This window comes from Salmo salar, chromosome ssa22 (assembly GCF_905237065.1).
Source record: "Salmo salar chromosome ssa22, Ssal_v3.1, whole genome shotgun sequence".
NCBI classification, from domain to species: domain Eukaryota; kingdom Metazoa; phylum Chordata; class Actinopteri; order Salmoniformes; family Salmonidae; genus Salmo; species Salmo salar.
Window position 1 is genome coordinate 9,026,290 of NC_059463.1, and position 72,089 is coordinate 9,098,378.

The 72,089-nt window shown below is 42.1% G+C and overlaps 3 protein-coding genes across 4 annotated transcripts; all 3 read right to left on the minus strand.

Moving 5' to 3' along the window:
• Positions 1-1,962: 1,962 nt before the first annotated feature.
• Positions 1,963-3,810, minus strand: LOC106582604 (potassium voltage-gated channel subfamily A member 10-like). The gene has a single exon (XM_014165835.2). The coding sequence runs from the start codon at positions 3,658-3,660 to the stop codon at positions 1,963-1,965; it is 1,698 nt and encodes a 565-aa protein (XP_014021310.2). The 5' UTR covers positions 3,661-3,810.
• Positions 3,811-28,097: 24,287 nt separating this feature from the next.
• LOC106582724 (potassium voltage-gated channel subfamily A member 2) lies at positions 28,098-38,918 on the minus strand. Its single transcript, XM_014166096.2, has 2 exons — positions 38,245-38,918; positions 28,098-35,799 (listed from the first exon to the last, which is right to left on the minus strand). Exon 2 carries the CDS (start codon positions 35,657-35,659, stop codon positions 34,175-34,177), a length of 1,485 nt encoding a protein of 494 aa, XP_014021571.1. The 5' UTR covers positions 35,660-35,799; positions 38,245-38,918; the 3' UTR covers positions 28,098-34,174.
• Positions 38,919-47,255: 8,337 nt separating this feature from the next.
• Positions 47,256-58,355, minus strand: LOC106582723 (potassium voltage-gated channel subfamily A member 3). 2 transcript variants are annotated; one of them, XM_045705748.1, is made up of 3 exons: positions 58,296-58,355; positions 47,867-47,952; positions 47,256-47,699 (listed from the first exon to the last, which is right to left on the minus strand). In XM_045705748.1, the coding sequence occupies exons 1-3, from the start codon at positions 58,349-58,351 to the stop codon at positions 47,542-47,544; spliced, it is 300 nt and encodes a 99-aa protein (XP_045561704.1). In that variant the 5' UTR covers positions 58,352-58,355; the 3' UTR covers positions 47,256-47,541. The 2 variants fall into 2 exon arrangements, with proteins under 2 accessions (XP_045561704.1, XP_045561703.1); XM_045705747.1 differs by lacking the exon at positions 58,296-58,355 and adding an exon at positions 55,259-57,991.
• Between the last annotated feature and the right edge of the window lie 13,734 nt (positions 58,356-72,089).

Genomic DNA, 72,089 nt, shown 5'->3' on the forward strand with positions numbered 1-72,089 from the left:
ATAATATTCAGTATATATATTTATAAAAACATATCTAATGGGGGATTGGAAATGATGCAGACAATTACATTGACAGAAGCCACAATCTATTTGAAATATTAAAGCTGATCACACCCATAATTATAATTTTCAAAATCAATAAATCCATCAAAATAAAAAGTGTGCAGTAACTCTTTAGAGAATTCTATAGATTGCTTACGAGGAAACAAATATCGGAATACATCATTTTGCTGAACTATCCCATTACGTTTAAAACTTACTACAGTAAAAGTGTCGCCAAACAAAGCAAAGCAAAGCTTGAAAATAGTCTATCGTTAAAAGTCTGAAGCACTGTAAGCATTTAAAGGTTATACATGTAACATGTCTTCCTGCAAATCATACATGTAACATTTCTACCTCAATCACATATCAGTAGTAATGAAGGAATAAAAATCCATTAGAGGAAAAACTGTCTGGTACGGCCAGCTGTTGTGTGTAGGCTACATCTCCCTGTTTTGTGATTCATTTGCGTTTGCGAGGTTGACAACATTAGCAAAACATTTGCATTACAACGTCCTTGCTACAGTCGTTTTACCACAGTTTTTGTGAATAAAATGTTCAATATCATTCCTTAAACATCCTGTGTTGTGTGCTTATTATTTTACCATCGATATGTGTTAGGCTATTTTGAGACCTTAAAGTGGCAATCAGCAATTGAAACGATAGCAAAGCGTAGTCCCCTACCTGTTTGGGTAAAAAGCTGAGAGATGGGGCTGGAGAATTGTAACCACTCTCAAATTCATAGACAGAACTATGGATGCAAGGACTGTTTTAATAAAACAGTTTTATAGTTTTAAACATGTTTTGAGGCTATTTCGTTTGTTTACATTTACTTTGTTTACAAACACTGGAGTCAAACAAGCTTATTTTTGGGGTGTGATGGGGGTACGACCGTTGAACTACTGTAAGTTCATGAGGAATTTATAAATTATGTTCTTCAAGAATCAGTGGGTACATATCATTAATTTCTAAGTCCGAAAATGAATGTACCAACTGCTGATTGCCCATTTAAGGAGCTACCATTCCAGCAGTACTCACTTTAATATTGTCTAACATTATATCACTCACTTTACTTTAGGTCATGCAAAAATATTTAACTAATGATTAGTACCTATATTAAACATATTATTAATGATCTAATGAATCATTCTAAAAAATACTTTAAAAGTTGTTTATGAAACTGTAAATAACTAGCTTACTAACATTTGGAATAATACATGAATAAACTATTGACTAATCCATTATAAATGCTTCATTACAAGGTGTTATTATAAAGTGCTGCCCTAAAGGGTCTAGTTAGTGTCTACATAGATTGTGTGATAAAACTACTGCGTTATTAGATTGCTAGTGTGATAAAACTACTGCAGCATAATAGTGTCAAAAACTAGAGTTGCCGACAGCATGTTTTGCACTTACTGGTGTATACCATGAAAGTATACCGTGAACATGTGGTGTAACATGAGCCCTGATCCAAGGGTGTTTTTCTTGCTCATGTCTTTGAAAATGAAATGTAGTTCACAGTGTAATTGATGTTTTTCATGAAAACAATTTAATGAACACAATTGCCTGATGCTAATGTATCACGTCATGCCAAATACAACTGCAGGATTTGTAAGCTTATAATGCCACATATACTCAAGATCTGTCTAGTGCAAACTGTAAATGTTTTATGCTGTAACTGTTTATATATAATCTTAATTGCATTTTGACACATCCACATGCAGATCAGCCAGGCTGATAACTAATATTATCTTCTTATTTTGAATATTGTGAGAGATTAATACTTTACTATGTGCACAAACGCTGCTATGAATAGAATATAAAATACAGAAACAAAAATTATATCAGTGCATTTCAGTAATTAGATGTTTGATTTCTTAGTTTGTCATGCCCTTAGTTATAATAACTTCAATGATAAACACATTACATGTCATTCTTGTCATCCTGTGCGCTACCATTGATTTTGCTCATGTTAGGAGAGGTTGTACTACCATACTCATATCTGTTTGCGTCGGATACTTTCTGAGCAGCCTCTGTCGCATCATCAATCACTTGTTTCTCTGCTTGCTCTGTCTCCCGGTGGTAAAAATAGTTAAAGTTGGAGACGATAACAGGGACGGGTAAGGCGATGGTCAACACGCCGGCAATGGCGCAGAGAGTCCCCACCATTTTGCCTCCCAGAGTAGTAGGACACATGTCCCCGTATCCCACAGTGGTCATTGTCACCACAGCCCACCAGAACCCGTCAGGGATACTGACAAACTGTGTGTGGGGCTCGTCCACCTCAGCAAAATAGATGGCACTGGAGAAAAGTATGACTCCAATAAAGAGGAAGAAGATCAGCAGACCGAGCTCCCTCATACTAGCTTTCAGGGTTTGGCCCAGGATCTGAAGCCCCTTGGAGTGTCGCGAGAGCTTGAAGATTCGGAAGACTCGCACTAGACGGATGATGCGTAAGATGGCCAGTGACATGTTCTGGCTGGAGTTGATGTCTTCATCTGGCGTGGTCCACAGCTCTGTCACCATGGTTACAAAATAGGGGATTATAGAGACAATGTCAATGGTGTTCATAATGTTATGGAAGAAGTCACTTTTGCTCGGGCAGACCACAAAGCGTACACCAAGCTCAAAGCAGAACCAAATTATGCAGATAGTTTCCACAATGAAAAAGGGGTCTGTGAAATAGGCAAATAAGTTGTTTTGGACTGAAGCAGGTCCTTCCTGGGTTCCATTGAGACCCAGGGAAAAGGTGGTGATAAAGTCTACGTCATCACGGAACTCTGGAAGAGTTTCCAGGCAGAAAATGAAGATGGAGATGACAATGACAAAGACAGACACCAGGGCCACTGACCTAGCTGCACTGGAACTCTCTGGATACTCAAAAAGGAGCCAAAACTGCTTATGGACCTCATTGGTGGGCAACAGCGGCTCGGGTTCTGTTATGAACCCCTCAATTTCACGGAACTGTTCCATAGCTTCTTTTCCTAATTTGTAGAAAACAATCTCTTTTGCGAAAATCTCTAAGGGGACATTGGCCGGTCTTCGAATTTTGCCCCCAGACTGATAGAAGTACAAGATCCCATCGAAGCTTGGACGATTCCTGTCGAAAAAGTACTCGTTCTTCATTGGGTCGAAGTAGTACATCCTTTTTGCGGGGTCTCCTAGCAGGGTGTCTGGAAACTGTGATAAAGTTTTGAGTTGTGTCTCAAACATCATGCCTGAAATATTGATGACCACTTTCTGATTCCCGTCCTTCACTTCCAGCTTCTCCCCAAACAGGTCTTCTTCGTTGTCACGGCACTCCTGAACCAGCTGATTGAAGATGCTGTCAATCGGCGAGCCCTCACTGTTCATCAGGAGTTTGGAGTTGGACAGCAGACTGTTGCAGCTAGATTGTCCTTTAGCAGTCAGTGTAGGTGGTGTAGAGGGAGAAAACCCCTCAGGCCTGATCTGGTGCCCACGGTGCTGTGCCGAATTTGGTGACGTCACACGATTGGTGACTAGGTTTTGATCAGGCACCGCCTCTGAGGTGGGTGAAGTGGGGTAGCCCGAGTCACTGGGGTCGCCCATGTTGATGCCGATATCATCCATGTTCTCAAAGTTCACCAGTGGCACCTCCATCACTGTGCGTTTCTCAGGGCACTCCTCTGTTCCTCAGTGAGATGGGACTGGGGCGACGCCACAACCAGTCTGATGATCCTGCCACTGTCTCCTTATTCCCGAAGAGCATTCAGACAGGTGCATTCAACAGGGTGGTCTGATTTAAGATGCCATCTCCTTGTAATCTGAAAAAAATTAAATAAAAGTCTGCTTAGTTTCCATCCTCTGGCTCTGTTTGTGTGTGACCGTAAACAAGACATCACTTTGTATCGTCATCTCTCAGCTCAATCTCCTAAAACAGGAGATCAGCTCTCCATCGCACTTCAGTCATAAATGACTCACAACTCAAAAAACAACATGTATTTTGATCATCAGAGTTTTACCTGGATGGTACATTTACATAGTCTTGATTATTTTTCATATCAATCGAACATGACAGAAAAGCAACTTGGGATGGATTAGTAGTGTTAGGACATTTATCTTTCCACTTGTCAGGTTTAGACAGGTAAACATATCCTTACTCAAGCTTTTAAATTGCGACCGCTGTCTCTACTTGACACCTAGGGCCTTGCACATGCAGAGAGAACCTCTTGGCTCACTTACAGATGCAGTAGCACTGCAGGCTTTGGCAGCAGGTTATAAACTGCACTTGATATCACATTGATCTTGATGAAATTTGAGGTCATATCGTTTCCACATTTCCACATTTCTTAGGGGTCAGCAAGTTTGCAAGAATTTATTTTGCTCCTTTGCACCCCAGTATCTCTACTTGCACACTCATCTTCTGCACATCTATCACTCCAGTGTTTAACTGCTATATTGTAATTATTTCGCCACTATGGCGTATTTATTGCCTTACCTCCCTTATCCTACCTCATTTGCACACACTGTATATAGACTTTTTCCTGTTGTATTATTGACTGTATGTTTGCTTATTCCATGTGTAACTCTGTGTTGTTTATGTTGCACTGCTTTGCTTTATCTTGGCCAGGTCGCAGTTGTAAATGAGAACTTGTTCTCAACTAGCCTACCTGGTTAAATAAAGGTGAAATATATATTTTTTTAAATAAAATATACCTTGAATTTTATGAGTGTTTTCTGAAGTTAGTGTGAATCTACTCATTTTGAATATACTGTATGTTACTGTTGAAAACATACCAAAAAGCTACCATTTACATGTATATAGTACCGCGGATGGCCTACGGCAGACCTTAACTGTATTTGTAAATTAATTTCCTATTGTTCAGAGTAGCTATTTTCACTTTGATGAAAAGGGATCAGAGAGAATAATAGACCGAGGTGAATAGCTTGCGCTACAAAACATTATAGAGAAAATTCTGAAGATATGAAAGCTCAGAGACATGTCAGATATTCCCTATGGACATGTGTGTGTTAGCGTGCATGTCTGTCTGTGTGGATTATGGGGGTCCAGACCACCTTAATCTCAGATGCAGTTTCATGACTTTTCCAAACCAAAAGCACACAAAACACTAAATCAAACACCATTCAATCCTTGATTAGAATTAAAAGGTTTTTGCTCTCAAAACAAGCCTTGCTGGTCACAAGTATGCATCATGTGTAAAACACTATGTGTAAAAATCACTATAAAAAGTGTTACCAAATCAGGTAACAGGACCCCATCCCACTACTAACTCCATCCCCATTAACACCACAGGTAAAGAGGAACACACACACCATTAACACGTTTGAAGCTAACTGTGTACAGACGTCCGGAGCACTCACCAGCGTCCCCAGGTCTGAGCCTGAAGTTCTTTTGACCGCTCTCTCTCTCTCTCTCTCTCTCTCTCTCTCTCCTCTCCAGATATCTGTGCTCCCGTGCTCCTTCTCCCTACCTCTGCTCATACAGCACGACAATCAGGATATCGGACTGTCTTGGGCTCTAGTAAAGCCTCTCATCTGGTAATCATACACCCAATCCGAAACTAGAGACTCCATTACGGACACCCACACACACACTCACGTACGCACACACACACACGCACGCACACACGTGCACAAGTGAACACACACACACACACACACACACACACACACACACACACACACACACACACACACACTTACTGTAGTGGTGTGAATGTTGCGGGGGTCACCCCCACTTTGTCCTCCTCAGTCAGTGGGGTATTGTGATACTGAAGGTAGCTAGGGAGCCCTAGTATATTCCCCACTGTTGTGGAGCCATCAGAGATCAGTCTGACGCGGCAAGGGACGGTAGATCCTGAACTTACCACAGCTCCTGCAGAGTAAGCAGATGCCATAACACCTCAGGGGCCCATATCCAGTCCAACATCACTCTAAGGATTAGATCTTCCTGTCATACACCCTCCATACTCTTCCATTGTGTACCTGAGGACTCTATCCCCCATCTCTGCACACACACACACACACACACACACACACACACACACACACACACACACACACACACACACCTTCCGTTCAAAAGTTTGGGGTCACTTAGAAATGTCCTTGTTTTTGAAAGAAAAGCACATTTTTTTGTCCATTAAAATAACATCAAATTGATCAGAAATACAGTGTAGACATTGTTAATCTTGTAAATGAGTATTGTAGCTGGAAACTGCTGATTGTTTTATGGAATATCTACATAGGCATACAGAGGCCCATTATCAGCAACCATCACTCCTGTGTTCCAATAGCACGTTGTGTTAGCTAATCCAAGTTTATCATTTTAAAAGTCTAATTGATAATTAGAAAACCCTTCCTCTGTCCAGTGTCTGTGTTCTTTTGCCTATATTAATCTTTTATTTTTATTGGCCAGTCTGAGATATGGCTTTTCTTTGCAATTCTGCCTAGAAGGCCAGCATCCCAGTCGCCTCTTCACTGTTGACATTGAGACTGCTGTTGAGACTGCTGAACTCAAGGCCTTTTGCCCCCAAGCCGACATCACGATGGCTCTCAAGGAACTAGACTGGACTTTGTGCAAACTGGAAAACCGCATATCCTGAGGCAGCATTTATTGTAGCTGGGGACTTTAATAAAGGAAATCTGAGGAAAACGCTCCCGAAATTCGATCAACATATCTCCTGTGCTACACGCGAAGAGAACACGCTTGACCATTGTTACTCTTCCGTCTTCGAATCGGTTCACGCCTCCATTCTGCTCCTCCCCACTTATAGGCAGAAACTTAAGTAGGAAGCACCCGTGGTAAGGACTGTTCAATGTTGTTCTGACCAATCCAATCCAGTGCTTCAAGATTGTTTTGATCATGCGGGCTGGGAAATGTTCTGGGTCAACTCTGGGAATAGTATCGATTCATGCACTTACTCTGTGACTGGGTTCATCAGGAAGTGCATAGAGGATGTTGTTCCTAAAGTGACGACGTGGATAGATGGCAGCATTGGTGCAAAACTGAAAGCGTGAACCACCTTATTTAACCACTGCAAGGTGACTGGGAACATGGCCGTGTACAAACAGACAAGCTATGACCTCCATAGGGCAATCAAAGAGGCAAAATTACATTACAGGGACAAAGTGGAGTTGTAATTCAATGACTCAGACACGAGATGCATGTGGCAGGGACTCCAGACAATCACGGATTATAAAGGGAAAGCCATCAACGTTGTGGACACTGACGGACTTAACCAGGCTCTCGGCTAAACACCTTCTTCGCCCCCTTCGAAGAAAACAACACGGTGGCACCGACGTGGCCCCCCCGCCGTTCACGAGGACTGTGTGCTCCCGATCTCATGTGGCCGACGTGGGAAATACTTTGCAGCTGGTTATCCCTCGCAAGGCTTCCGGCCCCAACGGCATCCCAATCTGCATCCTCAGAGCATGTGCAGACTGGCTTGCTGGAGTGTTTATGGACATATTCAATCTCTCCCTATCCCCGTCTGTTGTCCCCACTTGCTTCGAAATGTCTTCCATTGTTCCTGTAGCCAAGAAAATCATGAAGTACTTTGAGATGCTAGTTAGGATCATATCCCCTCCAGTTACCTGACACCCTAGACGCACTACAATTTGAATACTGCCCCAACAGATCCACGGACACCGCAATCACCATTGCACTGCACACTGCCCCCCACCTGGACAATAAGAAATACGTAAGAATGCTATTCATTGACTACAGTTCAGCCTTTCAAGTTCATCACTAAGTTCAGGTCCCTGTGTCTGAACCCCTCCTTGTACAACTGGGTCCTAGACTTCCTGACGGGCCAACCTCAGGTGGTGAAGGTAGGCAACAACTCCTCCACCACACTGATCCTCAACATGGGTGCTCCACAGGAGTGTGTGCTCAGCCCCCTCCTTTCTGATGGCACAACAATGGTAGGCCTGATTACCAACAACAACAACAATAACCTCACCCTAAACGTCAATAAAACGAAGGAGCTGATCTTGGACTACAAAAGACAGCAGAGAGAGTATGCCCCCATCCACTTTGACGGGCTGCAGTGGAGATGGTCAAAAGCTTCTCAGGAGGCTGAAGAAATTTGGCTTGGCCCCTAAGACCCTCACAAACTTCTACAGATGCACCATCAAGAGCATCCTGTTGGGCTATATTACCACATGGTGCGGCAATTGCACCGCCCGCAACCGCAGGACTCTCCAGTGGGTAGTGCGGTTAGCCCAACGCATCAACAGGGGCACGCTGCCTGCCCTCCAGGACACCTACAACATCCGGTGTCACAGGAGGCCAAGAAGAACATCAAGGAATTTAGACACTTGAGCCAAGGCCTGTTCACCCCGCTACCATCTAGAAGGCGGAGACAGCACAGGTGCATCAAAGATGGAACTGAGAGACTGATAAACAGCTTCTATCTCCGGGCCATCAGACTGTTAAACAGTCACCACTAGCCACCCTCTGCCCAGTACCCTGCCCTGAACCTCAGACACTGTCACTAGCCAGCTACCACCCGGTACTCTAACCTGCACCTTAGAGACTGCTGCCCCTTAGGAAGCTAATTTCCTAAAATTCGATCCATTTTGCGATGGGGTTTTGTACTCCTGTATTTAAATACTGTATTCTTGACATAGCTCATTCTAATATATTCATATTTTACTTCTTGACATAGCTCACTCTATCTACTGTTGTACATATCATTCTTAGTATACAGTATATTGTGTAAATGAATCTGGTGTATATACTTATAGATTGCATTTGGATTACTGTTACAGTGCTATTTGGGTTGTTAATTGGATTACTGTTACAGTGCTATTTGGGTTGTTAATTGGATTACGGTTACAGTGCTATTTGGGTTGTTAATTGGATTACTGTTACAGTGCTGTTTGGGTTGTTAATTGGATTACTGTTACAGTGCTATTTTGGTTGTTAATTGGATTACTGTTACAGTGCTATTTGGGTTGTTAATTGGATTACTGTTACAGTGCTGTTTGGGTTGTTAATTGGATTACTGTTACAATGCTATTTGGATTGTTCATTGGATTACTGTTACATTGCTTTTTGGGGTGTTAATTGGATTACTGTTACATTGATATTTGGGTGGTTATTTGAATTAGTTCATTTCTTGATTTCTTGTTGTTTATTTTTATTTTGTATTATTTGTGTACTTGTTTGACATTATACTGCATTGTTAGGAGCTAGTAAAATAAGCATTTTGCTGCACCCGCTATAACATCTGCTAAACTGTGTACGCGACCAATAAACTTTGATTTCATTTTAGCACGTCCACATTGCATGCCAGCGAGCAAGGCTTTGTCAAATTAACAAAACGGCTGCTCTGTCACAACGCTCTGCAGCGAGCCAAAGGAGAAAGGACATGAAATCTACAGCACGGCTACATCCATCTCCATGCTGAATTGCTGATTCCTTAGAAGGAAAGAAAAAAGCTTCCAATGAAAGTTAATCAAGTGAGAAGGACGGCCAACTTGGCAACACCACAAGGCTATTGTGTTACACAGAGAGCCGATTATCCATATAGTCGGAATAGATTCCCCCATCTAGTCTACCTGTCAGCTTGGTCCAGCCTGGGATTTCTGTCTCCTTGAAAACTGCGGGAATAGAGGAGTGGAGAGTGGTTCCCAAGGTCAAGCAAACCTTCAAGGCCCGCCAATCCCTCTTGGGCTTTCTCCATGCCCTCCGCACGCACGCACGCACGCACGCACGCACGCACGCACGCACGCACGCACGCACGCAGTGCTGAGGCATCACGCTTTTCCACAGGGATGTGTTTTTACTATGTCATTGAGGCAGGCAGGCGGGCTGTTGAAGCAGCGGCTGCCAGTTAAACACTGCACACATAAACAGAGGAGACGGAGTGAGTGAGAAACACTTGTCTGAGTCTAATCAATGCATTACCAGCATAGTGATTTGTGACTGTGAGATAGAGAAAGCGAGAGGGGGAGAGAGAAGGAAAGAGTGAGAGAGACAGAGCGAGAGGGAAAGAGGTAAAAAAGAGGGGGTGAGAGGGAACTAGAAAGAGAGGGCAGAGTGAAAGAAGGGGACAGAAGGGAGATGATCAGGGAGGCAGCATACAGCAGCTAGCTACTACAGTGTCAGAGTGCCACTCTCTCCCTGGTCTTTAGCTACTGCAGCAGCATACCACTGCTGCCTTCTCATTGAAGCTAAGCAGGGTTGGTTCTGGTCATCCCTGAATGGGAGACCAGATGCTGCTAGAAGTGATGTTGAAGGGCCAGTATTAAGCACTATTTCTTCTAGTTATAAAAAAAATATCCTAATGGCCCAGGCCAGTGATTGGGGACATTGCCCTGTGTAGGGTGCTGTTAAATGGGTGTTATGACTCTAAGTGTTAACTAAAGATCCCATAGCACTTATTGTAAAAGTAGGGGTGTTAACCCTGGAGTCCTGTCTAAATTCCCATTCTGGCCCTCATACAATCTTGGCCACCTACAGTAGTCATCCCCAGCTTTCAATTGGCTCATTCATCCACTTCCCTGTAATTGTTCCCCAGGTTGTTGCTGTAAATGAGAATGTGTTCTTATTCAGCTTACTGGGTAAAATAAAAAAAAGTGCCACTCTTTTCCTGTTCGCAGGTCTCTAGCTACTGCAGTGTCACTCTCTCCCTGGTATCATGATCCCAGTGTTGCTCATCTGATCCCCCTCTCAGTGACACTATCCCCTTAACTGTGAACATGGACACTGTTTACGTAGCACTTTTTCACTCACCCATGCGTGTAATGAATATGCTGGGGCTGCTTATACTCTATGTGTCTGCCAGCACACTGCATGCCTAATTGCCTACGCCGATCATGCATGTAGCATGACATGGAAAATGTTAAAGAAATCTAGTTGAAATGGGAAGGTGAAATCAATCAGCTTTCCATTCATGAATGTTGATAGGTCCAGAGTTGCAGGAAACTTCGCTCGGGGTATACAGTATCCACAAACAGTTTTTTGGGGGTTCAGCAGACAGTCAGGTTGAACATGATATGTCATTGAGGCGCGTGTCTCATCATCCAGAACACATGATCTAGACATTCTATCTAAACGTTCCATAATACGCTCATCCATTAGGCCCGGAAGGATTTCAAAGTGTACGTCAGGTAGAACGCTCCTCTGGTTATTCCAATCTACGTGTGTAATACTATGCCCCTAGTTTTATCAGTCAAGTAATCCTATAGCTCAGAAGACACCTATCTCAGTGGCGACTTCAAACACGGGAGAAATGTTTGGCTAGGGCCAGGAGGGTAGGAGGGCTGTCGTAGGTCCTGCCCCCTTCAGAGGTGAACAGCTCTGGGTCCGAGTGAGGTCAGAGGTCAGAGGTCAGAGTGAGGCCTTCAGGCAATCCGAATGCATTTCCACCCATAAGAGAAATTGTCCAGGATCATTGTGAGATAATAATAAGCAGCCTGTTCTCTTGCTAATAGAGCATTTGTTTGCTAGCGGTATTTGACCACTGTGGTCAGTGGGATGAAAGTGCAGATTGAGTGAAAAGACAATGTGACGTGGAATTAGGTATGTTGGGGGATGGCAGTGCATGCAAATACCCTGAGCTCACAATCTGCAAGTTGCATTGGTCGAATCCAGCCGTACCTTTAGTTTTGGTGTGTTTTAGTTTTTCCTATCTAGCCCTATTTTTGTTAATACGTACTAACTTCTATCTCTTCACCCAAACCCACTTACTAACTCCTAACACCTCACCTTAACCCAGTAACTAACCCCTAGCACCTCACCTTAACCCAGTAACTAACCCCTAACACCTCACCTTAACCCAGTAACTAACCCCTAACACCTCACCTTAACCCAGTAACTAACCCCTAGCACCTCACCTTAACCCAGTAACTAACCCCTAACACCTCACCTTAACCCAGTAACTAACCCCTAACACCTCACCTTAACCCAGTAACTAACCCCTAGCACCTCACCTTAACCCAGTAACTAACCCCTAACACCTCACCTTAACCCAGTAACTAACCCCTAACACCTCACCTTAACCCAGTAACTAACCCCTAGCACCTCACCTTAACCCAGTAACTAACCCCTAACACCTCACCTTAACCCAGTAACTAACCCCTAACACCTCACCTTAACTCAGTAACTAACCCCTAACACCTCACCTTAACCCAGTAACTAACCCCTAACACCTCACCTAAACCCAGTAACTAACCCCTAACACCTCACCTTAACCCAGTAACTAACCCCTAACACCTCACCTTAACCCAGTAACTAACCCCTAACACCTCACCTTAACCCAGTAACTAACCCCTAGCACCTCACCTTAACCCAGTAACTAACCCCTAACACCTCACCTTAACCCAGTAACTAACCCCTAACACCTCACCTTAACCCAGTAACTAACCCCTAACACCTCACCTTAACCCAGTAACTAACCCCTAACACCTCACCTTAACCCAGTAACTAACCCCTAACACCTCACCTTAACCCAGTAACTAACCCCTAACACCTCACCTTAACCCAGTAACTAACCCCTAACACCTCACCTTAATCCAGTAACTAACCCCTAACACCTCACCTTAACCCAGTAACTAACCCCTAACACCTCACCTTAACCCAGTAACTAACCCCTAACACCTCACCTTAACTCAGTAACTAACCCCTAACACCTCACCTTAACCCAGTAACTAACCCCTAACACCTCACCTAAACCCAGTAACTAACCCCTAACACCTCACCTTAACCCAGTAACTAACCCCTAACACCTCACCTTAACCCAGTAACTAACCCCTAACACCTCACATTAACCCAGTAACTAACCCCTAACACCTCACCTTAACCCAGTAACTAACCCCTAACACCTCACCTTAACCCAGTAACTAACCCCTAATACCTCACCTTAACCCAGTAACTAACCCCTAACACCTCACATTAACCCAGTAACTAACCCCTAACACCTCACCTTAACCCAGTAACTAACCCCTAACCACTCAAATTACCTGGCAGCTTTAAGTTTCATGTGACCATTTGGTTATTGTTTTGGAGGGAGATGCTCCTTGTTTAGTTTCAGTTACAAAATGTATGTGATTGCAGTTTGTTGGGCAAACCACAGGGGACAGAAACCTTGGGCCATGCACCGTAATTTGATGTGCAAAAACTGCCAGGTTCCAGTGTGACCCTCGCTGTTATATTTAGACAGTCCTAACTCATCAGGGACAAGGAGGTGTTTGGCCAGTGTGTTGCTGTGTGGATTCTACCCCATTACGGAGATTATGCAACGTGTAGCAGATCAGGGATATAAGCCCTGGGGATCACTCTCATAGATGAACACTAGTGACTAAAGATTGCAGACTTAATTGAAATGTCTGGATTGTTTCCAGCTCACTAATACAATGGAATGGAGGGGGTTCTGCATGTCTAGGCCAACTACCGGGATGAGAAAGTCAAATCTCATACAGTCTTAAGACCAACGAACCACTGCAATTTAGCAACACATGTCCAGTCATTCTGTGACAAGACTATTCCATTCACATTCTGATTTAATAAACCCAAATATTCAATATAAACAGGGAAGATTGATTACAAATATGGTGCACAGGAGACTCATCCTTAGAAGGCGGATGATCAAATTCCTCTCCATCGCAGACATAGAGAAATAAAAAATACGCCAACAACCCTGTAGAGAGGAGAGATGTCATCCACCACCCACTATTTCTAATCAACATTCCTCACCACGCGGGTAACACAGTCTATGGTCACAGGTAGTGTGATTTCTTTCAATACCTCTGGCGTCACATTCTCACTCTCGCTCATTCCTCCATCTACAGTATCTTCCATTCTATAATTCAAATGGACCTGCAATACTGTGGTTTACTAGACACAGGTTGGATGGATTCAAGTAGCTATACAGACTCCATTTTGGTTGTGATCTTCTGCCCTGAAACAAAAGCCGTGAGGGCTAGGTGAGAGGTAGTCACTATACAGCAGTTATTGCATGAGCGTTCCACCCTTTTCAACCAAATTAAAGCTGTGTGGAAATACATGTACATGATCATGGTAGGGTCATTTCAGGTTTTTGGACAACATCCACACGATGTAGTGCATTTCTTCATCGACTCATACATATTTATGCAATTTTTTTTAGAAGATAAAGTGAATTGATATGACAAAAACTGTCAACCAACACTCAATTAATACTACCTAATGTGAATAGGCCTACATGTAATCAATACAGGAAATTGTCTTTCAAAAAACGGTTCCTCTCAACTTGGTCTTAATTAACCAAAGCCAACCCAAAATGAAATCTGTAGCACTAGCTACCCCTATTTAGTTTTATATTTAGATAATACTCATGAGTTCATTGTACATCACACAGTAATCTGCCCAGTATTACTCATAATAACACTGGGTTTCCATGTCATTAATCCTTAATATTACAAAATATTACAGCTAAAAAGGTTAGAAAAAAACAACTGGTACCTTGTCCTTCAGCAGAATAAGATGCATATCCATGTGGAGCTGCTACCATATCCTATTAGAATGGGTTTAGATCCTGTCCATGGCCAGGCAATGTCTTAATTCAGAATGAACCCTAGCACGTAGCCTAGTGTGGACAGACGGCAGGGCAGTAACATTTTGGGAGGTCAATAGGCGGTACAGATGTGTTCTGATATAACAACAACTACACGATTACAATTCATCTGGCCAATTTCCCTGAGAGAAAATAAAATCCACATGTGGTCCATCAGGCGCTTGGTGTTGCTTTCACATTCTAGACAGACAGCACTGTGTCTGGCAAGATTATAGTAATACTACTAATACTACAGTAGCATTGCTAATTGCATTGCTTCTTGCACTACTTACTGTATACTGGTACTGAGAATACTACAGGATTACTGGTGAAAGTTCCAATACTAGGAATACTTCTGAAGGTAATATCTATCTCTATCTGTATTTCTTCGTTATCTGGCTGTCTTTCTGTTTGTCGGGATGATCTTTTGCCAAACGCCAGTGTTGGTGCAGCGAGGGGCTCATTTTTCCCAGTGCTAGTAAAGTCCTGTAAGTGACTTACCTACCTGTCTGTCTGCCAGGTGCCATTGGGTCTCTATCATATTTCACATACACACACTTAGGCCTTGTTGGTCATACACACACTATGCCATTTTTCAGCTCTACCCTCACCTTCATGGCCTCATTCCCCTCATTGACACTATCTCTACACTGGATAGATAGGAAGTGGTTAAAGAGAGAGACATGATTGAAGGGATTATCCTGCACACAGTGTATTTGCAAATACTGTAAACATATTAAAGTGAAACGTTACGGTCACATACAGATCTCCGTCAAATCCAGCAAGGTGTCATCTCTCAGACTGCAACACAAAGATGAAGCATTCCCACATCTCCCTGCTCCTACTACCCCCACTGATTCTTATTGGCTTATAAAGTATTTCTGCTCTAATCACTTTGTGTCCCTGGTGAGGACTTTAGTTCCACACTGCAGCTGGAGCCTGCCTGCGGGGTGTTGATAACGTGATATTCATTTCCTGGCATCGAACGGTGTAACGTAGGTGCTGAAAAGCTGCGGTCTCCATGTTCCCGACAACACACGGAAACTCCTGTCCTGTCCGTACCGTCGCAATAGGTATTCTATCACATCACCGACTGAACACACCCCACCTTAGGTTGGTATGGTGTAATGAGGTATGGTGTCATTTCAATTGTATGCCTCACTTTTGCAATAGTTGCAGTGCTTCACTGTCTCGGTGTGTGTTGCTAGCTTCCTGTGATGAAAGAAACTATATCAGTATTTAGACTATTGTGTCATTTTGGCTTGCATCTCCCTATTTAGAAGACTAACCTGCATACCTTCCATCCAAGACTCTAAATAGCAATATATGGTGTTTTACCCATCTCAAGAGTCCGTCCACGTTTGTTCTCCCTTCTGTGGAACAAATGCATTTTATAACTTGCAAGAACCGTCAGATTCATATATTTTTTTATACTGCATACCCTTGAAATGGTACTAAAAACTTGTATCCAAGCCTCCAAATATCCAAGCCTCCACTGTGTTCTTTCAGGCCATGATACTACTGGATCACTGTCTTAGATGGCAGATAAATAATGAATCAAAAAGAGCACCAGCAGCCCTGTTTACCTCAATATCTCTATATATCTCCACTCCCTATGTAACCCCCAGACAGTGTGTGTGTGTGTGTGTGTGTGTGTGTGTGTGTGTGTGCGCAGTATGTGAGACTGAGTGCACTACATCCAGGCATGTGTGTATTTGGGGCGGCAGGTAGCCTAGCGGTTAAGAGTGTTGGATTAATAACCGAAAGGTCGTGTTTTTGAATCCCTGACATGACTAGGGTGAAACATCTGTCGATGTCCCCTTGAGGAAGGTGCTTAACCCTAATTATCCTGTAAGTCGCTCTGGATAAGAGTGTCTAATAAATGACTATAATATAATTCTGGTGCTTAAGAGGAGTCCCCTAGCCCCTTCTTCTCCTCTTCCCCCTGTTTTTACCCCCTCCTCTATAGGCTAGTTTAATGGTGGAAGAGGATGAACAGCGTCATCCAGGGTACACTCCTCCTCGTCCTCTTCATGAAAGAGCAGCATACACAATTTATGGCAGTTCCAGAGTGTCAAACATTCTGAAAATATCCCTCCCTCATAGACACTGGGGGCTATTTTGTGCTCTACATTGATTCAATGTCTGGCTGGGACAGGAATTCTAAATAGCCATTAGAGTTGTATAATTTGATATTTCCCTGATCATGCATTTTAAATCTGAATTTTTCCAGTCGTAGATTAAACAAATTATATTTGTCCCAAAATTATTTGGTCAAATCACGCACCAAAGTTTCATGTATCAATATGGAAATAAATACACTAGTATCAAGAAATCGTACATGATATAAATAAATACAACACCTCCACTCGATCCCTTTTTTATTTACATATTTTTTCAGGGCCTTATATATTTATTGAGATAGGATAGTGAAGAGTAGACAGGAAAGGTAGGAGATATTGTGAGTCAGAAAGGCATGGATCGGATTCGAACCCATGCCTACACTCTTAGAAAAAAATGGTTATTCGACTGTCTCCATAGGATAACCCTTTTTGGTTCCAGGTAGAACCAGTTTTGGTTCCAGGTAGAACTATTTGGTGTTCCAAAGGTTTTTCATGGAATCCAAAAGGGTTCTACCTGGAACCAAAAATAGTTCTTCAAAGGGTTCTCCTATGTGGACAGCCAAAGGTTCTAGATAGCACTTTTATTACTAAGAGTGTATTCTGCTTTACATGTGTGCTGGGGTCAGTGGCACTAACCACTTGACCACACAGGCCAACTCCATTCAATCCCTAAATGTTAACCTTTAATGAACATTTCATGTTGAAAGTAAATTGTATCATCAACATGCATTAGTTGAGACTAGCAAAGGCAAGAGGAAGTGGAACACCTTGCTATGATCTATCTTCAGTGGATTGGGAGAGACTTCTTGGTTTCCTCTGCGCTGCTCTCTGTACAATCTCCCATCTCTGAGCCAGGAGCTACTGTAGAAGTGGGATATGAAGGGGGGGAGGGGAAGAAGCCTAAGGACCTAGATGGCTATGAAATATTAACTCACGTGATATTTTAGGACTCTGACATTCTCTGGTTGGTATGTTGGAAATGGCTCCATACAACATCAATATCTTACAAGATGGAACGAAGCAACACCCATCAGTGAGGCAAAGTACTGTACAGCCTGACCCCAACGAGAAGTGATCGTGATCAAGGTGAGGTCAGTGACTGATTAAACTGATGATTCGCTCTTTCTCTAAAACGTCTCTGTGGATGAAAGGTTAGTATTTACAGTATTTATAGCCTCGTAATACATGTATGACAATTAGAAAATGCAGCATCTGTTAAGCTTGATACCGTATCAGATGAATAAAACCTAAACAGCTTGGTCTTCTTTAATTGAAGTTATACTGCTACATGGTGTCTGAACTCCTGAGGTATCATTTTGTGTTTGGGTGAACTATGCCTTTAAATTAGTCCTGTATCAGCTGACACAGCTGGTACTGTGTAGTACACAATGACGATACAAATAGCCTACATCCAAACATCATCGTCTCCTCAGCTGTCCAATGTTGTTCACTCAGCCCTCATTGTCTTGTGAAATAGAGAATTTTCCACAGTATCAACATCAGCCAGGCGTCATGCTGTCCTATCATATCATGCTGTGTGCTGTTGTGTGGGAGTTAGCTCTCTCTTGCTCTCCTGTTGGGCCTGACAGGTTGACTTTCCCAGGGGAGGGACACTGCCAAATGGCTGGCTGAGCATAGGGCGTTTTACACAACGATAGACTCTTTAGAGGTTTCGAGACCTTTTACTGTAGTGTAAACTTGTGAAATGCAATGTTCGCGTCTCCAACGTCGCTTTCTAGAGGTCACAGGCGAGACTCGGGCCGAGAGTACCCCCCTCCGAGCATTCAGATGTGAACAGGAATTGTCTCTTCAAGCGAAATGCTCTTAAACTAACAAAAATTAAATAGCAGAGCACGGTTTGCAAAACAGCTGAAATGTATTCCTTTTAAGAAATGTTTTATTGAGTTTTCACCTGAAATTGCAGTAGTAGCCTGTTACATTCTGAAATTGTCGCACTAGCTTAAAAAAAAGGTCAACGGTGCTTGGCTGCACTGCACCTACTGATCTCAACTCCCCGGTGAATTACAAATGTTTTCAGTCGCAACTTTCTTTTACCACATGTAATGATTTGCATTATACTGATAAAAAAAAGCCTGGTTTGTTTGAAGGTAACTTTGATAAGCTAAAGTTGTAAGATAGGCCTACTGTACTTTTATATTCGTATAAGAGGGTTAATTGTTCATTTTTAATAGGCTAACGTTACTTGATGAAGAATGTTGTTAGCTTTAGAAAGCTAGCTAGCTAGCAGTAACTGTGTTGTCTTGACGATAAAATGTACGAAAAAATAAACCCTTTAATTGAAAAAATGCTGGCAAAGTTGAATAGTTTGGTAAAAGCATGCTTACTGGCTTGGCTGGTGGCTAAACTGGGACATGAGCGGTAAATTTAAGCTGCGAAGCAAGAATGTCCGTTGCCAAGCCCCCGATCCCTGTCTAGGCACCTGACATTCCATTGCTAATATAAATGTAAAAGTTTATATACATAATATGTACATTGAAATCTCATTGCGATGCCTCTGCTACAACTCTCTTCAATTACTTCTCACTATTTGTTACCTCCTCACAGGGCAAAGTGTGTGTGTGTGTAATGTGTGGGAGATCACACACGGACAGGCTACACAACACTGCCTCAGCCACCCAATGTGGATGGTGTGATCTGCAGTCCACGTGCAGGCAAGAGAAAATGTAGGAGCGAATGAGGGAGATGTCACGGTGTAAAGAAAATCCTCTAGAGGTCAGTAATGTGTTCTGCTTAGTTTTCACCTTGAATGAGGAGGCAAGCCTCCATCAGCATGAGGGGGAACATTTTAGTACAGTTATATTTCTACCCAACCACTGTTTTTAAACCAACAATTGCTGTGAGGTTGCTGCTGGAGTGACTTCAACTAACCTCCAACTTTTCAAGTTGGATAATTTAATAACCAGCCCTGCTATTGCAGGAAGTTTAACTTAATTTGGCCTAAATAAAATAAAAATCTGCAGCCGAGAGCAAACATATGAGTGAGAAAGAAGTCCCCTTTGTTACAGTGTCCAAGCTACAGAGATGGGTTCCTGTTGGTTCAGAGGCACAGCGTTGTATTCCTAATTACGAGCTGCTGAGCAAAATGGCTGCCTTTGCGATTGCTCAGTCGTGCTTCTACCACTGGCACACACACAGAGAAACACAGAAACACATGCACCTGCACACACTGCACACACACGCATGATTCTTCCTGACACTAGGGCAAATCACGTGTGGCCACCTGCTCCAGTCGTGGGATCCCCTATCCTGGGGAGAGATGCCAGAGAGCACAGGCTGTTTCACCACACCTTTCCCTGCTCCCCTCCCACCAGTCTCTCCCTGCCCTCCTTTCTCTGTCTCTCCCTACCCTTCTCTCCTTGTTTCCTGTCTCTCCCTGCCCATCTGTCTCTCCTTTCTCTATCTCTCCCTGCCCTCCTCTCCTTGTTTCCCTGTCTCTCCCTCCGCTCTTTTCTCTGTTTCTCCCTGTCTCTCCCTGCCCTAATGGATTTTTAAAGAACTGATCCTAGTGCTGAAAGATTCCAAAAGGTGGCCAGTTATTTCAGGCCCGATACCATCACTGGGCCATCGGTGTGAAAGATTCAGCAGTCTACTGGCATTACACACCTGGTTAAAATACTACTGTAGCTCTGTTGGTATAACTTTTATAGATAACTTTGACACCTTTTGGAAACAGAATATGCTCTACAGTAATGATGGAGTCCATCCAAATCATCTTCTCTCCTGCACCCTGTCCGCGCATTTCAAGGCTGCGTTGAGACAATGCCTTAACAGTGACCCATGTCCTGCTCAGATAATTCCTACCATTCTGTCACTGTTGTAGTAGTGCCGCTGCAAATGTACATTGTCCCAGGGGCGTTTGCAATCATAATGTAAGTAACCTAATTTATGTCCCTCTAACTCCACGGAATGCATCTGTCAATCCTACAGCTAATGTGTGCTGTAATCAGGTGCCTGTGAACCTGAGTTATATTGTGACCACTGAGGCCCTAGTAGGAAGTACACTGTGTGCAGCTCACTCTGCACTATCAGCTCAAACATAAATATCACTGTCATGTCTACCTCTGATAAGTCTCCCAGTAAAGCAATAAAAACAATCAAGAATACCAGAAAAGTGCTAAAAATAGCCCACATTAACATATGTAGTCTAAGAAACAAGGTTCATGAAATCGATAACTTGCTAGTAACAGACCAAATTCATATACTGACAATCTCTGAAACTCAATTAGATAATACCTTTGATGATTCAGTTTTCAGAAGAGACAGGAATGCCAATGGTGGAGGTGTTGCCGTTTATGTTCGGAGGGATATTCCTGTAACGCTTCGAAAGGATCTCATGTCAAATGCTGTTGAAGTAATATGGCTACAGAGTTGAGTTCAACACAGCTTCAGTTCGACATTGTTACTTAGTAACAATGTCAGTTGAACGATTTGAATGAACATTCCAAAATGTTACGGAGAAACATCAAACAGATATTTTTGGTAAGGCTTAATGTGAAATTTTAGCTGCAATAATTTAGCTATTCCTACTACATGTAATAGAAAGCCTACATGGCCACTTGATTAATTGCAGTGGCAGTTTAGACCCGAAACAGACACTCACGTTCACTGCACATTGCCTTCTCAGACCGTTCGCTAACACAAGACAAATGGAATATGTTAGCTAACGATTGCGAACTACAGTATTTCCGTTGTTGAAGTTCACCTGCCTCACCTAAAGCCCATTCTTGTGGGAAGCTGCTATAGAACTCCAAGTGTTAACAGTCAGTATCTGGATAATAGGTGTGAAATGCTTGATAATGTATGTGATATCAACGGTGAGGTATATTTTCTGGGTGACCTAAATATTGACTGGCTTTCATCATGCTGCCCTCATCAAGAAAAAGCTTCAAACTGTAACCAGTGCCTGCAACCTGGTTCAGGCTATCAGTCAACCTACCAGGGTATTTACAAACAGCACAGGAATGAAATCATCCACATGTATTGATCACATCTTTACTAATGCTGCAGAAATCTGCTCTAGAGCAGTATCCAAATCCATCGGATGTAGTGATCGTAATATAGTAGCCATTCTAGGAAAACCAAAGTTCCAAAGGCTGGGACTAATATAGTGCATAAGAAGTCATACAACAAGTATTGTAGTGATTCCTATGTTGAATATGTAAATCATGTGTGCTGGTCTGTGGTGTGTAATGAGGAGCAACCATGTGCTAAACTTGACACATTTATGAAATTGCTTATTCCAGTTACTAATAAGCTTGTACCCATTAAGAAAATGACTGTAAAAACGGTTAAATCCTTGTGGATTGATGAGGAATTGAAAAATGTTATGGTTGAGAGGGATGAGGCAAAAGGAATGTCACATAAGTCTAGCTGCACAGCCGATTGGCAAACGTACTGTAAATTGAGAAATCATGTGACTAAACTGAACAAAAAGAAGAAGAAATTTTACTATGAAACAACAATAAATTATATAATGAATGATATTAAAAAGCTTTGGAGCACCATAAATGAAATTTGGGGCAAAAAGGTGAACTCTGCTCCATCATTCATTAAATCAGATGGCTCATTCATCACAAAACCCACTGATACTGCCAACTACTTTAATAATTTTTTTTCATTGGCAAGATTAGAAAATTTAGGCATGATATGCCAATAACAAATTCTGAACCTACACATCCATGCACCAAATTACGAAAGACAAGCATTGTAATTTTGAATTCCGTAAAGTGAGTGTGGAAGAGGTGAAAAAATGATTGCTGTCTATCAACAATGACAAATCACCTGGGTCTGACAACTTGGAGAAAATTAATGAGGATGATAGTGGACGATATTGCCACTCCTATTTGCCATCTCTTCAATCTAAGCCTAGACGAAAGTGAGTGCCTTCAGGCCTGAAGGGAAGCAAAAGTCATTCTGCTAGCTAAGAATAGCAAAGCACTCTTCTTTTCTGGCTCAAACAGCCACTTATAGGGAAGGGAATTCAACACGTATGGCACTTACAGAAATGACTGATGATTGGCTGAGAGAAATTGATTATAAAAAGATTGTGGGAGCTGTTTTGTTATACTTCACTGAAGCCTTTGACATTATCAATAATAATCTGCTGTTGGAAAAACGTATGTGTTATGGCTTTACATCCCCTACTATGGTCTAACAAAACACGGAGGGGGTTCTTTAATGGAAGCCTCTCCAACATAATCCTGGTAGAGCCAGGCATTCCCCAGGGCAGTTGACTAGGTCATTCTCTTTCTTCAAACTTTACCAATGACCTGCCACTATCTCTATGTAAAGCCTGTGTGTCTATGTATGCCGATGACTCAAAACTATACCTGTCAGTTACCACAGCAAGTGAAATGTCTGCAACACTTAACAAAAAACTGCAGTCAGTTTCAGAATGGGTGCAAGAAATAATTTTGTCCTAAATATTTAAAAAAACTAAAAACATTGTATTTGGGACAAATCATTCATTAAACCCTAACAAAATATTGCAATTAAACATGTGTATATTGAGCAAGTTGAGCAGATAAAACTTTATGGAGTAACACTGGATTGTGAACTGTCATGGTCAAAATATATTGATGCAGGAGAGGTCTGTTCATGATAAAGCACTACATTTTGTATGATATTTTAAGTTTCGTATGGTATGTATTCATTTCTGGATGATATGTATAATGTTAGAAATTACAATTCATATGATATGTTACGAATTTGCAAAACCTACAATATGAAACAAATTTTGAAAAAGTATTATTTGTTATGAATCTGAAAAATGTATGATATGTTACGAATTCCAATTTGTTGTGGCTAACATTAGCTAGGTGGCTAGGCAGCTAATGTTAGCTAGCTGGCTAATGTTAGGGTTAGGATTAAAGTTAGGGTTAAGGTTAGGAGTTAGTTTAAAGGATTAAGGTTAATGGCAGGGTTAGCTAACTTGCTAAGTCATTGCCAAAGTAGCTCAAAAGTAGTAAGTAGTTGAAAAGTTGCTAAAATATTAAAGTTGTCCGTGATGAGATTCGAACATGCAACATTTGGGTTTGCTAGAGGTTCGCGTTATACACCCACCCATCCATCATGCCTTAAGTAACCATTGTCTTACGTAACCATACCGAACATAACATATCATAACAATTTCAGTGTCCCGGATTTACATTTACTATGTTACGTCTAGTCTATGAGACCAGGCTGACAAGGCTCTAGTTTTGTAGCACCTGGACTACTGTCCAGTCCTGTAGTCAGCACAGAAGGTTGGTGGCACCTTAATTGGGGAGGACGGGCTCATGGTAATGGCTGGAGCGGAAACAGTGGAACGAAATGGCACCATTCCATTTGCGCCGTTCCAGCCATTATTATGAGCCATCCTCCCCTCAGCAGCCTCCACTGGTGGTCAGGTGCCACAAAGAGACACTTAGGGAAATTACAATTAGCCCAGAACAGGGCAGCACGGCTGGCTCTTAAATGTACACTGAGAGCTAACATTAATAATATGCATGTCAATCTCTCCTGGCTCAAAGTAGAGGAGAGATTGACTTCATCACTAGTTTATTTCTTCAATTTAACTAGACAAGTCAGTTAAGAACAAATTCTTATTTACAAAGACAGCCTACCGGGGAACAGTGGGTTAACTGCCTTGTTCAGGGGTAAAATGACCGATTTTTACCTTGTCAGCTCATGTACTGGAACCAGCTACCTTTCAGTTATTGGCCCAACACTCTAACCACTAGGCTACCTGCCGCTCACTACTTGTACTTGTGAGAAGTATTGCCTTGTTGAATGCACCAAGCTGTCTGTTTAAACTACTAGCGCACAGCTCAGACACCCATGCATACCTCTCAAGACATGCCACCAGAGGTCTCTTCACAGTCCCCAAGTCCGTAACAGAACATGGGAAGCACACAGTACTACATAGAGCCATGACTACATGGAACTCTATTCCACATCAAGTAACTCATGCAAGCAGTAAGATCTGATTAAAAAAAAGATAAAAATACACCTTATAGAACAGCAGGGACTGTGAAGAGACACAGGCATAGAAACGCATACACACACACACAACAACAACATTCGAACTAAACACACACGTACACAGATTTTGTCATGTAGATACAGTATATTGTAAAAATGTAATGTCATGTTTTTAATTGTATATAACTGCCTTGATTTTGCTGAATCCCAGGAAGAGTAGGGGATCCATAATAAATACAAATACTCTCCTTATCTCCGTCTCTCTCTGTTCTGTTCCGTTCTCCTCTCTTTGTCTCCCTGTCTCTCCCCGTCTCTCACTGACACCCTCTTTCTCCTGTCTCTCCTTTTAGCCGCGGTGCGTAGCTGCAGAGCTGCACAGCACTGCACTGCAATTCAGGATTAAAGTAACCACTGTAATAGCTACATTAGAGAGACATAGGCCTGCAGTTCCATTGCACAGTGCCGAGCACGAGCAGTGCAGCACTAAAACACTATGTTTCATATAAAATCTGAATTTGGATCTGACTACTTCTGTCACAGGTAGCCATCTTAAATGTCATGGCACATTATAATACTTGTATGACAGTAAGCAATCCCATAGAGGACACAGAAACCCAACCCACCATAGACGGAATGCAATTAAGACGGGGAAGTAGAGTATGAATAGACTATAACAGCACCCCCAAATGTATAGCTGTGATTAATTGCCAGCTGGTTGCAGCAAACAGAGTTTCTCTCGATACAGCCATGGAAGAATTCATGAGCCTGACAACGAATGCTCTCTCTCGCCTCTATTTCCCCTTGGAGAAGGAGTCCTGGAAATGGATGAATGCAAACATCTACTGTAGCCCGTCTCAGTCTCCTCCCTAATTATCAAGCGATAGTGGACTGGGACAAGAGTGTCAGAAAGTCCACTGTGAAAGATTCCTTAAAGAATGTACCCCTCCTCCTTCTCTCACGCTCCTCTCCTGCTCGAGTCTCTCTCCCGCCCACTCCCCTATCTTACCATATCTCTTTTTCTCTCTCCTATCCCCTCCCTCTCTTTCCCCCAATCTCTCGCTCCAACAAAAGGGCTATTAATAGTACATTCCTTGCTGTCTCTCTCTCTAAATTGCAAAGAGCATATACGGTGCACTTAAAGGATGAAGCAACCAAAATGCCAGGAGGCATTTAAAATGTCCTCCACACAGCCGAGGGCTACAAAGACTCTGGGCTGAATGTACTAAGAATAACAACAAAGCGTTCTTTGATCGATTCACCGCCCTTTGTATCGTCACAAACAGCTAGCAATGGTTCTGCTAAGATTTTCCTTCAAATCGTTAGCATTAATAAGATGTAAGGAAAGATGTTCAATACAATGTCAAATTATTCTCACTCTCAAACAATGAAATATACAAACCATCATTCTCTGTGAGAGCCATTATACATTTGGATGCATGTCTAATTGAATTGATGTGTTATAAAATTATTGATAAACTGGGTGGTTTGAGCCCTGAATGCTGATTGGGTGAAAGCCATGGTATTTCAGACTGTATACCACAGGTGTGATAAAACATTTATTTTACTGTTCTAATTACCTTGTTAACCAGTTTATAATAGCAATAAGGCAGCATGGCGGTTTGTGGTATACGACCAATATACCACGGCTAAGGGCTGTATCCTGGCACTCCGTGTTGCGTCGTGCATAAGAACAGCCCTTAGCCGTGGTATATTGGCAATATACTGTATCACACCGCCTCATGCCTTATTGCTTAAGTATAATCAAATACATATGCATTAACAATTATTGTAGCCTAAGGTATGTGATTTCAAATGTGTTACACTATATACAATACCAGTCAAAAGTTTGGACACACTGACTCATTCAAGGGTTTTTCTTTATTTGTACTATTTTCTACATTGTAGAATAATAGTGAAGACATCAAAACTATGAAATAACATGTGGAATCATGTAGTAACCAAAAAAGTGTCAAACAGATTCTTCAAAGTAGCCACCCTTTGCCTTGATGACAGCTTTGCACACACTTGGCATTCTCTCAACCAGCTTCACCTGGAACGCTTTTCCAAAAGTCATGGAGTTCCCACATATGTTGAGCACTTTTTGGCTGTTTTTCCTTCACTCTGAGGTCCCAAACCATCTCAATTGGGATGAGGTCAGTTGATTGTGGAGGCCAGGTCATCTGATGCAGCACTCCATCACTCTCCTTCTTGGTCAAATAGCCCTTACATTGCCTGGAGGTGTTTGTCCTGTTGAAAAAAAATGAAAAAGCCCAAACCAGATGGGATGGCGTATCGCTCCAGAATGCTGTGGTAGCCATGCTGGTTAAGTCTACCTTGATTTCTAAATAAATCACGACAGTGTCACCAGCAAAGCACCCCCACACCATCACACCTCCTCCTCCATGTTTCATGGTGGGAACTACACATGCAGAGATCATCCGTTCACCTACTCTGCGTCTCACAAAGACACGGTGGTTGGAACCAAAAATCACAAATTTGGACTCGTCTGACCAAAGGACAGATTTCCACCGGTCTAATGCCCATTGCTCGTGTTTCTTGGTCCAAGCAAGTTTCCTCTTCTTATTGGCGTCCTTTAGTAGTGGTTTCTTTGCAGCAATTTAACAATGAAGGCCTGATTCACTCAGTCTGCTCTGAACAGTTGATGTTGAGATGTGTATTTTACTTGATCTCTGTGAAGCATTTATTTTGACTGCAATTTCTAAGGCTGGTAACTCCAATGAACTTATCCTCTGAGGCAGAGGTAACTCTGGGTCTTCCTTTCAGGTGGCGGTCCTCATGAGAGCCAGTTTCATCATAACGACTGATGGTTTTTACAACTGCACTTGAAGAAATTTCCAAAGTTCTTGACATTTTCTGGATTGACTGACCTTCATGTCTTAAAGTAATGATGGACTGTCGTTTCTCTTTGCTTATTTGAGCAGTTCTTGCCATATGGACTTGGTCTTTTACCAAACAGGGTTATATTCTGTATACCATCCCTACCTCGTCACAACACAACTCATTGGCTCAAACACATTAAGAAGGAAAGAAATTCCACAAATTAACTTTTAACAAGGCACACCTGTTAATTGAAATGCATTCCCGGTGACTACCTCATGAAGCTGGTTGAGAGAATGCCAAGAGTGAGCAAAGCTGTCATCAAGACAAAGGGTGGCTACTTTGAAGAATCTGTTTGACACTTTTTTGGTTACTACATGATTCCACATGTTATTTCATAGTGTTGATGTCTTCACTATTATTCTACAATGTAGAAAATAGTAAAATTAAAGAAAAACCCTTGAATGAGTAGGTGTGTCCAAACTTTTGACTGGTACTATATATATATATATATATACTTACATTTAGTTTATCTTTTATCTCTATGCATGCCTTTCTATTCTTTATTTCCAGGTTTTGAGGTTCATCAGATCTCTTTGACATTGTGTTATTGTTTGATCATGTAGCCAAAGACTGCAAATGAAATTGTGCTAACTATGGTGCAATGCATCAAATACAACAATTCATGTTAGAATTGCACAAGGCCACTGGCATAAAAAAAACCAAGAAAAACATAGCTAGTCCACCACCATGTATGGATAAGAAAAAATGTCATCTCACACATTAAAAACACACAAACCACAGTTTGGTTGAATTATTATTGTCTTCATTATTGATATTACTGTGTTATCATGGTTATGATCATTTGGAAGGATTATATGCATTTTAGTTTGACACATTTTTCTTGTCTGCAGATTGTCTTTTTGTTCCTGTAAAGTGCAGTTCATATTACTTTAAATCCAGACTTCGCATAGCATTATAGTATTGTTTTTTTGTCTTCTTAATCCATTATTGTTGTGCACAGTATTTTCCACACATTTCTTTTCATAGAAAAAAAAAAAGATTGTCCATTGTACCAAAGTTGATAGTAGTAGTCAGGCCACCATGATGTGTGGGAGGGTTGAAGGTGAAGGAGCTGTACTGTGCATACTGTATCAGTGTTGCCACAGTATCATTCACATTGAGACCACAGAAACACACTCTCTTGTTCTAAAACACATGCATATACAGTAAATTGTATAGCTACTACTTGTTTAGCTACTTGCATGTTTACTTTTTTGGTGATGGAAAGCATACAGTGCAATACAAGGCTTTCACTGTGGCCCAAATTCAAACAATTACAGATAAAGGAAAATCACACTGTGGTTTCACTCAGTTTCACACTCATATTCAATGACAATGTTGGTGATAGGAACAGCTCGTGGGAGTATTCACCGTTAACCCAGTTACTTACGACCTCCAATACAGCATAGCATTTTTGAACCTGCAGTGCAGTTTTCCTGTATTTTTATTTATTGAATCAATTGAGGTCTGTATTTCTCTGTAAAATTGGAGGGGCCCTCATCATCGATTATAAATCTCACTATTAAATTTCAAACAAACCCAGAATCTGGAGAAAAACAATTCACACAGCAGAAACTCTACTTTGTTTGAATCGCATTGTGAGTTCACCTTCCATTGAACTGCATTGTGAGTTCACCTTCCATTGAACTGCATTGTGAGTTCACCTTCCATTCAATCGCATTATGAGTTCACCTTCCATTGAATCGCATTATGAGTTCACCTTCCATTGAATCGCATTATGAGTTCACCTTCCATTCTACACCCTGGCCTATCTGTGTCTATATTTCCAATCTACAGTGCTTCTCTGGATAGACTTTGCAGTGCATTTTCTGAGTCCTTCTGACTGTAATTTTGCTGGTGGAACCCTCTGTACACTTTGAGTTAAAATAGTATAGAGATGCTTACTATAAAGCAAAATATACATTTTCAATTTTGCGACACTCCATTTTGCAAATAAACATTTGACATACATAGTAAATCTGCAAGCACAGTGATACAAATGGGTATACTCCATTTGTGCTTGTGCTTAGAGCATCTAAAAAACAAATCATTGACACTCAACACCAGTGCTTCTATTTCAATATGTTGCTAAATTTGACAGTGTGTGTGTAAAAATAAATTAATAGAAAAATAATACAAAACATACAACGCATTTGCATGCATAGACAATTTGGTCATTTTTGGTCATACTGTGAGCAGTAAAAAATAAATAAAAATGGTACGCACACATGCATGAATGGTTGCACACTGTCACTTTAATGCAGCAGTACAACCAAGCTAAGACACTGACATTCAGAGGTGGGCTCTACATACACACACACACACACACACACACACACACACACACACACACACACACACACACACACACACACACACACACACACACACACACACACACACACACACACACACACACACACGTACAAATAAACACCACCTAATGTGTACCTACATAGTCACGTCATGTACAGTTAATATATATGATGTGTGTTGTGGACAAGGTGGTGCATTAGAGGGGAAGTGTGTTACACTAAGAACACGATAACATAATGTCGTTATAATGTAAATGGAAGCATCAATAAGCAGGGTTCCAGACCCAGACTATTGTCAGAGTCAAGTTCCTTTCCAACACGTTTCATTTCAATTGAAGACACAAGACAGGAAAGGGAACATGGTAAGGACAGAGGGAGGGACCAGGAGATAAGAACCTCACGTCTGTCTATCTAGCGAGGCACCCTGAGTGCAAACTGCGGCAATGGTAGTAGACATTTAGGCCTAAAAATGTAAACTGGTCTTTCTCATCCCCGCCGACAGATCAGACACATTAGAAACACCTTAGACATTAGAGTCAAACCAATATTTACCAAAGGGTAAATAAGACTGAATCCATTTACCATTTAATTTGCACTGGCGAAACATCCCCTGCTCTGCTATTACTCTCATGTGCCCTAAAGACCACTATGAAAAGATGTAGAAAGGCAGCAGACTCAGCAATGTCATGAGAGACCTAGAACGGTGTAGTTAAGAGTTGCTGCACAGCTACATACTTCAGCTGTTGGCAATATATAAACCATCTCTCCTTCGAGTATGAGGACAGAATTTAGATAATGCTCATATTTTGGGATTGAGGGATGCATCTACCACAGATATACTACTGTACCTCCATTTGTCCATGCGAAATGGCTAGGGTATTACGCGCATGCATGTCTTTGGCACTCTGTCCAACAGACAGTCCCTGAAATGGGGCTACCCCAACAGTGCTCGAAATAAACAAGTGTCATTGTTCACATCATAAAACAAACATAGCAACGATCTGCATATCTTCAAGGATTATCGGATTAACGCTATCATCTCCGTCATGGTCATCCTCATCTCTAAATCGTCAGCTGAACGTCAATTCCCCTTCTTATACGTTCCAGATTGCTTTGTTATCACATGTAAAAGTATGTAAGTATATATATTGAGATTAATATAGGTATCCTACTAAATAGTTTCCATAGGCTTTTTCATAGGTTTCCTTGAACTTAAATACATGCTTCTATGAATGTATTAAGGTCATGCAACACTAGGAGAGTAGCATTCAGTTAGCCTTCTTGTTTTGATCGCAGTTTAGGGAGGAAGCATAATTTTATACATGTCCCATTAGCTGTCCCAATAGCTCATCATGAAGACACGATGGACACAGTTGTACAAGACAGCCGTGAGGCGAGGCTACACAAGTCTGTCTGTAACCGAGATTAATGCTGCAACTAGACTGCTTGAGTACTGTAAGTAATTAACTAATGCATTTTGCCTCCAATTAAAGCTCAGGTGCAATGACTGCGGTATAGAAACACCTCTATGTTTTCAGCTCAGCGGTGTGGCTGGAATGTTACATTTGGGTCAAATGTACTATAGGGCTGGTTTGGGGCATGGTTTCCTTTTAGACACCCTTGTAGCTTGTTAGATAATAGCCTGCAGTGCCTATCATAAGTATTCACCCCCTTGGATTTCTTCACATTTGATTGTGTTACAAAGTGGTAATAAAATAGATGTAATTTTTTTTGTTTTGTTGTGTGTCAACGATCTACACAAAATACTCTGTAATGTCAAAGTGGAAGAAAATTTCCGAAATGTTTTAAAGATGAATGAAAACTAAAGCACTAATATACAGTACTTTGATTAGACAAGTATTCACCCCGAGTCAATACATGTTCAATACATGTTAGAAACACCATTGGCAGCGATTAGTCTTTCTGGGTAAGTCTCTAGGAGCTTTGTACACCTGGATTGTGCAACATTTGCCCATTATTATTTTCAAAATCATTCAAGCTTTGTCAAGGTGTTGGATCATGGCTAGACTGCAATTTTCAAGTACTGCCATAGATTTTCAAGCAGATTTAAGTCAGAACTGTAACTTGGCCACTAAGAACATTCACTGTCTTCTTGGTAAGCAACTCCAGTGTAGATTTGCACTTGTGTTGTTATTTATTGTCCTGCTGAAAGGTGAATTCATCTCCCAGTGTCTGGTGTAAAGCAGACTGAAGCAGGTTTTCCTCTAGGATTTTGCCAGTGATTAGCTCCATCCCGTTTCTTTTTATCCTGAAAAACTCAGCAGTCTTTGCCTATTTCAAGCATACCCATACCATGATGCAGCCCCCACCATGCTTGAAAATAAAGAGTAAATTACTCAGTGATGTGTTCCGTTGGATTTTCCCCAAACATGGTTTTTTTTTCTGTATTAATGTAGTGCCTTGTTGCATACATGATGCATGATTTGGAATATTTATATTCTGAAAATGTGGATTCTTCTTTTTAAGTCGTTATTGTGCAGTCACTACAATGTTGTTGATCCATCCTCAGTTTTCTCCCATCACAGCCATTGAACTCCGTAGCCGTTTTAAAATCATCAGTGGCCTCAGGGTGACATCCCTGAGCACTTTCCTTCCTGCCCTGCAGCTCAGTCTAGAAGGACAACTGTATGTTTGATGTGTCTAGGTGATTGAATACATAATCTAACAGCATAATTATTAACTTAACCATGCTTTCAGAGATATTCAATGTCTAATTTGTTATTGTTACCTATCTACCAATCCCTGTCCTTCTTTATGAGGCTTTTGAAAATCTCCCTGGTCTTTGTAGTTGAATCTGTGTTCGAGATTCAATACTTGACTGAGGGAAGTTACAGATGTTGTATGTATGTGGGACAGAGGAAGGGGTAGTTATTCAAAAATCATGTCAACCCCTATAATTTCACACAGAGTGAGTCCATGTAAATGATTATGTGATTTGTTAAGCCAAATTTTACTCCTGAACTAACTTAGGCTTGAGCAAACAAAAGGTGTGAATACTTTGTCAAATTGTGTAGAAATGTTGTTGTTTTTTTACTCAGACATTCTGGAGTATTTTGTATAGATCATTGGCTAAAAATCACAATGAATTATATTTCAATCCCACTTTGTAAGGCAACAAAATCCATGGGGGGGTGAATACTTACGTGTATGATACCCACTTTATAGTCATCCCTTCACATGTGTGATAGAAGGTTATAGAGAGCAAGGCAAACTGTGTCTTTGGAGCAATGATAGTTGTGTGAGTGAGAATACTCATTCAGTTAAGAGCTCCAAGCAACAATCAACTGGCTACAGTTACTACCTACAGTACCTACAGTATCTAGCTACAGTATCGGTTACAGTCACAACTACTTACCTATCTGTATGTAAATGAGTACACTTTTTTTTATGAAAGAGGAAGAGACAATCACTTTGTCCTCAAAGCTGCAGTAAGACTGGTTCAGACTGATGCAGATGAGTGGAGGAGGGATGCTTGCATTGCAATGTACAGTAAACACATAAACCATGTAAGACTAACGCAGTGAAAAGTCAAGGACATTCTCAGTCACTCATCAGATACTGATGTCTACTGAAGAAAATATGTCAAACCATCATAAGCTTATGGAGCTGATATCCCATAAATCATGTGGATTGCTACTACAGTACCACACTCCTCAGACTCAGGTCATGACAGGCCTCAGCAACGCAGCATGCCTGCTTAGTGCTCCCACGTGCTGTAATCTCCAAGTAGTTCACCACAGAACGGGTTTGTTTCATTTGCTCCAGGAAGCAGCATATTCTAACACGCAAACAAGACTCTTCAGAAGCGCAGTGTGCCTTTAGCAATGAAGGGAGACCAGGGTAGGGGCCGGCACAGGGGGGCTGAAGCAGTGTTGGTGGTGTGGTTATTCTGGAAACTATAAATTCCCTCTTTTAACTACATTTCTCCTCTTTTTTTGTACTACTGTTGTGAACAGGTTATTTGAAAAAGTCACACTGACAAAGCCAACTCCATGCAGACATCAACAAGCAAAATGTGGAATATAAGATTTAAAATCTGACAGAAGGTCAGTTTGAGGGCAAGGTGTGACGAGCTAACAGGGGGAGTTAGGGGAGGAGTGAGCACATGGTCTCTGGTGTTTCTCATCACTCACAAAAGACGAGTACAGGTATACGTCCTGAATCTATTGCCTTGATATTCCAGCAGCACATGTGAAAAGGGAGGCTACACACCTGTCCTATCCTTTGACCCCTCAACCTCACCGAGAGGACAATGCCTGCCGGCTGGCTACACGTCTGTGAGCATTTTGGTGATGTTGACATAGTTTGTGTTGGCCAATGTCGTGCAGTTGGCCTGAGTCTTGAGGTTCTCTTCAGGGATGTCCTCAATACTGTTGTTCACCCCTTCCTGGATCTCCATGTAGTCTGATTTACTGATGGTTGAGCCGCTCCGGCTCTTTTTCAGCTCTTCATTCGAGTCCTCTTTGGTGACTGGGCCTAGGCACTGGGCCTGCTCCTCGCCCTCTGTCTCACGGTGGTAGAAGTAGTTGAAGTTGGAAACGATGACAGGCACGGGCAAGGCAATTGTCAGCACACCTGCAATGGCGCAGAGGGAGCCCACAATCTTGCCACCAATGGTGGTCGGGACCATGTCACCATACCCTACTGTCGTCATGGAGACAACAGCCCACCAGAAGGCGTCTGGGATGCTTTCAAACTGCGATTCCGGCTCATCAGCTTCCGCAAAGTAGACAGCACTGGAGAAAAGTATGACTCCAATAAAGAGGAAGAAGATCAGCAGACCGAGCTCCCTCATGCTAGCTTTCAGGGTTTGGCCCAGGATCTGAAGCCCCTTGGAGTGTCGCGAGAGCTTGAAAATTCGGAAGACTCGCACTAGACGGATGACCCTGAGAATAGCCAGGGACATGGCTTGCTGACCCGCCTGGCCATCCTCTGGTTTCTCAGCCAGCTCTGTGGCCAGGGTGATGAAGTAAGGGATGATGGCAACAACGTCAATGATGTTCATGACGTTACCAAAAAAGCCAGATTTGCTGGGGCAGGCGAACAAGCGCACCAGGAACTCAAAGGAGAACCAGATGATGCAGAGTGTCTCCAGGATGAAGAAAGGATCAGTGAAGTAGGTGGACGTGAAATAGATTGTGGTGTTGGTGTTGGTGTCAAAGACACTGTGCGGTTCGTCGTCGTCATTGCGGAAGATGGGCAGGGTTTCCAGACAGAAGCTTACGATAGAGATGAGGATGACCATGACGGAGATGATAGCGATAATCCTAGCGGGACCCGAGCTCTCTGGGTACTCAAAGAGCAGCCACACTTGTCTCTGAAACTCATTGTCAGGAAGTGGCCTCTCTTCCTCCTTGATGAAACCCTCATCCTCTCTGAAGAGCTCAATGGCCTCATCCCCCAACTCATAGAAACGGATCTCCTCTGAGAAAATATCAAGGGTCACATTGGCCGGCCGCCGTAGCCTCCCTCCTGACTGGTAAAAATAGAGAATGGCATCAAAGCTGGTGCGGCTCCGGTCGAAGAAATACTCGTTCCTCAGTGGGTCAAAGTAGCGCATCCTCTTTTTGGGGTCCCCCAGCAGAGTATCGGGGAACTGGGAGAGGGTTTTAAGCTGTGTCTCGAAACGCAGTCCAGAGATGTTGATGACCACTCTCTCGCAGCACTCATGGTCAGCGTCAGGGTCATACTCTGCGGGGTTCCCTGGGTGCGCTGCCGCTTCATCAGAGGGGTCGCCAGTGGCTACAGTCATTCTGCTGGGGGAGCAGGAAGCCTGCACTTTTCAGCCAGGAAACTGCTGGGAGGGGGACGGAGGAGAGGGAGAGGATTCAATGCCGTAAAGACCGGACGGCCACAGGATCTCACAGGATGTCACCTCATGGATTGATCCTTCTGAAAGGGATAGATAGCAGAGATAACTTAAATAATATAACATATTGGTATAACATAAGAAATTAATTTGATAGAATTTGTGTTAGTCTGTCTGTCTGTCCTCAAGACATATACAATGAGCTCCAAAAGTATTGGGACAATGATACATTTTTGTTTTGTTTTGGCGCTGTGGATGCTACCATGATTATGGATTATCCTGAATGAATCGTGAATAATGATGAGTGAGAAAGTTACAAGAGGCATAAATATCATACCCTCCAAAAAATGCTAACCTCTCACCATTACAATAACAGGGGAGGTCAGCATTTTTTTAGGGGTATGATATTTGTACATCAGTAACTTTCTCACTCATCATTTTCACGATTCATTCAGGTTTATCCGTAATCATGGTAGCATCCACATTCATGTAGAAGTGTTTAGAAACATATTCGATTCTTATTTACAATAAAAGTGACTTCAGAATGACACATTACATTATTTGCCATTCATTTCTATTGGGAACAAAATGATTTGAAACAACCAAAACTAACAGCAAATGCATTCAACAAGTTTATAGAGTCACATGCTTGATGTAACCATTGCATGCTAGAAATCTGGGTCTAAATACTACACTTTTGACTACTTTAATACAGATATAATTTAATTTGTCCAAATACCTTCGGTCCCCTAAAATGGGGGGACTATGCACAAAAAAAGCGATGTAATTTCTAAACGTTTCACCCAATATGGATGAAAATAACCTAAAATTAAACTGTCTGTCTGCACTTTAACCTCACAGTCATAGTATCATTTCAAATGCAAAGTGCTGGAGTACAGAGCCAAAACAACAACTAAATAACTGTCCCAATACTTTTGGAGCTCACTGTTTTATACTGTAATGTAACACTGACATCAAATACAATATACTTCTGTAGGCTACAACCAAAGTATTCAGCACTCTAAAACACACATAAACGTTTGCATATTAATGGGGAAATGTATTGTATGCCCCGAGCGCAATGCAGCCAACTAGTTTACAATTCACATAGATATTATAGCATATGAATCAGGGCATGTGCTCTTTCTGATCCCCTGCCATGGACAATATCAATTCACCTTCTGCAGTCAAATAATGCATGAATATGTCTATGCAGTAAAGGCACCAAATCTATACAGATAGCCCTTATCTAGCTTATCGTTGCGTACGGCCCAGTACATCACCGGGGCCAAGCTTCTATACCAGGACCTCTATTCCAGGCGGTGTCAGAAGAAGGCCCTGAAAATTGTCAGACTCCAGCCTCCCTAGTCATAGACTGTTCTCTCTGCTACCACACGGCATGCAGTACCGGAGTGCCAAGTCTAGGTCCAAGAGGCTCCTAAATAGCTTCTGCCCCCAAGCCATAAGACTCCTGAACAGCTAATCAAATGGCTACCCAGACTATTTGCACCCCCCCCCCCCCCCACATGTACATAATTACCTCAATTACCTCGAAACCGGTGCCCCCGCACATTGACTCTCTACCTGTACCACCATGTATATAGCCCCGCTATTGTTATTTACTGCTGCTCTTTAATCATTTGTTATTCTTATCTCTTGCTTTTTTTTAGGTATTTTCTTAAAACTGCATTGTTGGTTAAGGGCTTGTCAGTAAGCATTTCACTGTAAGGTTGTACCTGTTGTATTCGGCGCATGGGACAAATACAATTTCATTTGATTCGATCACTGAAAACCAATAACTGAATAGTGAAAAGTATGCACCATTTATTTTTATGTGCCAAGAAGCCCTCAATGTCACTTATTCATCATTCACTTTAAGAAAGTTTTGTTGAAGCATTTTAGACTGGTCTCAAATGGTGCATGCCTCTGAAATATTCAAAAACATCCATCAATTATTAAACTGCAGTAGGAAATAGGTTTCAAGAGAAATCTCTTCTGTCTCTGCCCTTACACCATCTCTTGTATCTTCCATAAAGATGCATAGTTTTGTTAGGGATATTTTGGGATTTTGGCAATAAAGTGCTTTATCTACTTCCCCAATGTCAAATAAACTCATCGTTACCGTTTGCATGTCTCTGCATCCAGTATGAAGGAAGTTAGAAGTAGTTTCGAGACAATGCTAAACAGCTAGCTCTTACCATAGACTTCAAGTCATTGCGCTAAGGCAAGATAGCAATTGCGCTGAGGCTAGTTAGCGAGTTCCTTCAAACTGCACACAGAGATATAAAAATGGTAGCCAGGAGTTAATCTGGCCCTGGGGAAGTAGATTCATGGCTTCATTGCCAAAATCCAGAAGTATCCCAGAAACACTATTCAATTGATAAATACTGAGCATCAAATACCTATTTTGTTCAATGGTCATCTAACGTTACTGTATCCCCTTTACTGCAGAGGTCGAGTATAAATGACTAAATGAAAGTGATGTAGCCTATAGCAAAACAAACAGACATATTAAAAACCATACATACCAGCAGTCACCTTGTTCAAAACTGGGTGGTAGTTGCTGTTCTCATTTTTCACCTGATATAATGGGGTAAATTGCCAGCGTCTAAAAATCCCTCGTGTGTTTTATTTCCCGAGAAGAAGAAAAATATGTTTCCTACTCGGGGACCGTTAATCAGATGATCCTGTTGTCTGCAGCATCACCACGCGTGCACCGGTGTTGGAGAGCTACAGTATGCGGGTGTGTCCTCGGCTCCACCTCCCAATCTTAGTTCTTCGCGCAGGTTGTGGTAGGGTGGCGATTGGCAAAAACGGAGGAGATAGGTTCCGTACTGGAGGACTGCTACTTCTGGTAATATCCAAATGTGCTAAAATCAGCAGAATACCATGCATCATTAAGTGTCCTTAGCCGCTATGACGTTGACCGCATCAGACAGGCGCAAAGGTAATGGTCCTCGTACGGTGCTCACTGGAAACATCTGCAAAGAAAAAAGCAAGGAGGGGAGGTGGCGTAGAGGCGGATTGTATTACAACGTGTGATATGACAAAAAAAATATGGAAATAAGGACAACATGCAGACGAACACTGAGAAAAATAGAATCCTAACGGGGTTAATCAATTGTGTTGATGGGTACGGTTTTAGTAACCAAGCAAGGATAATCTACCAGTTTTCCGATATTTTTCTCATTTTTAAAAGACCTCCATCTGCAACTATGACTCATCACTATAAACCTAGTCTACTAACTACGTGTTTGAGTATTAAAAGTAGACTATTCATTTCAAATAAATTCCCACTGAGAAAAACTGGTTGAATCAATGTTGTTCCCACGTAATTTCAACCAAAAATGTCAATGTGATGACGTTGAATCAACTGATTGTATTTGCAAAAAGTCAGCAATTTAAGGGATGAAGAAACTAAATGAAGGGGTGAAGATTTTGGTTGATGTGACGTTGAATTCACATTAGGTGACAACGCAACCAAATGTAAATCAAAACTAGACGTTGAATGTATGTTTGTGCCCAGCGGGTTACAAGTCATGCGTAGGCTATTGACAAGTGCTCAGTAAGAGACAAGTGCTCAATAAGAAAATCACAATCCGTGCATTATTTTCTCCTTATTGAAAATGCTACAGCTTTTAAAACGCAGAATGCTCACAGGTATACACATGCAGGGGGCTATGACAGTGCCTGTCTATGAATAGAGGATCGTTCTTAAAACCATGCATGCATTGCAGCCTCGTTATACATTGTAAAGAGAACTGCATTTTCCGACATTGATTTGAGATGACATGCATGAAGAATCACCCTGGACTGAGAGCCAGATTATGCAATTCCTCAGTGCCAGAACCCGAATCAGTGGCATCACTTTCCTGGTTCTCTGTTTAGCTGGGGGTAAAACATGCTTAATTACCCTAGGTCTCAGTATTTGTAAGGATCAGTAGTAGCCATTAGCCTGGTGTAACCTAAAGCTTCAAACCTTCAGTCGTGCAGTGATATGCATACAAAGATACTATGGATGGAGAATGGGCGAGAAAACGCACTGTAGCCCTACCACTCATCACTTATCTGCAGCGTGGGTTTTAAAGGGAACGGGTCTTGGATTTAAATTATAGCTAATCATTGTATATTAATATGAAATGCAGGCTATCACTACCTATGCACGACCCAGTTAACAGTGTTTACTATGTAAATGTGTAACTATCTGATTTTATTACGCAGTAGGCCTAACACTGTAAAATACTATTTTGTTATAAACGATTATTTTGTTATCTGACATAATCTCATGCATGACTTCAAAATGCTTCTGCTATGAAAGCAATCCCCCAAAACTATTCTGTCACATGAAACTGTGACACTTCTCAAACATGAGGGTGATAGCTAGGGAGAGTGGTTTCATAATTGTTTGAGGATTTCTTCTTTTATTTGACACAGCAGCAATTTAGCGTTTTGTTCTGTTCTGCACCATCATATAGGGGCATCCAACAAAGATTTAATGCATTTCAAAATAGAGAGCTACATAATATCGATTCAATTAAATAATACTCTGTTTTTCATTCTCATGTGGAGTGCTTTTCCAGTCATAGGAAGGCAGTGAACATGTTTGGCAACAGTGTATACTGGCAGAAAACAACACAGCCACACAGTCATAACACTGTAACACTCACAGAGCCAGCTACTGTGAAGGACTCACACTAACAGGACACTATAACTGTTATTCCATGTGCAAGGATTTAATCAGGGACTTCCAGAACCTCTAATAGGTTGTTTTTTAAATGAAATGATGCGTTACAAGGCAGACGTGTTCCTTGAGAGAGTGCATAGAGTTTGTCTTTAGTTTTTGCAATTTCACAGCCTTGTGAACTAGCCTTGTATACTCTGGTTCTGCCCCATTGGGATGTGATGACTCATAGAAAGTTATAGTCTGCTTTATTCCACAATTTCAAGCCCACAAATACACTTTACATGATGTCAAGTGAAAAGTTTATGAAAAAACGTTTGCAGGTGGTATCGACTAAACATTATTATTGTGTGACTGTGAGAGTTAAAGTTAAGAGAGATACCAGGATGAATAGGGTCTTCCCTGTGGCTCTGTTGGTAGAGCATGGTGTGTGCAACGCCAGGGTCGTGGGTTCAATTCCCACAGGGGGCCAGTACAAAAAAAATGCATGAAATTAAATGTATGAAATGTATGCATTCGCTACTGTAAGTCGCTCTGGATAAGAGCATCTGCTAAATGACTACAATGTAAAAATGAATAGAATACAATAGAATGATGCTTGTTCATATTTTACAAAACAATGCATGCTGTACACAGGGGGAGGATCAGAGTGTGAATTACGGGGGGCCTCAGACCCCCTGAATGAGACATGAGTCCCCTTAAATGGGGTGGGGGGCTCTAAATAATGCTCATTCAACCATTCTCCTGTTTGTTTAAAATGCCATTTGTACTGATACAGTGGTAAATATGTCACCTCTGTCATTTGAAAAAAATGTATGTGGCTGCACTTGTCATCCCTTGACAGTCCCGTATCTTGGCCCCTTTTCGGGTGTCCCAACTTTACTTTCTACAGAAAAAGGTATTTTTGTCAGCAAGACGCATTAATTAATTCAGGCTACAAAAGTGTAGACCCAATGAAAATCACCAAATGTCATTACACACTTTTGGGTGTTTGGTGATAGATGTCCATTCATCAAATGGTGCAAGTGCGCAGTGCACTGTTTAGATGCTGGAATTATTTTGGAGTGGACGAACATAGCCTACTTTTTGAAGTGATTTGTTTGACAATAAGATGAAAACGTCTTGACTGGTTGAGTTCATGACAAATTGAAAGGGAGGGAAGGACCAGCTGGTGAAATTTGTAAGACTTGGCTTCATCATGGTTACTGCTGGCTACAGCCCCTATTGTAGGAGGACCGTCAAGGCTGCCCCTGCAGCTCCGTCCATAAACCCGCCACACATGCTCACACCTTTCCCACTGTCTCTTAAAGGCTTTCCCAGGTTCCCCATGACAGCATAGACATTATTTATGAGCGAAGGGCCCATTACGAAACTGTTAATGCAGCCTCTGAAACTCAGTTCATGTTGCATTAGCTGTCACTTGAATTAAACGTGAAGGAACCTAGCGCTCTAATGGTGTGTGTTTTAATCACACGGTGGTGGAGGAGTGGGCTGGGGGCCAACAACAGTGAATGGAGTCTAAGGGGTATCGATTTCCGTTCGCTCCCCACCCGTCCTCTTCTCCTGATCTGTCAATACCACCGCGCAGCATGAAAGGAGAGTTGAGAGAATAACCTTGAGTGGTGAATCTAAGGCTTTTTGTCTTTGACACTTACAGTATGGCCGCTTTTTCTTCAGATAATGCCAGGTAGCGCAACCCAGTTTTCTGACCTTGGTCCCATTGACATATAGTGCTGCGGTATGGCAGGACAATATGTGATGCAGTTAGTGGCTATCGTTCAATATTAACTCCAGTGGATGTTCTTGATGCATCTGTTTCCTGTCATTTACATACAGCTTGTGTTAGCTTAATTAGACGTATTGAATAGGCAGTATAAGTGTATGTCTCTCACAGCCTGAGTAGTGTTGTAATTCTCTGGAGGGCTGTCTATTTATGTGGAAGGTAGCAGAGAGCAGGGAGTGGTGTGTTCCAGGCGGAGGACTATTGACACTGCAATGCACCAGCCACACGCTTGACAGCCTCCTCTTATAAGACGACGCCTGCCTTATTACTGCCCAGTCTCAACAGCTTAATCACACATGCACAAGCATGCACACGCACACACACAAAATCAACATGTTACCCTGTAGCTCAGTTGGTAGAGCATGGCACTTGGAATGCCAGAGCAATGGGTTCAATTCCCAGGACCAACCCTATGTGAAATGTATGCCCACATTGCTTTGTATGAAAGTGTCTGCTAAATGGCATATAAAGAATAAACAAATGTCACTGTTCATAATGCAAAGAGAGAATCACAGTAACTGGTTGATGAAGTACACCAAATATGTACTTTGAAATGTTTATGTGTAGAATGATTCACTGACAGTATTGGTTCAAAGAGGGATTCAAGGACACCTTCATTCAAAGGTGTACTGAATTGTATTACAGTTAATAGCTTATCAGCCAAGATCAGGTAGCACATCCAGGAAAATCCCAGCGGAGAGGGCACGGATGATATCATGTACTTCCCTGCATTTGTTAAATGCATGAAAACACATTCTCTTGCTACTGGAAAAGATGATGTAATTCCCACCTTTGAACAACACCCTCATTAGTGTCGGTCCGTCTTCAGTCTCATGGGCAACTTGGACTGAAATGACCTTCCTGTAGTCTGTATACTGTCAACAGATTAAGTTCTACATTCTTTTTCTTAGGACAACTAGCGATTGTGCACCCTGAAGCAAAAGGTTTTTCCGATACATTTTCAATCCCCTTGGGATGTGAGTCATTTCAACACAATTGTGTTGGAGAGAGAGACTATTACTGGGCTGTCTCTTGAGGTACCATAAGGACTAGAGCTAGGGGATGTGGTATACTTACCATACAGGATACTGAAAGAAAACAAGGTAGCCTATACATACTGTAGAGTGCTGCTAGACAAGCGGCGTTGGCAATGTAGACACCCTGAGTGAACAGTTCTCAAAGAGACCCAAGGTTAAGTGCTGTAACAGTCGAACATTCTCTTGTCCTTCTCTGTGTCCCTGTGCTGTAGTGTGCACGGACAAGAGAGAGGAGGTCCAGAGAGATCCAGTTACGCTGCAGCCTGGACAACGTACAGCCACAGCAGGGCAGGCAGCATGGAGGGCGTGACCACGGAGCAGACACTGGAGCCGAGCCAGGACACCAGGAGAGAGAACCACAAGGGCATTCATATCACTGCGGCAACAGCAGCAGCATCAGCAGTAGCCTCCCTCTCAGCCTAGCAGACTAGTTCACCTCAGATAGAGTTGAACACATATACCGCTATAGACCAACAAGCTGTCAGTAGGGACAGTATTTTATTGATCATAGGTTTGCATAGGTCAAAGATTATGGTCCGTGGAAATGTGACATTTCACTCAAAAGGTCACATTCATAAAATGTGCATTTCCGACGACTGCACGAACAGTGAATAAATGAAGACACCAACCAGTAAACTATCCCATTACTGCAGGGAACCATTTTCTATGAGCTCATGTGAGTTTAGTTTGGCTCTGCTGCTGCATGACTCAGGCCCAGTCAGTGAGAGGCAGGGATGAATCAGTGCTACTGATAGCAGGGGATTCCCTGCGTGCCATGACGGAACTTCCATGTGTGTTACTGGGGTATGGGCCAGAAACAACTGGCTATCCTCTACCTCCTAGCCCCTAGCCCTTTTGGATATATTTGGATCTGAAGAGGTATTTTGTGGTTGAGGAGTTGTTTCTGCAGTATAGTTTTTTTTTGGGGGGGGGGTCCAAACTTAGTGTGAAATAACACCTGATTCACCAACTAACCAAATGATTTCCCACACCCTGAGTAGCTAAGGAGCAGGAGTGAGGAGCTCTGTTTGAGACAGAGCGTATGTTTAGATGCTAGACAAGCGGCGTTGGCAATGTAGACACCCTGAGTGAACAGTTCTCAAAGAGACCCAAGGTTAAGTGCTGTAACAGTCGAACATTCTCTTGTCCTTCTCTGTGTCCCTGTGCTGTAGTGTGCACGGACAGGAGAGAGGAGGTCCAGAGAGATCCAGTTACGCTGCAGCCTGGACAACGTATGCGAGGCTAGGAAGCTGGACCTGGCATTCAGTGTAGACATCTGGGGGATTACAGAGGCAACCTAGAGGTCCCTGGGTCACGTCGTCCCCTGAGCTGGGAGGTTTTGGGCAGCTGTCAATGAATGGGGGCAACATTTTGGGGACAATGACAATGTTAGAAATTGAAACAGAATGCAACTGAATCTGGTTGTTTTAATGGTGATTGTTGATAGTTAATTCCTGGTGACTTTTGATAGTGAATTCCTGGTGACTGTTGATAGTGAATCCCTGGTGACTGTTGATAGTGAGTTCCTTTCCGCGTGGGCTTATTGATTCTGAAGTCTGTTTGTGTTTCTGGTCTCTTCCATCAGTGTGTTTTAAGGACTATCGAGATGGAGAGCCGTTAAATTATGACGGTTTTAATAACATGATTATATATAACTAGTGTGTTTAATAGGACTATATTGTTACATTCCAACCTGAAATTCCTCTACCATTGAACAGTCTTGTGGCTTAGTCTAATATTGTTGCTATGGTGACTGCTCCTAGGGATTCATAAGGCAGAGGAGAGGATGCCCTGTCGTTACAATCACTCCTGGAGAGTCTCCCTCTCTCCTCACATCCAGGATATTAGAGGTAAAGTCAAAGCACAGTGACACAGCACTTTGCATTTCTTTCTAGAGACAAATGCATTTTACAGTGTCCAATACAACACTAAAGCAGTTTATTGAAACAGGCCTTGTAATACCATAAGGATTTGTCTGACTTTGTTGACTGGGACATTTTGGGGGCAATGACAATGTTAGAAATTGAAACAGTTTTGCAACTGTGGTATTCATACTTAGCAATGAAAGTAATAAGAGTCTTCTTTCCCCTTTAAATTCTTGATGAATTTATTTATACATTTTCCGTAATCTCTGGTATCCTTGGTCCCGTTCGAGCTCCTTCAACTGATCAGATAGTGGATCATCGTTATACATACAGCCAAAGAGCTAAGCACAGTGTACAATAAACATTTTACACTAAAACCCATTCTTTACTGACTGGCTTGGTATTTAGATCCATTGAGAGAAAAGCATGTATGTGTACACTCCTCATGATATGATTGGTGGGCTTCCCTTTGTCTTGACTCAAAGCGTTGAATGCAGAGTCATGATTCAGAAGAGTGAACTTTATAAATACACCCCCAGTCTGTCATTAGACATCCTCTGAAGAGTAGATGGATGCTTTGCAGTTTGCACCCAGAGTAATAACAGCACTATGTCTGAAGCATGCTGTTACTGGCTGATGCCATATAATGTACCTTTTTAAATCAGTTTTAGGGTTAAGTGCCTTGCTCAAGGGCACATCGACAGACTTTTCACCTTGCTGCCTTGGGGATTTGAACCAGCGACCTTTCTGTTATTGGCCCAACACTCCGCTAGGCTACCTGCCGCCCCATCTGCATCACTCCTTTCTGCATCACAGCATCACTCTTTTCATGTGGCAGATGTCTGCCTGAGAGTGGAAGGACTATGCTCGGGGTCTCCTCTCCTCCTCTGCATGAGCATGACACAAACGTGCACACGTACATACGTCTGCCTGCAGCCAGAGCCCCTACCGAGCCACAGAGAACACGGGGGCTTGGATTCATTTTGTGCAACTAATCTATGATATGAATGACGTGTGTGTGTGTGTGTGTGTGTGTGTGTGTGTGTGTGTGTGTGTGTGTGTGTGTGTGTGTGTGTGTGTGTGTGTGTGTGTGTGTGTGTGTGTGTGTGTGTGTGTGTGTGTGTGTGTGTGTGTGTGGATGTATGAAGGGGATGGTTCCTCATTCCTGGCAATAGAGAGAGTGCCTCTCCTGAGAAGTGTGTGTCTCTCAGCACTCCGATGCCAAGGGTTCTAGAGTGCAGTCAGCCAGGCGTACAGTACCAGCTGAGACTATCTACATTTTACAGCTGGGTATCGGCTCAAGCGTACATGTATTCAGTACTGTACATGCTGCACACATTCCCACCGACACAAACACTGTCACACACTTTCACAGTCACACACACACACAGTCTCAAACTCACAAACATGTCACATTACATAGATATAATGTATGTAACGCATGTGTGGGGTTGACTAAATAGAAATGGAATCACATGACTCATTTAGGAATCTTGGGAGATGCACTGAACTGCAGCTTGAGGTTTTCCACATTAGCAGTAATGGTGAGTTTTGCTGACAAGTGATTTATTGCTAGGGTAACTCACAGGCAAGTTTTAATTTCCCCAACGATACAAAAAAATGAAGTGGGGAGAAGCGAAGAGTGGACCATGTTTCGAGAAAGAGGTCAGAGAGAACAAAGTCACTCAGCACTTCTGATAAGCCACCTGGAACAACCTGCAGCTGTGACGTCATTTGGCCACTGCTTCTGAAGAGTAGATAATCTGATGACTTTCCCCATGCAATTATTGTCGCTATTGGTGAAGAAGATAAAATGTTGGAAAGAGGAGATGAGAGTGTAGAATGGGAAGAGAGAGAGGAGGAAGGAAAAAAAGTGGAGGAATGCAGTGGAGGCTGCTGAGGGGAGGACGGCTCATAATAATGGCTGGAAACCATGTGTTTGTTGTATTTGATACCATTCCAAATATTCCGCTACAGCCGTTACCACGAGCCCGTCCTCCCCAATTAAGGTGCCACCAACCTCCTGTGGAGGAATGCAATAATATGTGTGTGCTTGCGCGTGTGTGAGTGTGTTAAATACATTTTCTCAAAGACATTCACCTCTTGAGATGAACAATCCCAATTTGTGACACTGAAATGATTTTCACTTAAGTAACAACATGCAAACGCTGTCTGATTTGCAGACACATTTATGTGCTTACATTTGTCCTGGGACAACGACAAAACACCATGAATACATTGTGATGCTACAAAACATGACCTGTACTCCACTGGGGGTAGCTATAGACCAAACACAGTCCTGCTGAAGACTAGGGAGATACATAACGGAAACATACACAGTGTGTCCTCTTGTACTGGTCTCTCTGGGATCTTATTCCAGAACTAAGACACTAGGGAAGAGACAGCGTGCAGCACATGCTCCTTTCCCCCAGGCAGTCCATTGGAGGGGAGGTGAGGTCTCAGCTGAAGGCACTGTGTCCGTGGCACCTTGCCTCTGGTGTCTCTCTGAGGGCCAGTACAGTACAGTGTGTATGTGTGGAACATTTGTGTTGGTGGAGGGATGTGCTGGTGGAGCTTGAATCCCATAGTGATGTGTCAGGGTAATCCTCCTGTAGGCCTTTGGAGGTAAGAGATTGAGACACTGACGTTAAAGTCTATTATGGGTCAGTCAAAATACTTAAGGTGAAACTCAGGAAGTTTTTATGACTATGTACAGTATGTCCAAGACGATAAGTTCTCTCATTCATTTACATCATAATCCACCACATTACACAAGGAAATTACCTCCAGAGTGCAGGTGTTTTGCTGCTGCATTGTCAGTTGGGTGATGGTTGTTGGCAGGTTGAGATGGGGTGATGAAAATGTCCATCCTGTGAAAAAGGGGAAATTACATGTGATTTAGGATTCTGTCAAGTCATACATCCTTACATATACTGCCAGTATCAGTTCATTAATCTTTGATTGAATTATGCATGTTTGATATGGAAATAAAAGAGTCTAGACTATCATAATGTGGAACATAACAATGAATTATCCTGTCTGTCCTACATAAGTTATCTCACTTGGTGGCAGTACTGAGCGTTGTTTTTGTTAATGGCCCTTTTCAAGTAGTGGTGGGTAAATTTATAAGGACATAAAAAGAGATCTGCGAAGCTAATTCTGCTCTAGCCCATTTTAACAACCAATTAATTAGGCTACTACAATTTTCTCCTGCATTCAGCACTATCACTTTCAAATGTCAAATGGTTTCTCAACTAGGATGATGTATTTTTTACTGGGATAGTCAGGCCCTATTATGTCCATTTAGATTTAAACTAAATCTAAATTGTGCGTAACTGATTCAATCTAGGTGAATTGGGTCTGATCAGCCTTGATGGAATGGCACGGTGCACCATGGCTGGTGATTGCTATGATTCATCGTAACAGCTGCTCTTACTGCGGGATGGAGAGGGAGACCGCAGAGCAGAACAGGGACAATACCCCGCGGGAGTACGGTGCAAATGCCCAGCCCTACAGCCCCCAGACGGTGAGAGTGAAAAAACTCATCAATATGTTGTTTGCATTATTTTGTTGACGTTACATTGTGCATGTACTGTCCTTCTCACATTTTTACTTTCAAAAGACGTGACCTAATTATCATGATTCATTATGAATCAGTATAATTAGGCTGCTCATCTTCATTGATGTTATAAGTGATTAGTTATCAGTGATTGACAATAATAATAATTCATGTATTTCTTTATTTTTTCATGTGTTATTGCATTTGTCATTTTCTCCTTTTTATGTATTTGCCATGGCACATTTGTTTCCATGTATGCTGGTGTGTGTGCATGGGTTGTCTATGTCCACTGCCGTCTCATTTTTTTGGGGGGGCCTTTAGGCCTATATGGCCTTTCTGTTTGTTGTGAGAGGAACAGCTAACGGTATATCATTAAAATCACTACAAACCAGTGAAATATCCCTTTAGGAATATTAAAGATACTTTTTCATTGTTTGAAAATAAAATATAGAATGAGGGATGCAAATACTGACCAAAACCAGGTATGAATTGTGTTTTGGCATATTTCTGCTATATATTTTACAAAGATTATCTATTTTGCAAACGCTAAATTGGATGTGTAATCTGTATAATCAGAATCATTTTGGAGTTATCATTATTGAAAGAGTTGTGGCAATGTCAGACATTTACATTTTAGTAATTTATCAGAAGCTCTTATCCAGAGCGACTTGCTAAAAGGCACATCGATAGATTTTCCCCCTAGTTGGCTCTGGAATTTGAACCAGCAACATTTTTGTTACTGGCCCAATGTTCTTAACAGCTAGGCTACGTGCTGCCCATCCAATTAAATGCAGTGGAGCCTGTTTGGCGGCCATATTGGAAAATGTGTACCCTGTGGTCAGCAATAGCTAGGCATCATTGTTTAGACTTTTCCTAGCTTTATGTCACGCTTGGTGTGCTCGTTATGAAGACATTTTGGGGTACATGTACCTCTTTGCTGGACGTAATGCATTTCTATGGGATTTCATATAGGGTGCAATGTACGGGGCGGGTTTCACATCACATTTCTTGATAACACAATTTATAGAACCATATTGCATATCATTTTCATCAATAGACATCAGTAAATGCTTCTAAAACATTTTCTAGGTGTTTTAATGTAATACATTTGAAATGGCTACAAAACTCAACAATTCAGACAGCTTTTTCTGGCATTTTTTTTACCACTATTCTGGTCATATTTGGCTAAATACATATAACTGACATACTTGGGCCATCATATTGTCATGTCCTCATTGTAGCACACATTTTATTGTTCTTATTACACCAACTATGTATTCAGTTATCGCCATGAAAAATCAATGCAGTCCCTCCCCATTGAAATCAATGGTGGCCATCTGGGACTGAAATCTATAATGACAACAACAACAAAAAATCCCAATGGGTCTCGTTGTTCTGTGTGAAATGTGATGTAGTTATCATCTAGGGTGCCATGTGATAATAGAGCACATCTAAATACTGACCTTTCTGTCTCGATGTACCCCAAAATGCTTACATGTATAACCTTTGATCCCCCAAGGTGGGCCCATAGAGATTCATTACCATTTCAATTGTTTCATACCTTAATTGGTGTTGTATTATGAAGTTAATAATACTGTCTATCAGTATGAAAAGATTGTTCCATGATAATACAAAATTACATTTCTGTTGGCCCAACTAACCGCATAGGGGTCATAACATATAATGCAGTGATTTAGCTACCTCCACATTTAGCTACCTCCGATATGTGGGTATCAGATCAAAATATAGCCTACTGACATGAACCTTAATGAAAATCATCATTAGACTTTGCCACCCCTAGGTGGAATAAAAATGAAATGTGTCTCTCTGGCCCATGGCCTACTAGTAATGAGAAGGAATGGTAATGAATGACTCAGGACTGCAAGATTTCAGATAATAAAATATGGCTATAACATAGCTATAATATTTCGAATGGGCAGTTTAAGTAGACCTACATTGATATTATTGCTGCTCTTTGGTGTTAGGTCTATGTTGATCCTCTTTTTTGCATGCAATAACACAACCAAAAACATGTTTATTAATTGAATGCATAATTGATTGTGTCTCATCAATTTGTTGTCTCGGATATAGGCTACACAAAAACTATGAAACCATTTTATAAAGTTGATTTTTCGGTAAATGCTTGTTTCATTAGTTTATAGGTCAACCTATTTATCACATTAAGGCTCAAGGAGGGCTCTTTGCTCTCTCCTTCAAGGCGGGCTGGTAATCCATCTGTGGAATCGCAACGCAGAGGTGGCACCACAGGTCCCAGAGTGGTGTGGTGAAAAAAACGTTTCTGGGGGCCATAGTTTTTCCTGATCTGGTAACTTAACAAGGTAAAACTCCAGACCTTATATGGTATGCTGTATATAGGCTATATATAGGCTATGATGGGACCAGAGTTTTTCTAATCAGGTCACAAAAAACTCCTGGAAATACTCCTGGCCTTGGGGAGGAGGAAAACTCTGTCAAACTACAGAAACCCTGTACTTTTTCATATTCATTATATTTTAAAGAAGGACTAGGGGGGTTTCCTACACAGACACAGAGAAAGCAACATAATTGGACAATAAAACTGACAGGGCCGCGCTTACTTTATGCAGGTTTTCTACGACGGGTTGATCAAAACAAGCATTGTTAGTACCACTAAGCCATACTAAAAAAATCAGTTTAGCACGGGTAAGTCTATGATGCAAAAATGTTGTTTTCTGTTCCATCAGGCTAATTCCTGCTCATCCAGTGTCCCATCAGCTCACCCGGACAGTTAATTAACTTGATCTCCACTGTAAAAAGCATCTAGACATTATTTCACCTTGCTTCTAGCCTAACACTTGGTTTGCAACAACACAGCTTTATATAAACATTGCTCTCTGTCTCTCGAAATGTGCAACATTGTTTCAATATTGAAATCGGATCTCCACTGTCCTATAGAGAATTAACGTTTCAGGACAAGACAGACATCTTTTCTCAGCCAGTTGAAATCTTGAATCAGCATAATTGTTATGGCTATGTATACAAAAAAAATGTAAATGTAAATAGAAAAACAGGTCAAACAAAATAAAATGCAGCTATTCTAGCTTGGCTAGCTAGCAAGTAAGTGTGTCCCGTGTTGGGCCGTGTGGCTCAGATGGTAGAACATGGTGCTTGCAACACCAGGGTTGTGGGTTTGATTCCCACGGAGAAGTATAAAAATGTCTGCACTCACTACTGTAAGTCGCTCTGGATAAGAGCGTCTGCTAAATGACTAAAATCTAAATGGTAATAGTGTTGCACGGAACATTTAGAACGACTGGGTCGTGTCCATAGATATAGAACAAAAAGACTGGGTTGCATCCATAGATATAGAACAAAAAGACTGGGGATTGAAACCAGGTGTGTAAGGCTGGTTAACCTAACTGATAGCGTCACGACTTCCGCCGAAGTCTGTCCCTCTCCTTGTTCGGGCGGCGGTCGACGTCACCGGCCTTCTAGCCATCGCTGATCCACTTTTCATTTGTTTTGTCTTTGTCTTACACACCTGGTTTCAATCCCCCAATTACCTGTTCATTATTTAACCCTCTGGTCCCCCATGTTTGTTTGTGAGTGATTGTTTCTATGTAGGTAGGTCCGTTATTGTGGGCTCTGTTTTTGTATTGCATTTATTATATGTTGAGTAAAATACGTTTATTTACTCTTATCTGCTGTCCTGCGCCTGACTCCTATACACCAGCTACACATAGACCTTCCTGACAGACAGAATGGACGCACATCTTTTCTCAGCCAGTCGAAATCATGGATATATACAGAGAAATGTCAATAGAAAAACAGGTCAAACGTCATGAAATACAGCTAGTTTGCTGTCTTACTAGCTTCAGTTTGAAGTGATTGTGTTAGCTGTGTAGTTGGCTAGCTCCTCTGAAGTGTCCTGATGAAAGAGCACATTTTCTATGCCAGGCAAAATCGCGCATCATTAGCTCATTGTTATGGATGTATCCAAAACAGCTTAAACAAACGCATATGCAGCTACTTCGCTGTTATTATAGCTGTACTGTTTGACCTGACTGTGTTAGCAGTAGTTGGCTAGCTAACAAGCAAGGGATAAGAGCGTTGCCAACCAGCATGGCAACGGAACATTTAGAACAAATGACTGTGTCGCGTCCATAGATATAGAACAAAAAGACTCAACTGGGTAGAGTCTCTGGCAACCTAACCGACAGAATGAACGGCCAGACGGCTTGGCTAGCAACCATAGATGTATTTCTGATGAATGTAAGCATTACCTTTTGGTAGCTGAATAATAGACAACTTTCTAAGTTGAATTTGTACTCATTCAGTTCTGTATGGTTCTGCCTGACAAAAATACATTGTGTTTTTAACCCCTTTTGCAGTAAAATATTTTTTACACAACCATCCATTTCATAAATCTGTCAGACATATCAGTGTGGATGACGGATCACCAGCTCAAGCTGAACCTCGGCAAGACGGAGCTGCTCTTCCTCCCGGGGAAGGACTGCCCGTTCCATGATCTCGCCATCACGGTTGACAACTCCCTTGTGTCCTCCTCCCAGAGTGCTAAGAACCTTGGCGTGATCCTGGACAACACCCTGTCGTTCTCCACTAACATCACGGTGACCCGATCCTGTAGGTTCATGCTCTACAACATTCGCAGAGTACGACCCTGCCTCACACAGGAAGCGGCGCAGGTCCTAATCCAGGCACTTGTCATCTCCCGTCTGGATTACTGCAACTCGCTGTTGGCTGGGCTCCCTGCCTGTGCCATTAAACCCCTACAACTCATCCAGAACGCCGCAGCCCGTCTGGTGTTCAACCTTCCCAAGTTCTCTCACGTCACCCCGCTCCTCCGCTCTCTCCACTGGCTTCCAGTTGAAGCTCGCATCCGCTACAAGACCATGGTGATTGCCTACGGAGCTGTGAAGGGAACGGCACCTCCATACCTTCAGGCTCTGATCAGGCCCTACACCCAAACAAGGGCACTGCGTTCATCCACCACTGGCCTGCTGGCCCCCCTACCTCTGAGGAAGCACAGTTCCCGCTCAGCCCAGTCAAAACTGTTCGCTGCTCTGGCACCCCAATGGTGGAACAAGCTCCCTCACGACGCCAGGACAGCGGAGTCAATCACCACCTTCCGGAGACACCTGAAACCCCACCTCTTTAAGGAATACCTAGGATAGGATAAAGTAATCCTTCTAAACCCCCCCTTAAAAGATTTAGATGCACTATTGTAAAGTGGTTGTTCCACTGGATATCATAAGGTGAATGCACCATTTTGTAAGTCGCTCTTGAGCGTCTGCTAAATGACTTAAATGTAAATAAATGGGAGACATACTGTAAAAGATGTGGAAAAAATGTGGTTGTGTTTTGTTCTACCTCGGGTAGGTAGGGGTATCTCAAAAACTAAAGCCCTTTGAGGATTGGCCAAATAAAATAAAATGTATTTATAAAGCTCTTTGTACATCAGCAGATGTCACAAAGTGTTTATTCAGAAACCCAGCCTAAAGCCCCAAACAGCAAGCAATGCTGATGTAGAGGCACGGTGGCTAGGAAAATCTCCCCATAGTAGTCTAGACTATGCATCGGCTGTTGTTAGTAGCCTACAGTTGATCAGACTCAAAAATAGTCTTGTTTCAATGCAAAACTGCAGCACCACTTCGATGTGAAGGACTGAGAAAATGTACACGAGTTGACAAATCATGAGGCAAATCAGTTTTAAAAAACAACACTTTGACCCTTTAACACTTTTCGTCGATATATCTTATCAAACTAAATCAAAGTGCTGTGGCGCAAGTCACCCCGCCACACGTTTTCCGGCGGCCATGTCGCAAAGTGATAACATTAAAGGGTGACTGCACTTCCTGATTTGGCTTCGTTTTAGATTTGGTTCATTTAGAAATGCTAGCGATCGTGACTGAATTTAAACAGGTTTGGGGTGTGGTTTGATGTGAGTGTCTCTTGTGTGTTCGCAGGTGGGAAGAGTTAAACAAATTATTTAGGCAATTAGCTTCAGCAGGCTGGCAAAATTGGTTTGACTTTGGATAGCCTATCTCTGGGGATAGTTACGGACCGTCAATATATAACACAATGTAAAATGGGACAATATTTGCATGTTGCCCATCTTTTAGTTCTCTCATTAAATGCTTTCAATATTTGTATATGAATTTCTACAATTTCATTGGTTTGAGTTTTTTAAGTCATTGCAATTTGGAGCTATTGACATTTCAAACTATTGTCTCATGTACATTGTGTAATTTACCAATGGTCCCTAACTACCCCCGTAGGCCCCCATAGGGATATCAAATGTCAAACCAAATTGATCATGGGCATTATGATTATGTGCACTCCGAATTGATGATTGATGATTACTTGCGTGCTGCGAGTTGTGGGCAGGATTAAAATAAACCCAGCCCATGGAAAGCTGTTAGGGTACCCTTCATTCTGTGACCTAGGCCTGCCATTTTTTCCTATAATTTCGCAAAACTCAATTTTGGATGAGACTGACTTTATGACCAAAATCATCCGATTTACACTTCGTAGTCAATTTTGAAAACAGAATAAATGTTTCTGACTCATATAGATGGCACATGGGCCATTTTCAATTTAGAGGCAGTCGCTCTTACCCAGGAATCTGTAGTCGTCATGGCGACTGCATCACAACGCGGGCTCAATCGCATCCAGGGGGCGTGACTTTGCTGTTCTTCATTCTTCTATCCACTCGCACTATGCATTGTGTCCATGTCTTCATCAATATGCTCACACTATCCGCCATGATGAAGTCATGTTTTACAGGAAAATAAATTCCAAATAGTCCCGATGACTGTCTTTGGATCGAATTTTAATAAGATACATCGATTACCAAGAATTAGTACCACTATCAATTGTAGGCTATATAAAATATTTTAGCCTATGTACTGCGTAATGATACATTTAGATTTTATGGAGGTATTTTATCAAAGGCATTCCAAAGTCTTGATCCTTCCATATCTTTAAAAAAATGTTTTGGCTATAAGCTGTAATGGTACAAGTAACATTGTAAAAAATAAAACAAATACGTAGCCTAAGTTCCCTTTTGTATCAGATCAGAACAAAAAGAGCCTAAACCTAAACAATACTCAGTCTGCTCTCATAGTGCAGGCTACAGTATGTTATGTCCATGATATTTCCATTACGCATAGGTTTCCCATTCAGTCAGGCATAGCCTATGTCATCATTCGATGAAAATGACATCATACAGACATTGTAGATTATATTGCTATTCATGACAAGAACACAGAACACTGAACACTGATAACTGAACTTTCCCACTCAAAAAAAAAAAAACACAACGACAACTCTACTTCGATTCGGGGGTAAATATGCAACACTTAGGCCTACAACCTATCGAACTACCGAACGTCAACACCTATTTTTGACTCAAGGACGAATCGAAAGATCACAGTACGGTTGAACCTGTGTGGTGCACACTCCACCTGACAGATACAGTATGCACCTACACATCACGATTAGCCATCATAGAAAAAAATAGTCGTCGCAACTGAATTCTATCTATCGTCATACTCCATATAAATTGAAAGCGGTTACACATCCGTAAATATCTTTTTGATGTTCACGCAGTTTTGGTTATTCTCATTGGTGAAATTGGGCTGTTTATACCCACTGTTGATGCCCTCCTCTATATATTCCGACTTGCCCAGAGATGAGGTGCTACGAGTCCTTTTCAGCTCATCTGTGGCTGAGGGTAGGTGCTCGCAGCTCCTGACATGCAAGTACTGTGCGTGCTCTTCTCCATCAGTCTCCCTATGGTAAAAGTAATTGAAGTTGGAGACAATAACTGGCACAGGGAGAGCAATAGTTAACACTCCGGCAATAGCACACAATGACCCAACAATTTTGCCACCAATGGTCACAGGGTGCATGTCTCCATACCCGACCGTAGTCATGGTGACCACAGCCCACCAAAACGCATCTGGGATGCTTGTAAAACTGGATGACGGGTCATCGGCCTCAGCAAAGTAAACAGCACTTGAGAAAAGGATAACTCCAATAAAAAGGAAAAATATCAACAGTCCAAGTTCCCTCATGCTGGCCTTTAGTGTCTGCCCTAAAATCTGTAGCCCCTTAGAGTGCCTGGAGAGCTTGAAGATGCGAAAGACTCTCACGAGCCTTATCACTCTGAGAATGGCCAGGGACATGGCTTGCTGACCGTTACCCTGCTTCTCAGCCAGTTCTGTCCCCAAAGTGATAAAGTAGGGAAATATGGCGACAATGTCGATGATGTTCATTATGTTTTTTGAGAACGTGGATTTGCTGGGGCACGCGAAGAACCTGACCAGCAACTCAAAAGAGAACCATATTATGCAAAGTGTCTCTATCACAAAGAAAGGGTCGGTGAATGGATTTACGTGGTAGGAGGCCGTCCCGTTGACTGTGAGTGCCACAGTGACAGGGTCTCTGTCATCCCGAAACTCAGGCAAGGTCTCCAAACAGAATATAACAATTGAGATTAAAATGACAAGCACGGAGACTATGGCTATTCCCCTAGCTGGCCCAGAGCTTTCAGGGTACTCAAACAAAAGCCAAACCTGCTTTTGGAATTCATTATCTGGTAAAATACGTTCCTCTTCTTTTATGAATCCTTCATCCTCACGGAATTTTTCCATAGCCTCTTCCCCGAGTTGATAGAAATTGATCTCCTCAGAGAAGATGTCAATGGGCACGTTAACAGGTCTCCTGATGCGCCCTCCCGACTGGTAATAATAGAGAATGGCATCAAAGCTGGGTCGGTTTCTGTCGAAGAAATACTCGTTCCTCAGTGGGTCAAAGTAACGCATCCTCTTTCTCCGGTCCCCGAGCAACGTTTTGGGAAACTGATTGAAAGTTTTTAGTTGAGTTTCGAATCGTAAACCTGAAATGTTGATAACCACCCTCTCGCAGCCGAGCTCTTGCTCATATCGATCCACGGACAGGTGTCTCGAAAGCGCCATTGACTCCTCCAACGTGTTCTCAACTGTAACGACGCCCATCTCCGTCTTTGAGTAGCCTTGGTTCTCAACGCTGTCGGATGAGGTTGAAGTGGTCATCCACACAGGTGGTATGGAGGGGTCAGACTGCAACGCGCCTCCTCTAGCCAACTCCCCATACACCCTTGGAGAACCAGAGCCGACGCTCATGCGACGCGTCTCCCATCCCCTCTCCTCGCCGTCTCCGCTCGTTGCCACAGTGAAGTGTTTCCGCCCCACGAAGCACACACTGGGGGTTTATAAACACATGTCTATTCCCGCCCATGTCGCGCATATGTCTGACACACTTCCACCGTTCACCAAATCCGAACCCAACTTGACATAATCATAGACAAGCAGGCGCGCGCCATCTCACTTTGTTTCCACACCTTGTGACAGAAAGGGATAACAGCAAGTTCCCAAAATGTATCGGGTTCCTATGGTTACCTCATTTTATATTTTCCCTGATTGTGAACATTCTTCGCTATCACAAAACCCCTATCATCTCCCGATCGTACGTGTACATTTCTAATATGATGACCATTTCAATGTCTAATATGATGACCATTTCAATTAAATGACAAAACCGTCTGTCGCAAGGGGTTAAAAGTAATTTCTATGTTAGAATGACTTAAAAAAAAAAAAATTAATTGCTTACTGTTCAGCGCCAACAACCGTAGCTCTCCATGGTGCTGAAATAAGCGCTCCATTCATATGACTGAACAGTAGGCTATACAAATAGGCTATTATTAACGTTACGCATGGCCACAAAACATGGCTCAATGATTCATGACTAATCAACATATCAATCTCTTGCACTTGTGGACGGACTCATACCACATAGGAATTATAACCCAATCGCTGCTATTTTATGTCTACATTTCATCATGAGTAATCATTATTCGCTGTTTATGTAGATAATGTGTCAGTAATACACTATATATACAAAAGCATATTGCATCCCTTCATATTAGTGGATTCGGCTATTTCAGCCACACCCGCTGCTGACGGGTCTATAAAATCGAGCACACTGCCATGCAATTTCCATGGACAAACATTGGCAGTAGAATTGCCTTACTGAAGAGCTCAGTGACTTTCAACATGGCACTGTCATAGGATGCCACCTTTTCAACAAGTCAGTTCTTCACATTTCTGCCCTGATAGAGCTGCCCTGGTCAACTGTAAGTGCTGTTATTGTGAAGTGGAAACGTCTAGGCGCAACAACGGCTCAGCGAGTGCTGAAGCGCGTAGTGCATAAAAATTGTCTGTCCTCAGTTGCAACACTCATTACCGAGTTCCAAACTCCCTCTGGAAGCAGGGTCAGCACAAGAACTATTAATCGAGAGCTTAATGAAATGAGTTTCCAAGGCCGAGCAGCGGCACAAGGTCACCATGCGCAAAGCCAAGCATCGGCTGGAGGGAGGTAAAGTTCTCCGCCATTGGATGCTGGAGCAGTGGAAACGTGTTCTCTGGAGTATGAATCACACTTCACCATCTGGCAGTCAGACGGACAAATCTGGGTTTGGCAGATGCCAGGAGAATGCTTCCTGCCCAAATGCATAGTGCCAACTGTAAAGTTTGGTGGAGGAGGAATGATGGTCTGGGGCTGTTTTTCATGGTTCGGGCTAGGCCCCTTAGTTCCAGTGAAGGGAAATCTCAATGCTTCAGCAAACAATGACATTCTAGATGATTCTGTGCTTCCAACTTTGTGGCAACAGTTTGGGGAAGGCCCTTTCCTGTTTCAGCATGACAATGCCCCCGTGCACAAAGCGAGATCCATACAGAAATGGTTTGTCGAGATCGTTGTGGAAGAACTTGACTGGCCTGCACAGAGCCCTTACCTCAACCCCATGGAACACCTATGAGAGGAATTGGATTGCCGACCACAAGCCAGGCCTAATCACCCAATATCAGTGCCCGACCTCATTAATGCTGTCGTGGTTGAATGGAAGTAATGTCCCCCAGCAATATTCCAACATCTAGTAGAAAGCCTTCCCATAGGAGTGGAGGCTGTTATAGCAGCAAAGGGGGGACCAACTCCATATTAATGCCCATGATTTTGGAATGAGATGTTCGACGAGCAGGTGTCCACATACTTTTGGTCATGTAGTGTACTATGAAGCCTATTGTCCAGACTGCTGGTATGCAGTAATAATGAATGAATTGCTAAGATGGGGAGGCCGTGGCAACAGTAGGTCCATTACCACTGTACCCATTTTATCAGATGACAGCACGCAGACCTCAAGCCTTAAAATAGGCCATAAAGTCACTTTTCATCACTATATCACAAGTGCAGTGCTCACCTGTATATATGTATTCCGAACTGCCTCTGTAGCAGCAGGGGAATTGATGAGGAAAATGCAACATCAATGTTCAATCTCAACGGATTACTTATTAATGATGACAGGGCTCATCAGAGGCAGGGGTTTATGGTCAGCTGCAACACATTCATCTGTCCAGACAAACAGATCCTCCCCGAAAGAACGTATGACCAAGTTCCCTCAAACCAGCAATTCAGGAAGAAAAACTCACTGTGAAAAAATCTGATTGCTCCTGCACCAGTTCTGCACAGCAACATTTCAAGAACTATAACTGATTCAAAAATGTTATTATTTATATTTGTGAAACAAAGCAAAATCTACATTTTCATGAAAGGTTGCATTCTCATAGTGATTGTTTTGAGTGAGTTTTTAAGGCTTTTGGAGTTGGCTGCATTTGCTAAGGAGCAAAGAAAAGGTTGAATGGCGCAGAATTTTCCAATTGGAGGGTCAGAACCTCTGGATTTTCCAGTTGTAGAAACATGTTTTTGTCTATTTTGTCTAAATTCAAAAGACATTAGGTGGGTCACAGCCCACAGAAGGTTAATGAAACACTGCATTATAGGCTTTTTGCATATACAATGAGTGTACAAAACAGTAGGAACACCTTCCTAATATTGAGTTGCACCCCCTTTTGCCCTCAATTTGTTGGGGCGTGGACTGTACAAGGTGTCGAAAGCGTTCCACAGGGATGCTGGCACATGTTGACTCCAATGCTTCCCACAGTTGTGTCAAGTTGGTTGGATATCCTTTGGGTGGTGGACCACTCTTGATACACACGGAAAACTGTTGAGCGCGAAAACCCCAGCAGCGTTGCAGTTCTTGACACACTCAAACAAATGAGGCTGGCACCTACTACCATACCCCATTCAAAGGCACTTAAATATTTTGTCTTGCCCATTCACCCTCTAAATGGCACACATACACAATCCATGTCTCAATTGTCTCAAAGCTTAACAATCCTTCTTTAACCTGTTTCCTCCCCTTCATCTACACTGAAGTGGATTTAACAAGTGACATCAATAAGGGATCATAGCTTTCATCTGAACTCATCTGGTCAGTCTATGACACGGAAAGAGCATGTTTTGTACACTCAGTGTATAACTGTAAGACTAAAACTCTGATGTAATTTATATTTATGAAAGTTGGAGTCTTTGCCACAAAAAATAACTAAATCAAAATGACTAGAGCAATTATGCTGCTGATCACCCTTCCCCTCCCTCGTAGGATACGGTTTACGTCTCGTTTGGCCTCCATGGAAACAAACCATTGTAAGCTTTTATAGGATGAAAAGTGTTGAGTTGGCGACAGACATGTTACATAACTTCCAATAAACATCTGTTGGGACAAGGACAGCAGAGACTATTTTCTCAAATGTTTCTTAAAGGAAATATCATGAAAAGTGCTTTTCAAGTCAGACAAAGAGGAAATAGGCTCTTTGTGTTGAATGTGAAGGCCCTGTTCAATCACTCTAGTGTTGGATCAACAAAGTGACAGATACAAGAAAAGAAAAGAAAAGACCCTGGGTAGAAGAGACACCTTTCATTTAAACATTTTCATGGACATCCTCTTCTGAATAGACTACCATGGTTACAATGATAGGATCTCTGTCTTCTCTCTTCTCCTCTCTTCTCTCTCTCTCTCTCTCTCTCTCTCTCTCTCTCTCTCTCTCTCTCTCTCTCTCTCTCTCTCTCTCTGTGTCTCTCTCTCAGTCTCTCTCTCTGTCTCTCTCGCTCTGTCTCTCTTTCCCTTTTTATTTCCCCCCTGCTCTCTCTCCAAATGCACATCTTCAGCTAACAGTAAATACAATTTAAATCGGTAATTTACCCAGGGAATTTGTGTAAGCACTAAGCAGTTTGTTTATCCCTGTGAACAGTGAGGGAGTAACTGTTCTGAACCATGTCTGACCCACTCGGGATCTGATCTTACACTTTGAGAAACATGTTTTCATGTATGTTTTCATAAGCCTTTCCTGTTTTTGGAAGTGGTTCGATGTGTTAAATTAACATGGATGAAGAGTCATTAATTCAGGAGTTCTGACATCTTTGATAGGCCAATTTCATATTCAGACATCATTAATCACACCTGCCTAATGTCATTTTGGTGACGGTGTGAAGGGTGTGCACAATATGTATCTTCACGTATGACATCCAAGTGTTCTTGTGTGTTCGAGAGACAGACAGAGAGAGAGAGAGAGAGAGAGAGAGAGAGAGAGAAAGAATGGAATTCCCCACTGTGTACAACCAATGTGAGATCCAAGATGTCAGTCAGGCTGCAAATCAAGTTGGTTTGAACTGTTGCAGTCACAATGAAACACCACCAAAAGTGATTGATTCTCCCATCTATAACAGGCCAGGGCAGTGGTTGGACATGAACAACCTTTTCAGACATCCCCATGCTCAATTTCACATAAAGTATTTGCATTAATAGTTAATAGGCTTTCATATAAAGTCCCTGCGTGCATTTACCACATTCTAACCCATTCAAACCTACCAATGAGAATTGTTCTGCATTCAAATCGTAGGAGTGAAGAGCACTTTAAAATGGGCTGCATCTTCATTTTGGGAGTGAATGTTTATCTTTGGTACCGCTGAAATGTAGTATGATATTCGAAACTGCTTTGTGTGATTGTCTCACAGCTTAGGACAAGGACCTGGCAAGCCAAAGCACACTGGTCACAACCAAAATAATTCCCTCAGAAACAAAACAGTCTGATCTGCACTGGGGAATAAAGAGAATATGCCACTCCAGTCATACTTCTACTACAGTACACCAGGCCAGATGACATTTCTTCAATGCGGTTCATGTTTTATCATAGCAACGATGCTTAGGTGCCTCTTTGACTAATGAGAAGCAAGTATTTTTTGTCCGTCCGCTCCAGCTCGAAAGCACACTGTCAATCAATAGAGCCAGAGAGAGACCAGGGGCCACCGATACGTAATCCATTGGCTGTGCGTGGAATCACTACACACTACACTGTCTTTCTACACCAGGGGTCTCCAACCTCTCTAGCATGAGAACTACTTTAAAAAAAATGTAATGTTGTGAGCTACTATTTTTTTTCTACCTTTCAAATAGGCACATTCTTCTCTTCTCCTCTACCCCGCAACTCTTCCCAGGGTCCTTAGTGTACAATACAAGTAGTGCACTATGTTTTCTGCCAATATACCAAGTAAAATAATGGTTAATGAACAACTCAGGGGGGGCCTATATAATCTTTGATCACCCCCTCAAACATTTTTTTTTATATGTTTATATTTTCCTAAATAATGCGTTCTCAGTTTTATTTTCCTGGTTTCATACTTCTTTGGATTTTCACTCTCAAATTAAAAAATAATAATAGAGAAACAACACAATTGGATGTTCTGTGTGCATACCAGTGCTGAAATCACATCAGAATAAAACTTTTTTTAGGTTTGGAAGAAAACTAACCAATTTAGTTTTTTGAGTGTGATGTGCCATCTAATGTGTCGGTCATGCCATGGTTATGTACTGCTGCTGCTCATTTCATGGCAAAGTTTGCAAATAATGGATAAAGTACAAATGACAGACTTACTCATGATATATTTCTGCCAGGTAAGCCTACTTTGCATAACAGTTAATTGGGGAAGGATTTGGGGAAAGTATTTCTGTCAACCCACAAGAAGGTTGTCACATCAAAGGTTATGACATCAATGGTTATCACATGGAGTGGTAGACAACACAGACAGAGGGGCAATATTGCTGGAAATTAATTGGCAGATATTTTGTTAGGTTTGGCTTTTTAAACCAATAGTGGCTAACCAGGGGTGGGATAATGTCAATGTTGCATTAATTGCTTGCGGTTTCTGATACTTGTGAGATTTGTTTGTGAGAGTTGGCGGTGGTGAAAATTCTATGTACTTTCAGAATTATGTGGCGAGCTACTCATAAGTGGGCAGTAGCTCGCAATCAACCTTTTGGAGACCCCTGATCTATACAATATTGCGGGTCAAGGTCATGATAAACATAACATAAAAATTGTAATTTATTTCAACCAGAGTAACATTTGGCAGCGAGAGAGATCCACTAGGGTTAATTTGGTCCAATTAGATCCATGCAGCAGATGTCTGCATTCTGCATTGGGGTAATTTGGTCCAATTAGATCTATGCAGCAGATGTCTGCAATCTGCATTTCCCCATCACTGGAGTAACTAATTACTTTAACTCATTTGAGTAAACTAATACTATGCGAAAATGATATTGTGTTAAAATAATATGTTGAAAATATATACATCAGTGTAATTAAATGTACATAATGAACTTATACATGATAATTAAACAATTGAATACAATGTTTCATTTCTTATATGAAGTGTAAAAAAAAAAGAAAAGTGGAACAATAGGAAACTTAAATTGCGGTCTGGCATCCTCAGTGATGTTTTTTCTTCCTCATTAATTAGGTCTTGCCACCACGGAAATGTGAAAAGCAGCTGCTTCCACGGCAACGTGCAAAACAAGCATGACACACATACCAAACGACCTGGGGGGATAGATTGAAGCTTCTCATCAACTTAGCTATACACTTTAATATCACGGGTAAATACGCACGCACGCACGCACACACACACAGCTCAGAGGCTTTGCATTTAAAATGCAGTAGACAAACCTCTCTGCTTCCATAATAAGCCTCCTCCGTGGAGGTCATACATACAGGAAGGATAATGCACTGTGTGTATTGAATAGAAATATCCAACCAAACAATCATTGTGTGATACATCATTACAAATGACTGCTATTGTGATCATTTGACTCACAAGATCATGAATAGAAGCCGAAGATCCATTTTAATAAGAGTTTTTCCGACCCATAATCACCAGAAAGTGACATTCAGTTGTGGGTTTTGAGTTGAAAGAAGGATGCCTTATGCAGAAAAAAACCCATACTTCCTGTAAAATATGCTGGTGGATCTTTTCTTCAGGGGCCTCTGAGTGGCGCAGCGGTCTAAGGCACTGCATCTCAGTGCAAGAGGCGTCACTACATACCTGGTTCGTTTCCAGGCTGTATCACAACCGGCCGTGATTGGGAGTCCCATAGGGCGGTGCACAACTGGCCCAGTGTCGTCCGGGTTAGGGTTTGGCCGGGGTAAGCTGTCATTGTAAATAAGAATTTGTTCTTAACTGACTTTCCTACTTAAATCTTTGCTGTTATGGGGCTATTTTTCTCCTCTGCTCCTGAGACCCTTGTTATGGTCAACGGCATCATGAACTTTCCCAGTACCAGGACATTTAGTCCAAAACCTGGTTGCCTCTGCCAGGAGGCTGAAACAATAAGAAGACAATAACCCGAAGCACACATCAAAATTCACAAATACATTTTTAATTGACCACAAAATGAACATTTTGCATTGGCCAGCTCAGTCTCTGGATTTGAACCCCATTGAAAACTTGTGGTTTGAATTAAAGAGGGCAGTCCATAAGCGCAAATGAAGGATATCAAGGATCTGGAAAGATTATGTATGGAGGAAAGGTCCCTCCCAATGTGTTCTCCAATCTCAAAAAACATTTTAGAAAAACACTCAGTGTTGTTATCCTTGCAAGGCGAGGTATGGAAAGTTATTGAAAACAGGGGTGCCAATAATTTTGACCTCTATCTTTTTGAGATGTAAAAAATATCACTTGTAAAACAAAATCTCCTGATCTGAGCAATTGCATCAGTAAAAAATTATATAATTGTACCAAAAAATCTCAGTATTTGTATAATTTATTTCATAGTCTTTTTTACAAATTTTTATCAAGTGTGCCAATCGTTTTCGACCTGACTGTGTATGGGTGATTCTACAGAAGTTGTGCAAATTTCAGTCCCACCCCCCCAAAAAAACTATTTCTCCAAAGTTTCCAAACTTAGGACATTTACTGTATTTACATCATGATGTTCTAATTCAATCCAAGGCAATAACAAACGTGTTAAATTAATATAGTACTAAGTCATTGTTTACACTCCTATTTCTATTGAGAGGTGGCTGTCCCAAACCCTGACTCCTAAACTTCATGTTTGAAAATAAAGCATTTAATGAATTTTGGTTAAAAAAAAATACACTAATATTATAATAGAACATCTTGAGTTACTGATACTGATCTAGTTAATTGTTTGTTTATTTTTAAAGCTGTCTCACCTTTTGATGACAAAACACATACATTAAAAGTCTGAAGAATGACGGTGCCTTAAGCAACACCCCTACAAATATCACCAGGTTATGGGATTGCAACCCCCTGGCCACATGGTGAGTTGTATGTCTGGAAACATTTTGGAGAAAATTAGCAAGGTGGTAAATATTCATGTATTTTGAAGAAGTGTCACTACCAAACATCTAATATATCAAGTGGATGGATGTAAAGTACAGTTTTTGGGACTAAAATATATATTTGCTGAGATGTACATCTGTCCAAATGACAGATAGCCTGCCATATGTTAGCTATGGGGAATCTTTAATGTCCAAAATAAGTCAAAACTTTCCAAACGGAATTGGTCACAACCAAAACAATTGACACCATAGAGCTACAGGTGAAGTCGGATGTTTACATACACTTAGGTTGGGGTCAAACTCGTCTTTCAACCACTCCACAAATTTCTTGTTAACAAACTATAGTTTTGGCAAGTCGGTTAGGACATCTACTTTGTGCATGACACAAGTAATCTTTCCAACAATTGTTTACAGACAGATTATTTCACTTATAATTCATTGTATCACAATTCTAGTGGGTCAGAAGTTTACATACACTAAGTTGAATGTGCCTTTAAACAGCTTGGAAAATTCGAGAAAATTATGTCATGGCCTTAGAAGCTTCTGACTGGCTAATTGACATTATTTGAGTCAATCGGATGTGTACCTGTGGATGTATTTCAAGGCCTACCTTCAAACTCAGTGCCTCTTTGCTTGACATCATAGGAAAATCAAAAGAAATCAGCCAAGACCTCAGCCAAGACCTCAGCAAAAAAAAGTCTGGGTGTTATACACACGCAACACCCTTTCCTGCTCTGCCACGGGCCTATCGCCATTTGAATATTCTCTGAGGTATCAGACCCCGCTCTTCCCCGAGCAGGAGGAAGAAGTCAGCGTACCTTCTGCTCAGCTGTCGTCGTACCTGGAGGAAAGCCCGATGCGCCCTCCTCAAGACCACCTCCAGGTATTGACGACAAGCGGATCGCCATCGGACCCCAGCTCCCTGGTATCGTCTCGGGCAGAAGGTATGGCTATCCATCCGGGATCTGCCCCTCCCCCCGGTTTATTGGCCCGTTTCCCATCTCTAAAATTATTAGTCCCTCTGCTGTTCATCTTCTGTTGCCCCGTAACCTTCGTATACACCCCACCTTTCATGTGTCCCGAGTTAAACCCATGTCTCACAGCCCTGTTCTCTGTTTGTCTGTTGCCAGTTCATCTTGTTTGTCAAGTCAACCAGCATTTTTGTATCAGCTCCTGCTTTTCCCCAGCCTCTCTTTTCTCGTCCTCCTCCTTTTGACCCTTGCCTGTCCTGACCCTGAGCCCGCCCGCCTGACCACTCTGCCTGCCCCTGATCCTGAGCCTGCCTGCCGTCCTGTACCTTTGCCCCACCTCTGGATTACCGACCTTTGCCTGACCTGACCCTGAGCCTGCCTGCCGTCCTGTACCTTCGCCCCTGTTGCTGTAATAAACATTGTTACTTCGACACGGTCTGCATCTGGGTCTTACCTTTATCTTGATACAACCACATTCCTGTAAAGCTTAGAGAGTATCTAATGTTAAATACTGTTGAAGTAATATGGCTACAGGTTCATCTGCCTCACCTAAAGCCAATTCTCATGGGAAGCTGCTATAGAACACCAAGTGCTAACAGTCAGTATTTGGATAATATGTGTGAACTGCTTGATAATGTATGTGATATCAACAGAAGTGTATTTTCTGGGTGATTTAAATAATGACTGTCTCTCATCAAGCTGCCAACTCAAGAAAAAACTTGGTTCAGGTTGTCAGTCAACCTACCAAGGTATTTACAAAAATCACAGGAAATCACCAACATGTATTGATCACATCTTTACTAATGCTCCAAAAATTTGCTTTAAAGCAGTATCCAAATCCATAGGATGTTGTGATCACAATCTAGTAGCCATATCTAGGAAAACCAAACTTCCAAAGGATGAGCCTAATATTGCGTATAAGAGGTCATACAATATGTTTCGTAGTGATTCTTATGTTGATGTTGTAAATAATATTTGCTTGTCTGGTGTGTAATGAGGAGTAAACAGACGCTGCACTTGACACATTTATGAAATGTTTTATTCCAATTACTAATAAGCATGTGTCACGTGTGCTCCTTCTCTGGCCTCTAGGTCACCGGGCTGCTCGTTATGGCGCACACCTGTCACCATCGTTATGCGCACCTGTGCATCAGACTCACCTGGACTCCATCACCTCCTTGATTACCTGCCCTGTATATGTCACTCCCTTTGGCTCCTTCCTGAGGCGTCATTGTTTCTGTTTCAGTTTCCTGTATGGGCATTATTTGTTTTTCTTGTTTTGTTTATTAAATTATGCACTCCCTGAACTTGCTTCACGACTCCCAGCGCACCTATTACAAAAATGACGCCTCTCCAAAGGGAAGCATCAGGGGGTGTCTTTTATTTAAATGTTTTGTGTTAGAGGTGATGTCGGGTCCAGGTGTCCGAACCGGAGCTACCTGGGAGGCGTCAGCTGGTTTGTCGGGTTCCCCTGCCTCAGCTGGCTCGACGGGTTCCCATGCCTCAGCGGGCTCGACGGGATCCCATGTCTCAGCGTGCTCGATGGGTTCCCATGTCTCAGCGGGCTCGACGGGCTCCCATGCCTCAGTGGGCTCGACGGGCTCCCATGCCTCAGCGGGCTCGATAGGCTCCCATGCCTCAGCGGGCTCGACGGGTTCCCATGCCTCAGCGGGCTCGACGGGTTCCCATGCCTCAGTGGGCTCGACGGGCTCCCATGCCTCAGCAGGCTCGATAGGCTCCCATGCCTTAGCTGGTGAACGGGTTCCCGTGCCTCAACCAAGGCAACCGGGGAAGCCTCAGCTGGCTCAACAGGCTCTCATGCCTCAGCCGGTTCGTCAGGTTTCTGCGCCTCAGCGGTGGCGACCGGTCTGCTAAGGATCCCCGGGATCGTCCCTTTGGTTGGCGTCCTGTGGCTGGAGCAAAACACGCCGGGGAGGGGGTAGCGTCATGTATGCTCCCTCTCTGGCGCTTTAGGTTGCTGTGCTCCCCCGTCTCAGTCGGACTGACAGGTTTCCCGCACCACAGCCGAGGTGACCTGTCCACTCCTGATCCCCGGAATCGTTATTTTGGTCGGCATCCTGCGGCTGGAGCCCTGTGTTGGGGAGGGGGTACTGTCATGTGTGCTCCCTCTCCGGCCTCTAGGTCACCGGACTGCTCGTTATGGTGCACACCTGTCACCATCGTTACGCACACCTGCGAGTCATCAGGCTCACCTGGACTCCATCACCTCTTTGATTACCTGCCCTATGTATGTTACTCCCTTTGGTTCCTTCCCGAGGCGTCATTCTTTCTTTTTCAGGTTCCTGTCTGTGCGTTGTTCGTGTTTCTTGTTTTGTTCATTTTTTAAAATTAAATTATGCACTCCCTGAACTTGGTTCCCGACTCCCAGTGCACCTTACAGCATGACCCATTAAGAAAATGACTGTGAAAACAGTTACATCCCCTTGGTTTGATGAGGAATTGAAAAATTGTATGGTTGAGAGATGAGGCAAAAGGTATGGCAAATGATTCTGGCTGCCCAACTGATTGGCAAACGTACTGCAAATTAAGAAATCATCTAAACTAAAGAAGATGAAAAATGATCTCTACTATGAAATAAAAATGAATTATATAAAGAATGATAGTAAAAGCTTTGGGCCACCTTCAATGACATTTTGGGGAAAAAAAGCCAACTGGGCTCCATCATTCATTGAATCAGATGGCTCATTCATCACAAAACCCACTGATATTGCCAACTATTTTAATTACTTTTTAATTGGCAAGATAAGCAAATGTATGTATGACATGCCAGCAACAAATGCTTACACAACACATCCAAGTATATCTGACCAAATTATGAAAGACAAGAATTGTACTTTTGAATTCTGTAAAATGAGTGTGGAAGAGGTGAACAATTATTGTTTCTATCAACAATGACAAGCCACCGGGGTCTGACAATCTGGATGGAAAATTACTGCGAATAATGGCAGATGATATTGCCACTCCTATTTGCCATATCAATTTAAGCCTCCTAGAAAGTGTGTCCCCTCAGGCCTGGAGGGAAGCAGACATCTCAGAACAAATTAATCAGGATAATTATTAAACTTCCAGCATTTACGCATCTTGACCATTCCCACTTTGAAAGCCTTAGATGGCTCAAAGTGGAGGCGAGAGTCTGTCAGATTAAATTGTTGCTTGTACATAAGATTGTCCACAGTATGGTCCCCAGGTACCTATTTAACTACTTTGAGAAACTTTTTTATACTCAGCTGCCGCTCTTTGGAATAGTCTTCCTAAGAATTTGAAACTTATAACCGCCATATGTAGTTTCAAGTTCTCACTGAAAAAATTGCTAAATAGTAGTATGTCTCAAAAGTGAGCTGAACGATCATACTGTAGTACGTGGCTGAGAAGGAAAATGCCTGTTTATCATATTGTGATTATCTTGTATATATTAGGGATTGATTGTTTTATATATTAAGGTTATGTGAAACAAGGGAGATGTACCTGTCTATAGTTGTTTATTAGGAAAGGGAATTGTACAAATTATGTTATGAATCAAACAACAATTTTGTCTGTCATTGTCTGTTGACATTACAATTGCCGCTTAACCTAGTTACAGCCCCCTTCCCCCTTCAAAAGGACCACAATGGAAATAAGCTTTTAAGCTTTATTGTGTTATTCTTGATGATTTCATTAAATTGTATTTGGTGGCATCACCGGCTGGAGCGCCCTTATTTATGTTTATTTTTTAAAATTGTTTTCTAATAAATTCAATCAATCAATCGAAGCAAAAGTCATTCCTCTACCCAAGAATAGTAAAGCCCCCTTTACTTGCTCAAATAGCCGACCAATCAGCCTGTTACCGAACCTTAGTAAACTTCTGGGAAAAAATGTGTTTGACCAGATAAAATGCTATTTTACAGTAAACAAATTGACAACAGACTTTCAGCATGCTTATAGGGAAGGACATTCAACAAGCACAGCACTTACACAAATGACTGATGATTGGCTGAGAGAAATTGATGATAAAATGATTGTGGGGGTTGTTTTATTAGACTTCAGTGCGACTTTTAACATTACCGATCATAGTCTGCTGCTGGAAAAACGTATGTGTTATGGCTTTACACCCCCTGCTATAATGTGGATAAAGAGTTACTTGTCTAACAGAACACAGAGCGTGTTCTTAATGGAAGCCTCTGCAACATAATCCAGGTAGAATCAGGAATTCCCCAGGGCAGCTGTCTAGAACCCTTACTTTTTCAATCTTTACTAATGACATGAGTAAAGCCAGTGTGTCTATGTATGTGGATGACTCAACACTATACACGTCAGCTACTACAGCAACTGAAATGACTGCAACACATAACAAAGAGCTGCAGTTAGTTTAAGAATGGGTGGAAATTAATAAGTTAGTCCAAAATATTGTATTTGGGACAAATCATTCACTAAACCCAAAACCTTAACTTCATCTTGTAATGAATAATGTGGAAATTGAGCAAGTTGAGGTGACTAAACTGCGTGGAGTAACCCTGGATTGTAAAATGTCAATGTCAAAACATATTGATACAACAGTAGCTAAGATGGGGAGAAGTCTGTCCATAAACAAAGCAATGCCCTGCCTTCTAAACAACACTATCAACAAGGCAGATCCTACAGGCCCTAGTTTTGTTGCATTTAGACTACTGCTGGTAGTCTAGGTGCCACAAAGAGGGACTTAAGAAATTTGAAGTTGGCTCAGAATAGGGAAGCACAGCTGGCCCTTAAAAGTATGTCAATCTCTCATGGCTCAAAGTGGAAGAGAGATTGTCTTCATTACTACTTGTTTTTGTAAGAGGTGTTGACAAGTTGAATGCACCGAGCTGTGTGTTTAAAATACTAGCACACAGCTTGGACATCCATGCATACCCCACAAGACATGC

Excerpts from the sequence above, each read along its gene's own strand:
- LOC106582604 (XM_014165835.2), bottom strand. The coding sequence starts at position 3,660 with ATGGAGGTGCCACTGGTGAACTTTGAGAACATGGATGATATCGGCATC.
- LOC106582724 (XM_014166096.2), bottom strand. The coding sequence starts at position 35,659 with ATGACTGTAGCCACTGGCGACCCCTCTGATGAAGCGGCAGCGCACCCA.
- LOC106582723 (XM_045705747.1), bottom strand. The coding sequence starts at position 57,808 with ATGAGCGTCGGCTCTGGTTCTCCAAGGGTGTATGGGGAGTTGGCTAGA.